Here is a 72,089-nt window from a genome sequence, read left to right as displayed (position 1 = left end):
AAACGGACTGATAAAAAGAGGTTAGTGTTCAAGATTATTACAAGAACTAAGTACATGTACAATGTTTAACATGATATTATAGTTTCAACAGTTAACAGTTTCCCTTTGCTGAGAAATGATTTAACTTTTCCTATTTTTAGCTCATTAATTTAACAGGCATAATTAAATGCCTACTATGTGATAGGCATTTTTCTCACATTGCATGATTGCTCCTAGAGAAAAATAGAAATATAACTCATATATACTTATTTTTCATTCATTGACTCAGCGACAGAATAAGTATCAATAGAATACATTTTGATGGCACCTCTCATTTGTGTTGCTAGGGCACCTTGCCCAGCAGCCAATCACTGTTTGCAAGACCTAGAAGTATTCTAGAGACTGCATATTCAACATTGCCTGATAATCATCTTTTCCTATGCTTCTGCTACTTCAGCTTTCTGATTCTGATTTTTTAACATCCGTATTTCCAATGACTGCCTCTGTATCACACCTGGGAGGCCTCTCAGGCTCTCTAAACACATGAAGCAGTGAATTGTTAGTATGCAATCTCAGCTCACTTACTCTCCATTCAAACTTTCAGCAACTTTTTCAGCTGGTTAAACAAAAGCTCCGAATCATCCTTGACTCCCTCTCATCACACACCTGTGTCCTGGAAGCTTTGCTTTCAGAATATACCTAGGACTTAACAACTCTTCATTTTCAGCACGTCTGTCCTCATCCACTCTCCTGGCATCTTTCATGTGCATCATTGATAAACAGCTTCCTTTGAGTCCTCTTGTTTCCATGCTTGCGTCCTTGCAACCTACTCACTCTACCAGAGCAATTCGTTTTAAATGCCTGCTTTAGTGCAAGAGGACTGATTTCTTATTTATTTTATTAATATGCTTACCTATAGGCTAATAAACTGAACAACTGGGTTAAAATCTACTTGTGATACTAAGAAGCCTTTTTGAGCAATTGATAAATATCAGATTATTCTGTGAAATTAAAATTGTGGGGAAAAAAAGGACATAAAATATAATGGTATGCATTTACAATGTATGGGAAAATCACAAACACATGTATGCACAAATTAAAATGTAGCCCTAGGCAAAAAATAAGAGACTGAAATTTCCAGCAAGCTCCCAGATACCTTTGTGAATGAAGATAGTACATATCTTATTGTTTAGATAAAAATATCAGATTAAAGTTTATATTTCCAAGTCCACATTGTTGGCATGACAATCATATGCAAAGAGTTTGTATACTCCTCTTTGGGTCATGGTTTGGGCATTAAATGATGCTGAATGTGAGGGAAAGAATATCCCATAAGTTAAAGCTGAGAGGTCTTGGTCCAACAAAGAGACCTTCCACTGCAGATTCAAGACAAGCAGGGATAAAATATCAGACTCCTAAAAGCAGGTCTCATTCAGCATACAGTGATGCTCTAGTAGTTCATTTGAAAATTGATAGTAAGTGATGCACACTATTTTCTCCTATAAAATGATGTTATTGGTGGTGGAAGAATGTGTGAGTATTCCATGGCCAACACATAAACACGTAGCTCATAATGCAACTGAATTTGCTGCAGAAAGAAAAATAGTGTTTTCTTGCGATAAGTAATGAAAGAACATAAGGAAAAAGAGCCATAAGCTTGAATAAAAAACTAGAGTCTTATTTCTCCTGTGTGCTACTGTGTTGAAAACACACTTTTAATTAAAATAGGATGAAGGAGTAGAGGAAGGTCTTGATGGGGAGTAGAAAGAGGACTGCTAAGAACTCACAAGGGTTTTAGACAGGAGTAGCTTTGGCTATTGTGTTAGTAAAGGAAAACAGGCAGTCACACTGTATATTTTTCTCGGGGCATTTGAATCCTTCCAGGGGGATCACAAGGATAAAAAACATTGGGTTTTTAACTGGGTGGCTTCGTAGAAAGGCTTTCTCTTCAATCATCTTCATGGTAGTACACTGCAATACAACGATGTCCTGATAGAGTATTTCAATTTAACCCCAAAAAAATAAGATTGTAATTATCTGTACATTTTCTTTAGTTTCCTAGTATATGCAGTCTTAGCAATGATTAAAGGTACCAGATGCTCAGCACTTTTTGCTAGCATAACAAAGCATGAGGCCATTAGGATCATGCAGCGGAAGATATGCTGAAGGAAGCAACGAAAAGAAAATTCCATTTTGTCTCCTATGAAATAACCCAACGTTTTAAAATTAATGTCTTCCAGTTTCACAATTAATACAGTTTTATCTGTGTGCAATGTGGCTAAGAACGCTAACAGCATTTTATTTAGAGAGACAGGGCAATGGCACTCAGGAGAGCACAGCTACAGAGCACATTCTACAGCACTGGGCTCGTCCTGGTGGTGTTTTCACACAGAACACTTCATCTCTATTTTCCTCACGTTCCTTACCTGTGAAAAGTCATTGTGAACATTGCAGGGGTGTATTGTGCAAAGATCATATCATAAATATCTAGCATGGTGACAACTCAATAAACATTATCTATTATAACTCACACCAAATAAATGTTTTGCTATACAGTTCCTTTATCTGTCAGAAATTAAATTTTAGTTTCAAGAATATTGGAATACATTTAACATCAAACTATGCCAAATATATATTGATTTTTCTCATGTATTTTAGATGGGATATTTTAGAGAATTATAGCACTTCAAGTGCATTTTTTTTTTTGCTGACCAACACATGTCAATATTTATTACACTTTTGAAAAATGTCTATTACGGTATCATAAAATCTGTCAGAAGGTTAAAGTTCAAGTGTTTCATTTTAATTTGCAAATTGCTGATAAATGATTTTATGCACAGAATTTGTTGATGTCTGAAAGCTGTCTATGACCAATGGTCATCACAGCAGTGGGATTGCTTCTAGGAGCTTCCACAGTCCTTTTTCTGTAGCACACATCACTCTGGCTTTTCTCTCATCTGCCTCTCCAGATCTAAAATAGGTAAGTCAGATATAATATTTCTGCTTGGTATGTACTGGTGCTTAAGTCCAATAATCTAAAATGTAACAAACTTGTTGAAAATCCCCACAATCCAGATTTATCATTAAATGTATTGGGGGCATTTCCCCCAAATCTGTTTTTAGATATAAAGATATCCTTAATTCTTCAAACCACATAGTCAGTGACTATTAACAAGTTTCCATCCTTTTCTACTAATGCATACTTGTGGCATGTTTTCATCTTTCTTCATAAAAAAACTGCAAGTTTTAAAAGTCTGACAATAGTTAACAACTTTTAGAAACTAACATGCAAGCTCCTAGGAGGATACAAAGCCACATAAGACATAGTATGTCCTCCTACCTTGACAATGTAGCCAGGCTACTCTGTGAGATGGTGTAATGTCAGTGCTACAGGACTTATCTGCCTGCAAGTGTGTAGATCAGTACCTGGCACTGAACATTCATTACATGTTATGTCAGTTTACCAACCAAAATATCTACATTCCCACCGGCCAGACTACAGACTGGATAGCAGTGTATTTTATCGCAGTTGACACACTTATACTCTAATGAAATATTCTGATAAAATATTTTCTTTCTTTCTTTTTTTTTTTGATTCTCACTGGCTACTATGTCTGTCCGTATAAATGAGAGGTGTCCTATTAGGGTTCCTATTGCTGTGATGAAACTTCATGACAAAAAGTAGGTTGGAGAAGAAAGATTTTATTTGGCTTACACTTTCGTATCACTGCTCATCATTGGAGGAAGTCAGAACAGTAACTGAAGCATGGCAGGAACCTGGATGCAAGAGCTAAGACCTAGATCAGAGAAGAGTTCTTCTTACTGGCTTGTTCCTCATATTTTGGGTAGCCTGTTTTCTTATAGCACCTAGGACCACTAGCTCAGGGATGGCACCACTCACAATGGGTTGGGTCCTCCACCATCAGTCACTAAATAAGAAAATGCAGCCTGATCTCATGGAAGCATTTTCTCAATCGAGATTCTCTCCTCTTAGATTATAGCTTGTGTCAAGTTGATTTAAGATAGCTAGCACAAAGAGTATGCTTGCCTCTTTAGCTGCTGTTTGTACAATATTAAATATGACACACACACAAGATCAATAATAAAGTAACTCTGAGTTGATTGCATTAAATCATTTGACCTAAAACAATTATGAAAGTTATCTACATTCTTTACTGATTAATCACAGAATGGATATAACAGTGGAAAAACTAGTTTTAAAATCATGACATTTGGAAATTCAACTATTTATGCATTCATTTGTTTATTTATAAACATGCAGCAAGTCAGAAAATTTGTTTTCAGGGATTTTATGTTTTCATAATTTAGTAGGAAAACATGCTTTATAAAGTAATTGCAGCCAGGGGGTGATGGTGCATTTTTAATTCCAGCACTTCAGGGACAGAGATAGGTGGAACTCTGAGAGTTCAAGACCAGCATGGACTGGAAAATTAGTTCCAGGATAGTAAAAGCTACACAGAGAAACACTGTCTTGAAAACAACAAAAACAAAAAAGTAATAGCTGTTTCGTATACTTAAGTGTAGATATTAGAGTTTATTTTAAAGGATATATATATATATATACATACATATATATATGTATATAGTTTGTGTATGTGTGTTTATGTATATTCCAAGGGTATGCAGGTTGTAGAAGCATGTGTTAAATTCCTTGGTGTAGAATTATAGGTGATTGTGAGCTGCCCAACATGGGTGCCAGGAACTGAACTCAATTCCACTAGAAAAATAATATCTCTTTGCAACCACTTAGCCGTATTTCCAGCTCCCTAGAATTTAGTGGGTTTTTTGTTTATATTTAAGGGTTGTGTTTACATGTGTGTGTGTGAAATTAGAAAGGGAACTATGATAAAGGTAATGTGGCTGCTGGTGGGTCAAGGCTGTGGACCTTACATCACAAAAGCAGAATGGCACCTGAAGGGTGAAGTGGAACAAATTAGACAGAGACAGGAGGATGGGGAGGCTGGCAGGAGGATCAATAAGAAATAAGAACAAAATATGGATGAAAATGTCAAGATGAAACCCACGCATTGTATAATAATTTTAATATTTAGGGTGAGGTGGCACACGACTCTAATCCTGCCACTGAGGAGATGGAAGCAGAAGGATATCAATGAGTTTGAGGTCAACCTGGTCTACATAATGTCAGGACATGACTACCTAGAGAGTTTCTTCCCAATAGACAGACAGACAGATATAGATAAGAAAGGAAGGAAGGAAGGAAGGAAGGAAGGAAGGAAGGAAGAAGTCAAGGTGAGGGAGAGAAGTACAGCTGTGAGGATTTCAAAAATGACCCCTGCACACACAATGTAGTGTTGCATACTGAATGCTTTGAACTAAAGGAAAGTCTCCTGTCTCAGAAGAAGCCTCAGGCCAAGGTGTCTCTACAACCCTTCGCTGCCTTCCTGACTCTTGTTCCTCATTCTTTACAGAATTGTGAGTCATGGAAATCAATGTCCCTCATCTGCAAGACTGATCATAAAAATTTGAACCCCATTCTCCCAAAATGACTCATAAAATCTAAAAATATAATTTTAACCTTCTCATTCCTTTCACTGTAAGAGCTGGCCATAAAGAAATTCTCTCACCACTGTATCTAAAGGACGACATATGACCCCCATCCCAGAAGGGGTCTTGTGCTATACACAGGAGGAAAGAGCGCCACAGAGTAGCTAGCCAGAATCTCAAAAGACCTTGCCAAGGTTCTTCTACTTACTATTATATTACATCACATTCATTTTGTCCGTCAAAATTCTTTGTTTTATCATAGATCTCTCCGTATTAATTCTCAGGATGTACCTGTTATATAAATCTTTACATATCATGCTTTTCTCTTGTTAACCTACTTTTATTATAGAGTTGGTGGCAGTGACCTTTATGAGAGCCATGAAAAAGTAATGCAACTGTTTGCCCCTACACAGCTCAGCTAAGTAATGTGTCATGAAGAAAATACAAAGTAACAGGAATACATGAAATGAAAGATGCATGCCTATCTGATGATTTCAAGTGGGTTTTAAAGGACAAGAAGCAGTACAGAAAGAAAAGAATGTGTGGGAATCTTCTTGACTTGTGCTGCCATTTTGTCTTGTTGACAATGTTCTTTGCTTTACAGAAGCTTCTCAGTTTCAGAAGGTCCCATTTATTAATTGTTTCTCCCAGTAGCACAGATACTGGGGTTATATTTAGGACGAGGTCTCCTGTGCCAATGCATTCAAATGTACTTCCCACTTTCTCTTCTATGAGGTTCAGTGTGGTTTGGATTTATATTGAAGTCTATAATTCACTTGGACTTGAGTTTTGTGCATGGCAATTGATATGGATCTATTTGCATTCTTCTACATGTTGATATCTAGTTAGGCCAACATCATTTGCTGAATATACTTTCTTTATTCCAATTTATATTTTTAGCTTCATTGTCAAAAATAAGATTTTTGTAGGTGTATGGATTGATATCTGGGTCTTCAATTCTATTACATTGGTCCTCCTTTATGTTTTTAAGCCAATACCAGACTGTTTTCATTACTATAGCTCTATAGTAGAATTTGAAGTCAGAGATTATGATGCATCCAGAAGTTCTTTTGTTGTACAGGATTGTTTTGTTTATCCTATGTTTTTTGTTTTTCCATATGAAGTTGGATATTGTTCTTTTGAGATCTTGTGAAAAAATTTTTTGGGATTTTGATGGCCATTGCATTGAATTTGCTAAGATTGCCATTTTACTATGTTAATTCTACCTACCCGAGAGCATGGGAGATCTTTCCATTTTCTGATGTCTTGTTTAAATGGCTGAAAAGCATGTAAGAAAATGGTCAACATCGCTCTCTTCCTGTCCCCCTCCTGCGTGTGCACACGCGTCTCTGTCTCTGTCTCTCTCTCTCTTTCTCTTTCTCTCTCTCCCTCACTCCTTTGATAAATGTTTAACTTTATGTATATAAAAAAAGAAAAGAAAATGTTCAACATCCTTAACCATCACAAAAATGCAAATCAACACAACTCTGAGATTTCATCTTATACCTGTCAGGATGGCCAAGATCAGAGACACTGATGACAGTTTATGCTGAAGAGAATGCAGGGTAAGGCGGAACACTCCTCCATTGCTGATGGGAATACAAACTGGTACAGCCACTTTGGAAATCAGTAAGGCAATTTCTCAGAAAATTAGGAAATAATCTACAAGACCTAGCAATATCACTCTTGGGCATGTTCCCAAAAATGCTCAATCATACCAAAATGACATGTGCTCAACTATGTTTATAACAGCATTATTTGTAACATGCAGAACCTGGAAAAAAACCTAGATACCTGCCATCAAAGAATGGATAAAGAAAATATGGTTTATTTACATAATGGAGCACTACACAATGTTAAGAAAAAAAGGCAATGCCATCTTGAAATTTGTGGGCAAATGGATGGATCTAGAAAAAAAAATATTGAGTGAGGTAACTCAGACCCAGGAAAACAAATATAATAAGTACTTAATCATAAGTGGTTTCTAGATATAAATAAAAAATTAAAACCTATAGGCCACAACCCCAGAAAACTTAGCAAAAAAGAGGACTCTGAGACATACATGGATCTACATAAGAAGCAGAAAAAGACAAGATCTACTGAGTAAATTGCGAGCATGGGATTCACAGAAGAGGTTAGACAAGGAGAGGGAGTACAGGAGGGGAGCAGAGAAAATTCTATAGCTCAAGAAAAATAATAATAAAAAAGAAAAGAGAAATCAAATGACATGTGCTGCATTTATTTAATTTTCTTTTCCCTTTTGAAAAATTTAAGTCTAAAAAAAGAAAAACTGTTAAAAAAACATAAGCAGCTAAGGGCATGTTTGTTCATGAATATCCTAAATTGGAAGTTTCCACCCCACCCACCCACTAACCCTAATAGTGGTTGAACCATGAAAAGTCAATGCTGCATTCCAGGAGTTTAAGGAACTTTTTTTTTTTTTTTTTTTTTTTTTTTTTTTTTTTTTTGTAGCTAGCCCTCTGCACAACTAATGCTCACTTAGTCATTTATCTTATTGATGGAACATTCTCAGTCTATGGTCCACAATACCTTAGTCCTGGCTGGGACAGTTAATGGCCTGAGTAAGCTGAGGGATTGGCCCTTTTCTGTTTCTTGACCTCTCTAACACATCAAATACCTATATTCTTCTTCTGGTCTTGCAAAAGTTATAATGGAGTCTAGAGGTCAGGAGCAGGGTTTCTCTGCTCAGCTGCCAGACAGTCCAAGCATGGAAACAAACAGAAAGGTGATTCTAATAGAAAGGCAAGCCATTTCCTCCAACATAGATTTTGCTTTAAAAGAACAAAAGCAAACAAACAAACCTGGGCATTAGATTTTAGTTGGTGCATAGACCACAGACAGGAGCATGGCCAAATCTGAAGGACTCTCTTCAACAGCCTTTTTTGATCTATTCAAGTAAACCTGGACAATTACATTTCCCAAGTAGGAAAAAACACTAGGAGAAAGCTATAGGAAAGACTGCTTTATAATTTGCATTAAAAATATTCTACAAGAAGGTTATTGACAGATCTTTTTTTCCAAGAAAACCTCATAAGCTTTCAATAAAAGAACTACCCTGTGTTGTATGAACTTCATACAGACCACCAGAGGGGAAATGTGAGTATAAAGAAAGGTAAAATTATTCTCTGCATTTACCTACAGTGAAAATGTTCCAAAGCACACTTGGGAAGTTGACTATACTACACTAGAAGTATTTTGCTAGAAGGAACAGGATTGGACCCTTTAATTTCTCTGCTGGGACTCTGAAGTTCTTTTACTAGAGTCTAGCAAAGATTCATTGTAAAAGGACATAAAGGATATAAATATAACCTGATAGGTTTTATCCTAGGACACACACAAAAATGAGAATAAAACCATGAGACCTTTTATTTAGGGCTAAAGGGCATTACATGGACTCTAAATAGTATTAGGATTATTAATGGGATATTTATTTGAAGGAGCATTTTTCTATGAATGAAACAAACCTATAAATCTAACAGTCAGCCAGAAAAACAAAGTTACTGTGCATTTTAAAAATCATAATTGAAAAAGAAAATATGTTCTACTCCTTCAGAGAAGTAAAAAGGATTATACTGTTTAATCTTCTATGAGTTCAATATATGTAGTTCAATCCAAAGGGTCTCCTGTGGGGATTTAATTAACGATATTTTGTGGTTCCAATTAGAACGAGATTCTTAACCTTTCTAATGTGCTGACCTACCTTTACAGGGAAGAAAAATTATACCACAGGCATACCAAGTAATTAAATTTACATTAATGCTACCAAGAAATGTGAGCAACTTTTTCATGTTGGGAAATATTCCAAAAGGTCAGCAGGTTGACAAACTTTCTACTCTTAAATATAGTAAACAGTTTTGTGACATGACACACATAACACAGTGTCTCATTTCAATACCATTGGCATTAGATTTTTCCCCTCAGGGTGAATCATCATTATGGCAGAAAGCGAGATGTGAATTCTGGAAAGAATGTGTGGCAATTATAGCCCACACTTAGCCAGGTTTGATGGAGAGCTCTAGGAAGGGTCTAAGGGGTTCTGTTGACCAACGACATGAAGTCTTCAGCTGGTATAAATGGCCTAATATATGTCAGGTTGAAGTTTAAAAACAAGTAATGTTATCAAGTAAAATAAACCCAGGCATATTTGGCTTTGGGTGTCTTTATCTGCTCCCATCAGTTGCTGGAGGAAGCCTCTGTGATGATGATTGGGCTAGACACCAATTCTATGAGTATAGCAGAATATCATTAGGAATCATTTCAGTGACTTTTTTTCATTTTGGGTCAGTCCTGTTGGATTCTACCATAGGTGTCTGAGCCATCCAGCTCCCAGTTCCTGGCCATCCATACAGTTTCAAGCATGGTTTCCATTTCTTGGTGTGAGCCTCAAGTTAGATAGCTCATTGCTTGGCCACTCCAACAAGCGCTGTATCCTCATCTTGCAGGCAGGACAAGTTGTAAATCATAGGTTTTGTAGTTGAATTGGTGGCCCAGTGACAACACTGGGAGCCTAGACTGGTTACAGAAGATGGCTGGTTTGGCTTTTATAGCTTCCATTACAAGTAGTCTTTACAAGGGTTAGCCTCCTAGGTCCTGGAAGTTTCCACTGCACTAGGTTTCCATATCATCCCTAAATGCCTACCTTTTCTAGTCATCTCTCCTGGTACTCACTCTCTGAATCCTTCCCTTCCCCACCCAACTCCTCCTGTTTCCATCCACATTCAACCCCAGTACACTCTCAAAATCTATTCTATTTCTCCTTCTCAAGGAAATTCATGTGTTCCACCCCTCAGACCTCTCCTTTTTATCTAACTTCTCTGGGTCTCTGGGTCTCTGGGTTGTGTGATTATCATTTACCCAATAGTCAATAGCCACTTATAAGTGAGTACGTATCATGGTTGTTTCTGGATCTGAAATGCCTCACTCAGGATAATTTTTTTCTACTTCCATCTATTTGCTTGCAAATTTCATGATGTCATTTTTTTTCCAACAGCTGCGTAATTCTCCTTTGGGTAGATGTACCAAATTTATTTTTATCTGTTCTGCAGTTGAGGGACATCTATGTTGTGTCTAGCTTCTGGCTATTATGAATAATGCCACTATGAACAGAACTGAGCACGAGTCCTTGTGGTAGTAGCCTGAGGCATTTGGGGGCATATTCAAGGATATTGAAGTAAGGGAAACCCACAGAATAGGGATAGAGAGAATGGTAGAAGTTGGAGGGCTCATAGAGGCTCACAGAGACTTAAGCCAGACCATGGAGCCTACATGGGCCTGAGATATGCCCTCTGTATGCATGCTGTGGTTCTTTAGCTTTGGTTTTTTTGTTGAACCCCTGAGAGTGGGAGTGTAGTGTTTCTGACCTTTTTCCTGCTTGTGGGACATTTTTCCTTCTACTGGGCTGCCTCATCCAGCCTCCATGTGAGGGTTTTTTCCTAGTCTTATTGCACCTTGTTATGCCTTGTTTGGTTAATATCACTGGGTGTGGGGTGGTGCTCTTTTCTGAAGGGAAACAGAGGAGCAGTGGTTCTGGGGGTTCTGGGAGGAGAGGCTGTTGAAGGGAGGTCATTTGTTGGTTCCTGGACACCCGTGTAGCTTAGACCCGAACTAATCACACAGAAACTGTATTTATTAAATCAATGCTTGGCCCATTAGCTCTAGCTTCTTATTGGCTAACTCTTATATTAATTTAACCCATTTCTACTAATATTTATATTGCCATGTGGCTGTGGCTTACCAGGTCTCCAGTGACTCCCTGGCTTCCCTCTGACTCTGCCTCTTTCTCCCAGTATTCAGTCATGTTTTCCCCGCATAGCTCTGTTCCCCTATAGCTCTGCTATAGGCCTAAAGCCGTTCCTTTAGTAACCAATCATATTCACAGCATACAGAGGGGAATCCCACATCAAGGGTGTGCTGGGGGCGGGGGGAAGTTGAGGTTGCAGTCAGTATGCATTGTATGAGAAACGAAAAAGGTAAATAAATTAAATAAATAAATATCCCTAAAGTTATATTACTGAGAACATTTAAACTCAAAGAAGTAGATGTGAGAATGCTGGTTGCTGGGGGTAGAGAGGAAGAAATGAAAGTTGTGTTATGTGTGCAAACAATGGAGTTCAGAAAATGGATAGTAGCAATAGCGGCCAAGTGAAAGAAACAAATGGCACTGGGCTGTATATTTACAAGCCAAAACTGAGGATTGAGAAGTGTCTCAGTGGTGAAGAGCCCTAGCTACTCTTGCACAGGACCAGGTTTTATGTCCCAGCACCCACATGGTAACTTACAACTATCTGTAACTCCACCTATAGGGAATCTGATGTCATCTTTTAGGCTCAACAGACTCCAGACATGAATGTGGAACACATATACATGCAGGCAAACACATAAACACACACACACACACACACACACACATGCACACACATGCATTCACGCATGCACACACATTGCTAAAATTGTGAATTTTAAGTATGCATATATGGAAATCAAGGTGAAAGAAAATAACTCACATAGGTATGGCCTGGGCCCTCCCCAGTCCACTCCCACCTTACCCCCTCTATGTTAAATGACAAGAGAAAGAACACAAAAAAATTAAATCTGAGTAAAATAGTTACAATAGTATCTGAAGTGACAATAAACTTCATATTTTGGATTTCATAAAGTACAGAAGAAATATTTTATGAATTGAAATTGGAAAGTTAAATTATGTAGTATCTTAAAAGGCTATATTAAATAAAACATTATTAAATATGATACTGATATTTTTGGTTGTGAGCCTAGTCTGTAACTACTGTCAGGACCATGATGAGAAAACCCACAGAAACAGCTGACCAGAGCTCCTGGGAACTCATTGACTCCAGACTGACAGCTGGGGAACCTGCATAAGACAGAACTAGGCTCTTTGAGTATGAGTAACAGTTATGTAGCTTCGGCTGTTTGTGCATCCACTGCCAGTGGAACCGGTACTTATCCCTGGTGCGTGAACTGGCTCTTTGGAGCCCATTCCCTATGGAAGGATTCTTTGTTCAGGCTAGATACAGTGGTGAGAACCTTGGTTCTGCCTCAAGTGATGTGACAGACTTTGTTGACTCCCTTAGCCTCTCTGAGGAGCTGAGGAGTAGATGGGGGGGGGTGGATTGGGGTGGGGAGAAGCTGAAGGGGAATAAGAGGGAATTGGGATTGACATGTAAAATAAAAAAAAGATTTTAATTTTTTTAAAAAGGTGAAATTAATATTTTGCAGTGGGTTTTTGATCCTACTGCACGTACTGGTTTTGTGGGAGCCTAGGCAGTTTGGATGCTCACCTTACGAGACCTGGATAGAGGTGGGCAGTCCTTGGGCTTCACACAGGTCAAGGAACCCTGATTGCTCTTTGAGCAGATGAGGGAGGGGGACTTGATCGGGGGAGGGGGAGGGAAATGGGAAGCGGTTGCGGGGACGAGGCAGAAATCCTTAATAAATAAATAAATTTAAATAAAATAAATAAATAAATAAATAAAATAAATAAATAAATAAAACCCTAAAAAAAAGGTGAAATTAAAATTGATGTTAAATAGGAACACATGTATACAAAAAAATCCCTAAATTCCAAATGACCTTTTCTTCCAGATAACCTCCAATATATAAAATTCATTGCCTTAAGAACATTTTGCATGGTGAGACCAGAATAAATTTAGAACTGGCTTGGCCCTCAAGTCTATTCCTTATTATGATCTGTGAGTGTTTGAATCTTAATATATATTTACTTCCTCCATACCATGGATGATTTGACTTTTTTCCCCTATTTTGCAAACACACACACACATACACACCCCTAATATTCTTCCAAATCAATGCTTTACCCATTCTTACCTACCTAGGCAATCAAACTTGAACGTGTCTCCCACCCCATTATATTTCTTTGGCTTGGGGAAATTGAGTCAGTGTCTCATGTAGTCCAGGTTAGCCTCCTACTATTTATTTTTATACTTTTATTTCACTAAAATGGGTACAGAATTTGTAAATTGTAATCTATTCCTTCTAAATAAAAACATTTCCTCCCAGGAGGAGGAAGGAAAATATTAAATCAGGAATATCATAAACTTACAAGGCTTAAGACTACCATGCAATATAAAATGCTCACAAGGACTTTATGAAGTATTTATGATGCATCTCCTACATGCAGTAGAAAGACTCTTTGTTGGAGCTTCTTGCAAGTTACACAGTGGAATCCACAGCTTTCTTGAGTCCTAACCCATGTTGGGATGGACGGTTTGTGCAACAATTTCCATGACACTCATGTGCGTTCACATATCTTTGTATCATCCACATATTTCATATTCTCCAATGAAATAACTTCAGTATTAAAATGTTGCAGAACAACATAACATATATTTGTAGTGGTCTTTTTAAATTAACTAACCTGTAAAGGCACTCAAAGAGAATTAAGTCTAAGTATACCCACTTTATAGACAGGGGTGATGAGGAAAGTAATCAGCAATGTTGCTTGCTGTGTCTGTCAATGATGTGGGACTCCCCTCTGTATGCTGTGAATATGTTTTATTTACATTGGTTAATAAAAGAAGCTGCTTTGGCCTATAGCAGGGCAGAATATAGTGAGGATGGAATAACTAGAGAGAGAGAGTAGACAGAGTCAAGGAGACACCATGTAACTGCTGAAGGAGACAGACGATGGAGAATCTTACTGGTAAACCACAAGCCTCATGAAGATACATGGTAATGGGTTCATTTACTTAAAAAGAAGCCTGAGCTAATAGGCAAAGCATTATTGGAATTAATATGGTTTCTGTTATTATTTGGCTCTGGGCAGCTGGGAAACGAATGAGCAATCTCTGCCTACAAGTCAAAACTCCTAAGAGAGCCCACTGCAAGTTTTTCTAACACTTAATTTGTTTAAATCACTGATGAAGTGATTAACAATAAAGAAGGTTTTCAGTCCAAGTTCTCTGAACTACTGGTTTGTATTTTCATTCTTTGATGTAATTCTTCTTCTGGCTTAAAGCTGTTCTTCTTCAGCCTTAGTGGCCTTGATAAGGGTCTGAGGTCAGAAGGGGTAATGGGTTCACTTCCTAAACTAAAGCCAAAATAGAATTTCAATGACAACATGGATTTAATTGCATCTGAATTCTGAATTCTGACTGTTCTGTGTATATAATCAAATGAATTGTAACAAAATTTTCATATATAATATCCATAATTAATTGAATCATTAAGTGTACTCAAAAACATTAATCCTAGAGTCTCTACTAGATTCTTGGGAAAGTTTTACAAATATTTATTCTTAAATATGAAAACAAAAGGGACTGGATAGGCAATTCATCCATAGATAATCTTATCCTACATTTCTGCATTTTTGCATATCATGAATGTAGGGAATTTCTATTTTCACTTTTTCCTTTTAAAGACGTTAAAGCATTTTGTCATGTGAATGTCTGGACCCAGGGCATTTATATTTCAATCAGAGTTCTAATGCCTTGCTTTTGTTCTTGTGGCATTGAAATCATGTGCTGCAAATGATGAAGACCAGGTATTCTAATGTGAACAGCTTTTAATTTTTACATTTGGATGCATTACATTCACTATGAATGCATTATATAAGCTAGGAAATCATACTAAATATGCTAAGAATAATTAAACCAAACATCAACTCTTTCAAACTATAAGCTTATTCTATATGATCAGCAGATTACAAAGCTTCTAATATACTTTCAAAATGACTTTAAATTTGATGCCTAGATTGCACAATTATTTGATTAAATAGATTTAACCTATTAACAGTGGTTGAATAATCCATCCAAAATAGTTTAAAAACTGGAGAGAGAAAATTATGCATAATAATTTCAGAGAAAGATACAGACAATTAAGTATAAATTTTACTTAGTAATTGCTTAAATGTTCAAAGACCCAGTGACCCAAGGAGGAATTAAAAGCACAGATTCATTGGCTTCATATATCTATCCACTAAGCAAGACTTCCTGAAGTACTGTTTAGAAATTTGCATTTCAAGATAACCTGCCCAGGAGACTGTGATGTATAATTGTGTTTGGAAAGCACACAATAATCTCTTAATTCTTATTATTATAAATGTCCAAATAAAAATATTAAAGAAATCACAAAAGGCAAATCTGTCCAGGAAAATATGTAAAAGGTATCTATTGTATGAAAATCCATTTTCAAAGCTTTATTTTTCATACTTGTTTTGTTTTCCTACAAATGCAGAGTGAATTCATTTGGAAATTTCCAGCTCTCCACTTCATTTTGCTGCCTAAGGCTCATAGTAAAAATCTATGTTCTGATTCTAGTTGGGTATGCTCTACAGAGCTGGGAGCATTGCCAGACAATAAGAAGAAAGCAAATAGGTTGGAAGAAAAGTAATAAAGGTGAAAGATTGTTAGACTCACTCAGTAATTGTACAAGGCTGGATATTTTCTCCTGAGTTTTCTCATTTAAATTTTAGAAAACTGTGAAGGACATGCAATTCTTAACTGTTTCAGAAATTATTGAGGTATCTTTGAATTAAAACATTAGAAGTATTAAGGACCTAGGGAGAGATTTATTTAAGAGCCACAGAATTGACAAAGTTCACAGCCAGGAAATGGACTCTGTGCTTTCCACGCTCTGTAAGTTGAATGGCTCTGCAAAGTTTCTGGGGAGTAGCTCATCTAGATGCTGGGAAACAAATCCCTGTAAAAACAAAGACTGAAAACATTAACATATAACCTAGCATATAGCCTAGCTCTCATTGTAAGTAAATGTCCAAGATAACCTTTTCTCTATAAACCACCTCCAAATCTTTCACATACCTTTTCTCTTCCGAGTGACTTTTAATACCTATTTAAACATTTTCATATTGAATTGTTTGTTATTTTAATAAAAGTAAGACAACTATATTGAAAAAATTGGTAAGTATCACAAAATGGGAATAGACAAAGTTTAACAATTGTAAAAAAGAAAAACAGGTATGTTGCAAGTAATTGCACAAGTAAAATTATCAACCACATGGCATGATAGAACTTTCAAAATAGCAGTGACCATTCAATGAGTAAGTAAATTTGATTAAAATATTAGCCCAATACATAGTTAAAAATCATGACAAAAATGATAACAAAAAAAGGAGACATCAAAAGAAAAAGAGGAAAAATATGGTTGGATTAAAATATTAACAGGAAACAAAGGGTGGTGTGCAAATCCTTCTATAAATCTGTTGTTTTTATTGTTAATGAGTAAAGCTGTTTTAGCCAGTGGCTTAGGAGAATAGAGCTAGGTGGAAAAATTAACTTAATGCTGGGAGAAAGAAGGTGGAGTCATTGAGAAGCCATGCTGCTGCCCGCAGGAGACAGATGCCTCTGCCGGAGCCCACCAGAACCTTGCCGGTAAGCCACAGCCACATGGTGATACACAGATTAATAGAAATGGATTAATTTAAGATATAAAAGTTAGCTAGAAATATGCTTAAGCTATTGACCAAACAGTAATGTGATTAATATAGATTTTTGTGTGAGTATTTTGGAAGTCTGGACAGCAGGAAAGGAATAATCAGCCTCAGACAACAAAAGGGAATTTTATGATCAAGCACAAATTAATGATAAAAAAGTAAAATTATATTTCCAGATACTAAATAATTTGTCTAGATATATAAACTGAAGCTACTTATATATAAACAACAATAAATCTTTTATAATTGAATTCTTAAAATGTATATACTATACTGAACAACAAGGGGAACTGATAACATAATCAGTACATTTTAGTATCATAGAAAGATCAAAATTGCTTTATAATTTGGGGTATAAAGTATTAATTATCTTTGCATATATTGTTTGTAAAAATTCAACATAAATTTTGTTGCAAATAATTTTTAAAGTGAGTCTATACAGGCTCTATATTGACTATCTCTGTAAGTTTATTATAAAATAAATATATAATGAATAAATTTTTGTGGAAACTTTAAATGAACATATAAATGATAGAAAATTCTTAATCAAATAAGGATAAGAAAAATAGCATTTATAACTGCTAGATGGGTAATAGATACTAGGAAAGAACCTTCTATTATTCTGCTCAATAGTTATAGTATTAGACTGAATCCTAATGACTTACCACTATAATAATAGGTTCATGTATCTCTCAACCCTCATCAGAGAGGCTTCTATTTGCTATAAATGTTGATAAACACAGAGACATAAAACTGAAAAACATGAATATTAAAAAAAAATACTGCAGAATGGTCATCCCTAAATCAAACATAGATCCTATACCACTGCCTCATGGAGTAGAAATCATGTAAGAGTCAAAGGAGACTGATGACTACAAGGAGATACTTACTACCTTCTCAACGCAGCAGGGACATTTCATTTAAGAACTCACAACAGTTGTGACATCATGGCCAAGGAAGAAAAAAATCCCCAAATGGAAAGAACCTTTGGACATAAAGACCTTACTCTAGGAAAGGAGTTATTGGCAATTATCAGCTTCTGGGAGAGAGAGTTTTCTCTAAGAGTTTAATCTGTAATATGTCAACTGTATTTCATTACATACATCCAATAATATTTAGACAACACAAATTTGCCTCCATGGGAAAAAAAATAGACTCAGAGGTTTACTGGTCTGCAGGGCTAGCGAATTCATTGATCGTAGAGGAGAACCACTTTACTGAAATAGTATAATCCTTCACTACATTCTAGATATATGTCTGTGTACCAAGAGACAGGTGGAGTCCTTTTTCTGCACCAAGGAAGCTTTTCTGTGCAACATTTGAAGACCATTATAGAAAACCAAAATCAGTCATCACGCAGAGCTGTGAAGACCAATTCCAAATGGATCTATCCACAATACAATTCCTAAAGCAAAAGCTCAGGAATGATTTCAGAAGAGTGGCAGAAAGAGAAACAAGAAGTTTGCAGTTATATTATGTCTCCTAGGAATGTCAGAAGCCACACCCAGAATCCCTTACCACCATGACTGCCTAATATGAGCTGAACAAGGACAACAGTAGACACAGCAATGTGGATTTTACGGTGGGGGTAGGGAAAAGCCCAGAAAGTTTCAATATACACAAAGAACTATAGCCTTCTAAGAAATGTTGAAAGAATGAGAAATATTCTTTCTTAAGAAACAATACACCAATTGATTATCAAATAGCAATGGTCATCCCTGAAAACATACATACAATAGCATTATACAGACTGAGTTGGTTGTATTTATGTATTCAGGAATATGGGTGTATATATAATTCATATTATATACATATATTAATATGATACATATGTAATAAGAATTAACAAAAGAGAACATGAAATGGTATATGGGAGGTTCTGAATGGAGGAAATAGAAGGATTATAGAATGTAATCTCAAAAACATTAAATAGCAGCATAAACCAAAAAAAATTGAAGAGAAATATGATTTCAATGGAAAAATTTGGTAAGATGAAAACTAAATCTGTTGTTAAATAATAGTTTTGTATCATTTATCATTCCACTTGTTTTGATAAATGCACCATCATTGGTAAAATGTATTTTATAGGAACCTTGTTAGAGAACTTATGGCAACATTCTATTATCTTTTAAATTTATTTTTCACAAATAAAATCGCTTTTTAAATGAAAAAGATATTGGATGAGTAAGGATTAGAGTATGGATAAGGGAAAGTTGGGGGAGGGTGGGTGAATAAGATTAAAACAAATTACATGACATACCCAAAGAACTAGTAAAATCTATTCAATTAGTATTCCAAAATTAAGAAAAGTGAGAATACGTTTTACCTCAGATTTACAGGTCCAATTGAAAGTGCCCACTGGAAGAAAATGTGAAGTCCGACGTATATTGTACATTGAAGAAGAAAGTTTTTCTAAAAATTGATACAGAAAGACCTCAGGATTTGGGTCTCACTGGCTTTTTTGGCACTGCAGAAAACTACAATGCTGGAAATTGATGCATTGAAATTCCTAAGGAGAAAGATTTCAATTACCTGTGTCAGCCTTTCCATCAGACTTAAGGACAATAGAGAATGCTCCCTAGTCACCTCTTCCCTCGGGGAAAGGGAGAAGCAGAAGTGATGAGATGGAACAGTTTGCAAACAAAAAGAAGCAGTGGGGAATAGCTCCCAATGATGGACATGGCTCAGGGCAAAATTTGAAGATTTTCCTTTGGAGGAGAGAGAGAGCTGCTGAGCAAGCACCTGTCATGGCGGCATACACAGGGCTGACCAAAGATTAGTGCACGTTTTCCTGTACAGAGAAGCAGATGGGAAGCAGGCATTTTTCTCGTTGCTTTGTGGCAGCAGGGGACAAGAGAGCAGAGTATCTTGTGGCTGAAGATCTAAAGAACTCACAGTCTTGAAAACAGATAGCAGAGCAGGGAGGCTTTGTGGGTTTCTGATAAGTAAGATGGCAAGCCTCTCTACTCTGCACTTATACTAACAATAACAGCAATAAAGGAGTACAGAAACTTCCTCAAATCTCTTGACACCTGAGGGTTTTCCTCTGAACAAAGAGACACAAAGCAGTGCTTGCTTTTTGAAAACTAATGGAAACCAACAAAAAGCTAAGAGGTGCAAAAGGAAGCAAGGAAATAGAGTGGGATAAAAAGACCAAAATAAGTCCTCAGAAACTCAAAGAAATAGTATCTGAACTAATTTAAGATGACAATTGTCTACAAACTTATGCAAAGCAAAAAAGTAAACAATGGTAGGTATAAGATATTTTAAAGATATCAAAATAGAGATTCCATAAAGAAAAAATATAATGGTAAAAGTGAACTCTTTATTATGCAGCTTGAGTAAGCAGAAGAAATAATCAGAAGGTAAGATAAAAAAATTATATTCAGATTTTACTTAAAAAGTGAGGACCAGTCTTTCACCAGTCAGCTCCCAAACAATTATACAGAGATTTATTATTAATTATCAAAGTTTGCCCTTTAGCTTAGACTTGTCTTGACTAGTTTTTATTACAAATTAACACATATTTATAAATCTTTGTTCTGCCATGTGGCATTAGCTTTCTTCCATCTTGCACCTTTATTCCTCTCTGTGTCTCATTGGCATCCCTGCCTTTCTTCTTCCCAGAGTCCTCTCTGTCTCCAGAAGTCCCAGCTAACATCTCCTGCCTAGGTACTGGCCATTCAGCTCTTTATTAAACCAATCAGAAGGTGCCTTGGCAAATATACACTTCCTATTGCAGACAAATATTCTGCAACAGCGCCATCAAGCCAAACAGTATATGCATTATGACAATGACAGACACTAGATACGGAATGGAAGATAGACAGAAAAAAGGAAGTCCCAGTTAGCAAAAAACAGTGGAATTCATTCAGTTGAAAGGAAAAACAACTATTACTACTTGAGAATGACAAGATCGTACGACATGTGAAAGATCGTATGAAACCCCCGTTAAGTTCAACAGAGCAGTTAACCATGTGTCAGGAGACTGATTTACCTTTTAAAAACACTCTTTATTTCTATATATACTAATTTTACTTGTGATAGCATCAAAATGAATTAATATGAATTAAAATATTACTTCGCACAAAATTCAAAAAGTATTCTAAACCAACAACTTTAACATATTACTGAGAGAAACTAGAGAAGGCAAAAGAAAATTCAAAAATTTCTTATACTCATTGATAAAGACAACAGTATTAATGACCACGCTCTTAGGTCAGGTTTAATAAATTTTTTTTCAAAATCCCAACAACAGTATTTGAAGAACTAGAAAAATGACATAAAATTCATATGTAACTAGGTACATTATCACATTAAAGAATAAATTTAAGGGAACTGGAAAAGTGGGTCTGTAACTAAAAGCACTTCCTGAGCTTCCAAAGGACCTTGGGTTTAATTTGCAGCATCCCCATGGAAGCTCCCCATTGGCTGTCCTTCCAGTTCCGACAGCCACTTTTCCTCCACAGGATTCTTCATTCACCTAGGTACAGAAAGTCGCACGAGCACCCACATATTAACGTAAGAGAGTGATAAATAAGTAACTATTTTTTTTTTATAAAAGAACAAACCTGGGGCCTTCATATTCTCTTATGTCAAGGAACTTTTACAAACCTTCAGCAAACAAAAGGATATGGTACTGGCATAAATGTCAGACACACAAAATGTTGGCATGGAGCAGGGAGCTTAGAAACAATCTGGCAAAACACTCACAGTGCCCATAACACACCCTGTGAGGAAAAACATGTTCATTTATAGGCAAAAGGCCAAAATGTATGCTAATTCAAAGTGGTGATAAAGCTGAAATGTAAATGGTGATGTTTTCAGTATAGAAGGAAGAGAGGAGCTGCACAGCAATGGTCTTAGGAGAGTTATTGGTTTTAATGTCAAAAGTAGAAGCTTTCATAATGTAAGATTGTGGCAAGACTCCATTGAACTAAAAAAATGGCTCTGCACAAGAAAGAAAAAAAAAACCTTGTAGAGTGAAGAGACAATCCACAATGATGAAAATATTTGCGAACTACAAAAATGGCAAGGAGTGAAAGGCCAGAAGGTGTGTGTGTGTGTGTGTGTGTGTGAAAATCCTTACTACTCAGAACCAACACACCAGGTTACTAGTAACAGGTTCAGAGCTGGATTAGAAATTTTGCCAAAGAAGACATACAAATCGTCATTGAATGCACAGGAAAATATTGAACACCACTTAGCAACAAACTGCAAATGGACACTATAATATATTTCTCTTACTTATTGGAATGTCCATTTTCCCAGACTACTTAAAAAATTTTAATAAACAACAGAATAATTGTTTAGCTTTGATAAATGGTAGCCTTCCAAAACTAAAGATAGAACTACCACATAAAACAGCATTGCTTCACTGGGATATTTGCACAAAAGGTTTGAAATCAGGATTGCAAGATGTTTTCATCCCAACATCCATTGCAGCATTCGTCACAATTCTGTAGAAACCCTGCATGGCCATCAGTTTGTGAATAGACTGGGAAATTTATACAGCAGACAATAGAATTTTATTCAGTAGTAAAATGAGGGAGGGGCTTTCTATAATACAACTGACAACCTTGAGGACATTATACCAATTAAATAAGAGTGTCATCAATGGACTCATGCTTCATGGCACCTACATGAGCTGACTAAAGTCATCAAACTCATAGAAACAGAATAGGGAGTAGTGGTTGCCAGGTAATGATTAGAAGAGAAAATGGGGAGTTTCTGTTCATTGGCTACAGAGTTGTAAGGGAATATAAAAATCCATAAAGATTTCATTCTGCATGACATCATACTTGTAGTGAAAAGTGCTGTAGTGTGTACTTAAAATTAATAAATCTAACCTAGGCAGCGATGGCCCACACCTTTAATTCTGACACTGAGGAGGCTGAGGCATGCAGGTCTCTGTTTTTGAGGCCAGCTGGTCTACTAAGCAAGTTCTAGGGCAGCCAGAGCTGGAACCTTGTCTCAAAAAAAGAAAAAAAAATTAAAAAATAAAATAAATAAATTGTAAAGTCTAAATTTTCATGTAATTTTTAAATCATAAGATGGGGAAAATATACTGGAAGCTTTAGATCCTGATACAAGGTTCAGCAAGCCCTCTTACAACTGTGTTTTATACATTTGTTCTTCATAGCATTTCGCATGAGCACAGTATGCTGAAGACAACGTCGTCTCAGAAAATGTCACTGTCCTTGGTACTCTCTTGGAGCAGGAAATTTCAGAGCTATCTATTTTTCTCAACAGTATGTGTCTTTCCATTCTTTTTAATCTTTATCTTTTAAGAAACTATAATTTGATTACATTTCTCCCATTCTCCCCTCCAAGCCTTCTTCTATACTTCTCCCCCACTGTCCTTCAAATCATTGATTCTTTTTAAAAAAAACTAATTGTTATTCTATGCTTAAAATTACCAAATTAGGGAAGGGCTAAGGATTGAGAAAATAAAAACAAATTAAAACATGGGAAACCATAGTGAGAGTGTCTTGGCCAGACCTTAAGGATCCCGCTTGAAATGATGTGGGGCTCAATGGCAAAGGCGAGAAGCGAATCAGGCCACCATCAGAAACATCGTCAACACTCTCATTGGTTAGTATGCAGCACAGGGGCCAGAGGCATATCTGCGAAAATGGAAGGGCTAGGCATGAGAAATGAAAAAAACAGGCTTGACAAAGTTAATGCTTTAATGATTACAGGGAATGGGAAAACAGATAAACAAGTATGATTGAAATGTCAAGTCAAGGTGAAAGCTTGGCAAGCTCGCTGCCAGAAAGGAGCATGATGAAAGGTGATTTATTTTGACAAAAAATAATGGCTGAATCTAGCAGCCTTGGCAAATGTGCTTTCAAGGTTGAGTGGGAGGTGTTAACACTGATCCACATTCTTTTCCTGGACAATCACCTTCCAGTTTAATCTAAATTAGTCATCTGTTTGCTGTTTAAATGAAGTGGCACCTTATTAGCCGTTTATTCTCCTATGTTCTGCTTTTCATTGATTCTCACTCACAAATTAAAGTGTCAGATTTGTTTGAATTTCAATTAATGAGAAAACAAAGGGTAGAAATGTCCAGAAAGATGTTTGCATGCCAAAAGGAACCTTCACAGCCACAGAGTCTTATAGTAAAGACATCAACAACCTAGCATCTTCATGACTTCAGGTAAGACCTATTTTTCTCCCAGGCCATATTGCCCTTGTCTCTAGAATGTCCACACTTCCCTTACAAGAGGAATTCTCTATAATTGTCATCATTTCATACATAGAGAAATTAGTATTCAAAATAATAGTTAGCTGTGTTTGTTACATGAAACTTCTTTCAATCTCTGGTCAATGGACCCACTAACAGGTAGAAATACTAATGGATAATTATAGCCTTTCAAATTTTAACTACATTTCATGACAATTATTTATTCAGAAAGTGTCTGTTAGGTGTTACATTTAGCATGTAAAATGTATTCTTCTGTCTTTTTTTAATATTTCTATTGCTATTACTTTATGTTTTATATGCTTAGGAGAAGAATCATTTTAAAACACATTCACAGCCGGGGGGTGGTGGCACACGCCTTTAATCCCAGCACTCGGGAGGCAGAGGCAGGCGGATCTCTGTGAGTTCGAGGCCAGCCTGGTCTACAAGAGCTAGTTCCAGGACAGGAACCAAAAGCTACAGAGAAACCCTGTCTCGAAAAATCAAAAAAAAAAAATTCACATTTATTACATTCATACAGTTTCTTCAACAAAGTGTACAATTCAAAATATCTTAGCGATACTATCTTACCAATGTTAACACATGATTAAATTATATGAAAGTTTTGATATATGTATGTAACATCCTGTATTCTGGGCCTGAACAAGTAATGAGTTTTTTGGCTGTTACTATCTCTCATTCCTTTTTAACTTTTTTTTTTTTAATCCACTGCTTTGTTTTGGCTCAATGTGGAGAGAACCCTATGTGTGTTTTAGGGTGTTTTTAATCCTCCATGAAATAAGCCATTTGGACTCTGTTGCATATCATTGCTGCTCAAATGGCCTTTTAAATCCTCTCCAAACTCATAGTTCAATATCTCAGGTAAGTTTGTGTTTGAAGGAGATTGTTTCACAAGAGAAAAAGTATAGCTAAAATAGGACTAAATCATAGGAAAGTTAGTCACTCACAGTCTTTCAAAGTTCTGGCATGTTCCTAAGAATTCCAAGTCAATTAGTCAATAAGCTGTATTAAATGTGGATTTTATTGGGATGAGGTCAATATTTCAGTCAGAATCTATCGAACATCAGCAAATGTATCATGAGCATAATATATACTGAAGATACACACACACACACACACACACACACACACACACAGAGAGAGAGAGAGAGAGAGAGAGAGAGAGAGAGAGAGAGAACTGAACTGAAATGAGTCTTTAAGAAGAGCATCTTTAGGAGCCTGCCTCCAGGCACTTAAGAAAATCAAATAATATCTGAATACAGATGATCGGTGCTTCACTTTTCGTCAAGCCATCCTGTGTTGCTCCAAGCCCTAGCCAGTGCTAAAGAACAATGAAAATGTACATCTACACTATATAAAAGAGATGCTAGGGCAGGCGCAACTGTAGGACAAGGAGGATTCTTCCAAGAAGCCTGGGTCTAGGAGTTTGGTAGAAGGATATTAGTAATATTTTATTTATGTTTTAATAACTAAAACTAAAGAGGGTAAAAATAAGCCACTGGAAGTCGGGCAGTGGTGTCACACACCTCTAATCCCAGGATTGGAGAGACAAAAGCAGATGGATCTCTGTGAGTTCAATGCCACCCAGGGCTACACAAGATCAATGCAGAAACAGATCCAGGTGGCGGTGGCTCACACCTTGAATCCCAGTACTAAAGGGGAATTTAAAATGGGGGGGAGACAGAGACTCAGGGCTCAGTCTCCAGTCATTCAGCCATGGTAGAGGTAAGACTTTTCTAGTAACTTGACTGTTTTACTTTTCTGATCTTCAGCTTGAACCCCAATATCTGAGTCTGGGTTTTTTTTATTCATGCTACAGGATATTGACAAGATAATTGAAATCCCTGGTAGAAATTAGGCAATGTTGATTGGTGTGCTCAGCCTAGCAAGATAAAATAATGACTAGGTGGAGGCTTTGATGGCAAATAGAGAACATACACAGGACTATAAATACATTTTCATTTTCTAGTTAAATAAAAATGGATCTTACTAGACTAAACTGGGCCAGGCAACTGGGTGATAATAGATCTCCACACATAGTTCTATAATAGTTCAAGAGTTTAAATTCTAATTAAAATATCATTCATGACAGATAGCATCAATACTGTTGAGACAGCATAGTGGGCAAAGTGTTTGTCTTGTAAGCATAAGGATCTGAGTTCAATTCCCTGATCCCACAAAAACAGAACAGGTACAATGACATATACTTCTAATCTTAGAATTAAGAGAACAAAGACAGTTTTCTGGGCATTGCACACACAATAGTCAGCCTAGCTGAATTGGTGTGTTCCAGACCAATAAGGGACCCAATCTCAGAAAGATAGACAATTTTTTTGAGGATGACATCTGAAGCTGTCTTCTGACCTCCACACACAAGCATGAAAGTATGTGCACACATACCTATACATAGTCATATTCCCAAACACGTTTGCTTTCATACTCATATGAGTATAAAAACAGACGAAATGGGGGAAGATGAGTTGATCTTAATTACTATTTTATCACTGTATATAATGTAGTTTCTCAGAATAGAGGATGTTAAGCATTTCCTCCCTTTGATAATTCAATTTGTTTAGCATTTATTACAGAGTACAAAACAAAATTGATTGATGGATCAATGAGTAGCTTTTGTGAGGTAAGATGAATTTGTAAATAGGACACAGCCTATGGGTGTCATTATGATTCTGAAAAAGCAAACTCCAGCTATTGCTGTATTAAAAACAAACTTTGAATTTATTTTTCTCAAGTCCTACCACTATTCTAAGAAATTGATGATCATTTCCTCTTTATGTTTTCCCACTGTGTATAGCACATAGCAATTTATGAACATCAAGAACAATGTATTTACAGAGTAGAATAGTTTTAACATCAACAAGAACTCTATCTGCCTTTTGTTGTTCAAAAGAGATGTCACATTTCAATATAATTGCTGAGCAGTTTCAGTGAGCTATTTATAATCAGTGGGGCAACTTAACAGCAAATGTATTTGCAAAGGCTGTTGCTGTGTTATAACTATGTCACCTAAAATACACCATAAGTCTTTTGTAAAGTATTTCTACTTTGCATTAATGCAGTTTATAAATAGCATCTTTCTAAATAAATTTACTCCAGTAAAGATGAAAATTAAAAAAAAAACTTTAAGATAATTGTCAAGGTCTGTGGATTTTAAAAAAGTTCTAAAGTTTTAAAAATCAGAACCACCAAACAGTTAATTACCTTGCTTTAAATTTTGACTACCAATCATATTTAGGCATAATTTAACATGTTGGGCTTGCTACTGGTTATTCTTAAATCCAGAGGAAGACACTAACCCTTAAACACAGAAAGAAGCATTAGGAGAGTCAGGAATACCTCAAAATCTGTTCTCAGGGAGATTGTGCACAACATGGGATTTTAAACATTTGGGGAGTCAGAAACTTCCCCTAAAAAGTCTAATAATACTGCAAAGGCAAATTATTTATGTCAATCACAGTGCTTTTGTGCAAAGTGAAAGGATAAAGAGATTGGAGAGATTCTATGAAAACAGCAGTTAGCAGCACAGGACAGTGGCAGAACTGTGCTATAGGCTTCAGAATTAATCAATTATCTTCTTACTCCAGACTGTCTAACCAAGAGAGAAATCTGAGGTCACCGTGCTGGGAGTGGGTACAGTTTGGAGTAAGAAATCAGGTCTGACGATGTGATATGATGAGTTCACTTCCCATGACAGGAAGCATCTCTATGGATACGATGTGCACAGCAACTCTTCTGAGGCAGAGGTCGTACCAAACAGGGTTTTGATCCTTGAAGAACAGCGGTGAGCATCTCATCACCGCTGACTCAAGTTCACTTTCTAAACAGTAACACTGGGAAAACAGAGATCAGACCAAACACAAGTCTCAGTAGGTAGAGTAAATTGATATCAGATCACAGACATGCTGAGGTTACTGGGGTTTGAACACAGGGTGTGAGAGAGGGAAGAGCTGACAGTGTGGGAACCAGAGAGACAGAGAAGCCACTATGAGTGCTTTGTCAATACTAAGACCTACATATTGAGAACAAGGCTCCATGAAGCTTGCCAACACACACCTACAGGAGGCTGTGCTGAAATACTTTCTGGAGGATAGATAATGCTAGGATATGTCAGAATCTGAAAAAAAAAAAAAAACCCAGGGATTGAGCTAAGATTATAGACTGGCCACAGAATAAGAAATCTGTAGGACATACTTGGATCCTTATATAAACACCTGATTCATTCTGTGTTAGGAAAGTCTATAACCCCCCAAAAAGCATGAGTCTAACACACAAAACATTAGCTATCATTTACCATAATACTCTATTTAAAAGAATGAAACTAGAGACTGGGATGTCAGTTTTGGATTATAGCATTCCTGGTGCTGAGCTGTGGACAACTGGTGTGGGAGAATTGCCTGTAATCTGTCAATCATGTTTTAAATAAATGCTGATTGGCCAGGCAGAAAGTATAGGCAGGAAAACCAGAAAGGAAGTAGAAATGATGCAATGAGCACAGGAGAATTCTAGGAAGGAGGAAGCTGATTCCTCCCTCTCTTGCCCAGATCACCAAAGCAGCAGGATATTATCTGCAAACACTGAAAAAGGTACTGAGCCACATGGCAAACATAGATCAGAAAAATGGGTTAATCAAGATGTGAGAGTTAGCCAGTGAGAGGCTAGAGCTAATGGGCCAATCCGCTTATAATTTATGGAGACCTATGTGTGATTTTCTTTGGGGCTTGCCGGCTGTGGGTTACTGGCGGGACAAAAACTCCAACAACAAATAGGACCCTGTTTATGTTACAAACAACGAATAAAAATGGGTAAAGTTGAGAATGGCAAGATTTTTGTGCAGAAGTGTGCTCAGTGCCATGCTGTAGAAAAGTGAAGCACCTGTAAGACTGGACATGATCTCCATTGCCTGTTTGGGCAGAAGATGGGTCAGGCAATTGGATTCTCTTATCCAGATGGCAACAAGAACAGAGGTGTCATCTGGAGAGAAGATACACTGATGGAGTATTTGGGGATTCCTAAGATGTATGCCCCTGGAACAAAAATGATCTTTAAGCAAAGTTAGAAGTGAGAAAGGATTAGCCTAAAGCCATTCTTTAAAGGATACTACTGAGTAACAGTCACTGTCTTGTTAATTACAAAGCAAATGTGTTATGGCTTTTAGTATGTACCATAACTTAATTCACACAGCAGAGTTAAGACCATGAGTGGCTAGCAATTTTTTTTTATTGGAGATTCCTAATTTTAGTAAAAATTGACTTGTAGTGAAGTGGATATGATCTTTTTAAAAATAATCCCAGTTGCATAAATACTATCACTGCTCTCCCTTTCTCAAGATAGTAACAGAAATAATAAGCAATGTCCAACTTTCCACAAAGAAATTGAATGATTTTGTACTTGGATTTATATAACTAGTAATCTGAATGTGTTTAAATGCTGGGAAAATCCTCTCATAGTCTCAGAAACAAAAAGAAGAGTAGCCTGTGTTTCAGTTTGTGTTCACTGGCCTGTTATAGGCAATGGTTAAGCACCATGAAGTAACTGTCTATTCTTAACATTTCTGATACAATTAAAATTCCCTCTATTAAAGGTCTGCCTTTTACCACCAAAAGGCATTTTAGTATGCACTGTCTTTCATGGTGTTTATGTTTTATCTACTCTGACAATGAGTCTCATTATACAGCCCAGTAAAGTGACACGCAGAGGCTTTAGTCAACTGCTTTCGCCACATTTGCTCTATCACAATCACCAGAGCCACCACAAATATTGAACATATATCATATAAAGAAGCAAATATTCTGCAGTTCTGTGTATGCACATGTAGTGGTTCTGGAAATTGAAGTCAGAATGTTGCCAGGGTTGAGCAAGGCCCCTAACTCTGAACTACTGCTCCAATCTAAGGCAGATCTTTATGAATCTAATTAAGTGTATATTTCACCGACTACAAGCTTGCTTGATATTTTATTTTTAATTTTGTCCTTTTTCTCTTTCAACTCAGGGACCCAGATAGCTTGATCCCACTATCATTACCATTAACTGAAAGCTCCATTCTTGTTAAAAATATTTCTAAGTAATTATTTGTCTTCCCATGGGATTGTTGTTCTTGCAACTTATATTTTAGAAGTCATAGAACTGTTCTACTGTCCCTATGCTAAAAGCAACAAGTATCATTAAGAGAAAAAATATAAATTATGGGTATCAATTTGCTTCTTCAAAGTAAATTATGACTTAAGTCTGATTTACAAGTGGATAAATACTCTATTCGGATTTAAAAGAACAGTCTTTACAAGGAAAACAAGTCATAAAACAGAAATAAAGCATCAAGAAACAATAAATATTCTAAGGCAGTGGTTCTCAATCTGTAGGTTGCAACCCCTTGCAGGGGTCAACAATGCCTCAAAGGAGTCACAAATCAGACATCTTGCACATCAGATGTTTGCATTATGGTTCATAACAGTAGCAAAATTGTCTTCATGAAGTAACACAAAATAATTTTATGACTGGAGGACACCACAATACAAGAAACTGTATTAAAGGGTCACAGCATTAGGAAGATTGAGAACCACTGTTCTAAGATGACCTGGCAGACCAGTCTAACTCCCTTTCAGACCTTATGCTTTCCAAGAAGTCATATGTGGTCATCATTATTTGTAATAGCCAGAACCTGGAAACAACCTAGATGCCCCTCAATGAAAGAATAGATAAAGAAAGTGTGGAATATATACATATTAGAGTACTACTCAGAGGTAAAAAACAATGACATCTTGAATTTTATGTGCGAATGGATGGAATTAGAAAACACTATCCTGAGTGAGATAACCCAAATCCAAAAATATGAATATGGTATGTACTCACTCATTAATGGATACTAGCCATAAACAAAGGACATTAATCCTATAGTTCATGATCCTAGAGAAGCTAAATAATAAGGTGAACCCAAAAGAAGAACATAAACTTAAAAATATAGGTAGATTTAAGTTATAAGAAATATGTAGGAAGAAGCCTAACCTAAGACTGAGATTTCACAATTAATAATAAGTCTCCATACAATTATTTGTGGCTGTGAGTCCTGATGGAAAAGTTCTACTATATACGGTACCTACCATGGGGCTAGAATATTTGCATGGACCCGAACAGAGCATAAACTTGGGTAGACTCAGCATAGAAGCTTTTTTTCAGAGACCCTGCTGTGTAGTTGAGCACTTAAGAAACCTACACTGAGTACAAACTCCTGCTGCAGACAAACACTACAAATTTTCAGAGCTAGGGTGGTAAATATGGCTTTAGAGCCTGGCACCTACTGACATAAGACTAAAATTTCATGGAACCCAGGAGGGCAGAGACAGGCACCAAGCCACGAGTTAGCAGTAGAAGGCCTACAAACTGCCTAACAGTTTAATGTTTGATACATGCTTCAGAAAATGCTGCAGGTGTGTGGCTACAGGCACTTAGCAAAGTCAGATTCAGACTGAGAAAACCTCTACACAGCGAACAGTGTGCTTAAAAATGTGCCTAGATGATGAAGAAAGAGAAAAAATGAGTACAAATAGTCAGAAAAAGGATAAATAGTTTAAAAATAAAGTCTTTGAATAGAGAATAAAATAATATAAATAGAAAAAGGCATTAAAGGATAGAAAAAAAGTAGGTTTTCTGGCCCCTGTATCGTGTTTTGTTAACTTTGAATTTTTAAATGCTACCGAACAAAAAACAATAGCTGCTCAGAGACAGTGAATTACAGAAACTGCTAAAATAAAACAACCTATATATTTAAAAAAATGTATTAACTTCAGAATGGAAGTCAGAAAATATATTACATTGGGGAAGAGATTTTGCTTTTTTTCTACAGAGAAGAAAAACTATCATCAAAATTGAGAAAGATTAAACTCAAATAGGAGTTAGATTTGTATAGGTGATGGTTCATCAAACAGTATGGCCTTTCAAGCTAAACTAGCATATAAGATTAACAAATGCCTTTTATTTGATATAATATAACCTGTCAAAAAGGGGAAACTTTTCAAAGTTAGGGTTTGGGTAGAATTTTGATTTTGTCTTTCCTGGGGAATAAAAGCATCAAACTAAGGAATCTCAAGACCACTGGCCAAACGAGACAACTAAAAAAAAAAAAGGATGAATCATGCAGAAAAAAATGTTCCAAGAAAAAGAGTAAATTAGCCTAATGGCACAGCACAAATTACAACAGTATAAAATTCTATAAGCCTTCCCAAATATTTGTTTTTACTGCTCTCTATAGACATATAATGCAAATGGTGTATTTGCAGTATCAGTTCAAGTAAAAAGCTGGCAATGGAATTGGCATGTAGCTTTCTCCTTTAACCATGCCTGTTAAAGGAAAATCTAGATCTCTGTCTTATGTCAAAAGAGCCACCTGATATGGGACAGGAGAAAAAACAAAATTAAGAGACTATTTTATTGCCACTAATATCATAATCCTTTGGTTTTATTTTGACTCTTTAAAAATTTTCTTAAGGTATAAATGTTACCTCAAAATATATATAATATGTATATATGTAATATATATATATATATATATATATATATATATATATATATATATAATCTAAACTTTCTGTCATTATATTAGTGGTCATACAGGGTGCTGTGGAATAATTCTTTTGTACACTGTGAAGATTTGTCACTTAGATTGGTTTAAGAAAACACTGATTGATCAGTAGACAGGCAGGAAGTATAAGTGGGGTGACCAAACTAAGGTTGCTGCAATGAACCATGACCATTTCTAACAGTGACCTTTGAAGGCTAGAAAAGAATGATGGGACCCCAAAAAAATTCCTTCTTGATTATGATAACAACACTAAGCTGACAAATACCACCCAAAGATCAGTTTTAGAATACAAACTGCTAGGGACAATTTCAAGGCAGTCACATATATGGTCCATCCAACCTCATAGACTATCCTAGGCAGGTCTTCCGGTGAGTCCTGTACTATCTCATCACACCAAAATTGGAAAACAGCTTGCTCTCCCAGGAATTGAAAATTTTCTCAATTTTCTCAATTTTCTCAAGGTCCAACAAAGATGCCACTGCCCTCAGATATCAGAAAGTAATTTTAAGAATATAATGTCCACATTCCCAAGAGGTAGAGTGTGAGGGGGTTAGTTATTTGGTGGGCTATGAATTTTTGCCATTGTTTAGGGTGTTGGTTGCAAGTTAATTTTGGTCATGGTTAGGGAAAAAGCTAAACAAAGAAGATTTGATTCATGGATGTCTTTCTGAAGGAAAGGTTTTAATGTTGGAATGATAGGATAAAGGCATAGATTATCAATGAATCTATTTTAAACTAAAAAGCAACTATTAATCTCAAATAGTTTATATTGTTATGGATTTTTTATATTGATAAAATACAAATGTAAGGTCATTCTTTTCAATGTATATATATATATAATTCTTGCTTAAGGTATTGTACCTAGGCAGGTCATTGAAAAATGTAATGTCAAGTTCTGGTCCTTGAAAGCCATTTGTGCAAAGAAGAAATGCAGTTTATTATTTAGCCATCTATAACAATCAAAATTGTGGCCTTGTTAGATATGTTTTTAAGGTCAGAGATATAGTTGGGTTTATTTATTTATCTATTTTCTCTTTACTTTTTGGAGTCCACAACCTACTCCCATATAAATACATGGTAACTTATTCTTGTTTATGGATGCTCAACCTTAACTTGGCTAGTTTCTAACCAGCTTATCTTAACTTAAAATATCCCATCTACCTTTTGTCTCTTCGCTCTTACCTTTCTTTATTTATGTATATCTTTTATTTAGTTCTTACTCTGTAGTTTAGTTTTTACTTATGCTAACTGCATAGCTGGGTGACTGACCATTGGTGTCCTCTCTACTTCTTTTCTTGTTCCCTGATCTTTTCTTCCCAGATTTCTCCTCATATTTATTTTCTCTGCCTGCCAACCCTACCTGTTATATCTCTTGCCTACCGATTCATTGGTTCAGCTTTTTATTATACCAATCAGGTGTTTTAAACAAGCCAAATAACACAACTTCACAAAGTTTAACAAATGCAACATAAAAGAATGCAACTCATCTTTGCAGCATTAAACAATTATTTCAAAGCAAAAATGAATGCCACACATGTTAAATTAATATTCTACAACAATAGGTGGTCTTCAAACACTTCAAAGAACTACAGAAAATGGAATTTAAGATCTTTTTAAAATGTAAGGCTTTTTATTATCTTGAGACATGTCTACTTTTGGGCACCACTAATCTACTTCACAAAAGGATGATGGGCATTGAAGAACCATCATAGGGAGTTTGCTTTTATTGTGACACAGTTAGCCTCTGGGCAAGAAACTGTCCTTGCCTCATTTGCTGACAATATATTGTCCAATTTGGAAAAGCAGGACACAAAAGGAGGTGACTGCCAAACTTTGGCAAGACAAGGTAAGACAGTACATTAGAAAGATCTGCTTGACAAAAAATGTCTATCAGACATTCTAGGTCTCTAATCTAAAGATGGATGCCTCAACATTGCAGATGAACCTTGGGTGACTGTCCAGACAGCCAACTGTTTCTATCATTTCTATAGTTTGGGAAGGTGTCTGCTCTGCACTTCCTCTTCACTAAGGTAATATTATATCCTCATGTCTTTGATGGGTTGAAGACTAAAAAGTTATAGTTACAGTATTCCTTGTTATAAAATTCAGAGAAGAAACTCACAAAAGTGATGTAAACTATTTAAGCTGAGAGACATAAAAGCTTAAATTGTTTATATAAGAAAATATTTTAAGACATAAAAGGATATTTTTAGGATGGTAATACAAGTTGTGTTAGAAAATGGTTTAGGTATAAAACATTTGATTCTTCCAGGTAAAACAAATAATAAAGTAATTTCTCCAAATTTGCCAAATATGAATAGACTCAACATTATAAATGTAATTCATTTATAGTTTTACCCTATTAGAGTTAAAACTTTTTTATTTAGATAAAAAGGGAGAATCAAGCCCTATGTGGATTTATATGATGGATGTTGGGCACCAATCACCCCCCCCCCCTTTAAAAGTATTGGTAAAGCTCACATTTATGGTGACTTTGAAGCAATTTAAAAAGCAATTACATTGCCTGTACTAACAGAAATATAACATGTTTGCTATATTTTTCCTTGGGAATCTCTCCCATGTATTGGAGTTCTTCTTCACTTTCCTTTCATTTGCATTTGCTCTGATCAAAAAAGAAACAAAAAATAAAACAAAAACTTATTTTCCTTTATCTTTAACTAAGACCTCTTTAAATTAAACTCTTGAAGATTATAAAGCATAGATCTGCTTACAAGTCTAATAAAACTTTTTAAAAAGTAGCTGTACAAACACAACCTCTGGATTTTTCTGCAGTTATTTGTCTTTGTCTTATTTTATTTTATTTGCTATTTTATTTGTCTTATAGGCCCAGGAAAGATAACTTTTAAAAAATATTAAAGAAATTTAAAAGGAGAAAACATTCTTCTTATTCAAAGCAAACTGTGAATGTATTTTTACCTGAAGACTGTATCTCGGAACATAAACATTCCAGTGTACATATATTAAAATGATGTAGGTCAGTCCTGAATGTGGACAGATGTGGTTTAACAAGATTTATTCATTTATATGCCAAGAGACTGGATATATAAGTGTAATATCTCTGTGTCTCAGAGCTGTGCTCTTGTAGGCTCTGAAGTGTTCTCATGCTGCCATGACTACTTGCAGAATCAAATTAGCAGAATAAACACAATAGAACCCAACATGAAGGACTGGCCACTCTGCCCAGGCACTCTGCTCATTGTTCAGTTTGCAGTCGGTTCTGGAATTCCAACACCTGCCTAAGGATGATAAAATCATTCTCCACAATCTTTCCATGGAAATACTTAATTAAAAAGAAAACGTGTATTTTTTGCCTGTTAGCTGATGACTCTGCCATTGAAGCTCTTAGCCATTAAAATGTAAGAAATGTCTATCAAACACAGTCTGCCCCCCCTCCCTCTCCCTCTCCCTCTCCCCCTCTTCCTTTCATTTCTTTCCTTCCTTCCTTCCTTCCTTCCTTCCTTCTTTCCTTCCTTTCACTTTTTGAAGGGAAACAAAGGAGGATTTGATCTGGAAAAGAGAAGTGATAATAGGGACTAGAAGGAGTGGAGGGAGGAAAAAACTACGGTCATACTGTAACATTTAAGAGAATACAGTTAAAAATATATATGTGTAGTGTGAACTTTTTCAGGAAAGCAGACCCAATTCTTTTGTCACTCTCTCCCCAAGTAATATCAAAGCTTATTTTTTTGTTATTTTGTATTTATTGCTTCCCCGACCGTGTGATGTGTGGTGTGTGTGTATGTAGTAATAGGAGCAGCGGGGCTGCGTCCCCAGCACCCGGCCGCCCCTGGCACCCGGCCGCCCCCATGGCTAGCTTTACTCGAAATAATTACACTGGAAACTGTATTCTTTTAAATACCACTTGGCCCATTATATCTAGCCTTTTCTCGGCTAACTCTCACACCTGGACTAGCCCATTTCTTATAATCTATGTAGCCCACAAGCTGGCTTACCAGGAATGATCTTAACCTGCATCTGCCTGAAGTGGGAGAATCATGGCGACTCTATGACTCAGCTTCTTTCTCCCAGCCTTCTGTTCTCTTTACTCCACCCACCTAAGGGTGGGCCTATCAAATGGGCCTGGAAGTTTCTTTATTGCTTAACCAATGAAATCAACAGATTGATATATGACACTCCCCCATCACTTCCCCTTTTTCTGTTTAAACAAAAAAGAAAGGCTTTAACTTTAACATAGTAAAATTACATATAGCAAAACAGTTATTAAGCAAGAATCACAGTTACAATATTTATATCTATTTTATCTTTTATCATAACAATGGAAAACTATAACTACTATGAGTGTGTGTATGTGTGGGGGGTGAGTGTGTGTGTGTATGTGGGGGGGTGAGTGTGTGTGAGTGTGTGTGTGTGTAGGTGGGTGAGTGTGTGTGGGGGGTGAGTGTGTGTGTTTGTGTAGGGGGTAAGTGTGTGGTGTGTGTGTGTGTGTGTGTGTGTTCATGCCACAGGCTCATATGTGGAGGACAGAGGACAGCCCTTGGGGATTGCTTTTCTCCTATTACTACATGGACAATGGGGATTAGCTCTTGTCTCTGATCATCAGGTTTGGTGACAAATGCCTTTACCTGATCAGCCACCCTTCCAACCCACAATATTAAACGTTTGAGAAACAGCACTTAATTAAAAAACAGAAGAAAAATATTTTGCAGATTATTTTGAATGCTTTTTACATTCTTTTGAACCTAAGTGTAAACTCAGTAGCCACTTTGGCAGTTTTAAAGCCACGGCATATAAAACAGGTAACACGTGTGAATATGGACACAATGGAGACTGAGGACATGAAAAGGTTTTCTCTCCCCAGGTGCCCCACTGTCCACAGTATCAATCACCAATAATAAGGTGACTTTATCAGGAGGAGGAGGAACAGACCTAGACTATTACTTAACAAGAAAATTGCTATAAAGTAGTACTAAGCAAGAAGAACACGAGGCGGCTACATATAATTAGGCAGGTTTCATAGTAAAATCAGCCATATGCTCTTTAAACCTGTGATTTTCTTGTCTTCAAAGCATCTCCAGGTTGGCTCCTTTATACAACCCAGACAATGGAGGGAAGAAAATGTAGAATGTAGAGTTTGTGGATTCTTCAGAAATGAAAAAGGTGTACTTGATAGGAGAGTAGGAAGTTTCTCTTTTATTTTAGAAAATACATGTTTTCTAAACACTATTGAGTATGGGGTTGGATTAGATTTGAGAACTTGTCACAGGATGTATAAGGTTTAGAAATTAATGTTTATCAAATAAAATCTAGTCAAAGCTTATTCTAGATAAAACTTAAGGGGAAATTTTCAGGTCCAATCAACACTGTTCTCCAAATAATCTAAGTGGAGAATGATTAATTTTACAGATGGCCATGATCATGAAACAGTATAGTCTATATATATTCTTCTAGTTCTATAACTTTAATTCATGGAGATATAGACTTTAGCCAATTTTCTTATTTTTCTTTTTTATTAACTCAAAAATAGATATAGACAAACTCATGGACATATGGGAGAGAGAGATAACTTAGTTTCTTGTTTTTTGTTTTTTGGTTTGGTTTTGCTTTTTCATAGAAGACCAAAGCTTGACTAGCGGTGATGGGGGATGTAGGTTTTAACAACTGGTAGACCATACTCAGCTGTTTCAAACACTGTGCCTGATACTTTATCTTTCTTATGCTCATAGCAACTTTATAATTCCCACTTCTGATGTCAGCTTGAACAGAAAGAATAAACTATTTGTTAAAGGGCACATGATAATGGAGGATTTTTGTGTCGATCAGATTCAAATATCCAAGTTTTTTTTTTCTATTAACTCTAGAAAACTAGTGAACTATTTGGCACAAAAATACAATTAAGTGAATGTTTAAGATCTACCAAGATGCCTAATGTATTTCAGGAAGTAATTGGCATAGTTCAAAATGGACTTGATATCTCTGTTTAGGGGACACAGGCAAAAATGACAATCACTCAGTGCACCTCATCACCTGAAAACATCAGAAACAGCATAATTTGATCCTAACAGAGACAACATACTCAAGCTTAATAAATACTGAAGACTTATTGAACTTTTAATACTTGTTCTGCTTCTATTGGTGCAAGTACACAGTCACTAGGTTTTTATACAGATACTAATATTATCAGTGTATTGAGCCTTCTTATGCCACACACCCAACTTGTAGTAGTACTTTCTCATAGGGACCACCAGCCCACACATAATGGAGACATTAATTATTAATTATGAGAATGTGGTCTTGTTTTAAACTAACTCTTATAATGTAATTAACCTATATTTTTAATCTACTTCCTGTCATCTGACTCATTACTTCATCTTCATATTGTACATCTTGCTCTCCCTGAGTCTTTCTGGTGAATTTCGTCTTTCTTCTTCCCAGAGTCCTCTCTGTCCTGGGGAAGTCCCACCTAACATCTTCCTGCCTGGCTATTGGCCATTCAGTCCTTTATTAAACCAATCAGAAAGCACCTTGAGAAAGATGCATCTTCACAGTGTAAACAAATATTCTGCAATGGGAGATTTATTTCATGTTGCAGGATGCTGGCATGCTGAAGGTAGCATTTGGAGATCAAGGGATTACTTGTGGAAGTTCATTTTTTTTTCTTCTACCTTATAGGTTCCAGGAATCGAACTTAAGTCACCAGGCTTGACAGCAAGGGCATTTACCAACTGATTCATCTCACTATTTCTATTCATTTCTCTTTTTTTTGTATGCACTCAAATATGAAAGCATATGGTAGATATGACATTGCTTTGTGAAATCTGCCATACACATCACACCCTACTCCTCCACATGGCCTCCTGGGAGGACACTCCTTGATGAAAAATTAAGCTAAATCACTTTCTTTTTGCAAAGTACAGAGATGAGAATGACAATGAACACACTGTACGCTCCTGGCTCACATAATTTGCTCTTAAACTGTCACTTTAATTATTCTTGCATTGGGAGCCTGCCTCCAGGCAAATTTCATGAAGATTTTTAATAATCCATTTCATGAAGTATCATTGTAGACACCAAGAAAATATTGATACAAAAAGGATGAATACAATGTTTTAAAAAAATGTATGAAGCACATTTACTCAAGGGCGGGTAAGCTCTTGAAAACAGAACTCAACATATTTCAGTGGCTTACATATTTGAAATAAGGACATATCTCTCCAAATTAACCCCCAATCCTTGACATAGGAAGGGATTGCTGAGGGTGAAAGTAAAGTACTTCAAGGCTATCTGTTTTACTATGCATATGGTCAATATACATTGTGTAAATGCATAAAACTTTCAAAGAATTAAAAAATAAGATAAAAGCTCAGTATGGGACCCCCTTACAGCTAACTTTAAAAAGAAACCCCAACTAAAGTGTGGTGAGTTCTACTTTCTGAACTACACACTCCTCCTATGTATGACATAGAAGGGCCTTGCCCTTGATGTTGTAATATAGACCCAGAAGTAGATTAAAGTACTTAAAAATATTTTACATTTATTTTACAAGATTTATAGCAATGATACCAAGAAGCATTAGCATTTTTATTTTATGTTTTAGAGGAGATAGATAATATCTTAGTCATTCAATTGGCTTAGGGAACTTAGATTCAAGCCCATGTTTCTCCATCTCTGAAGCCCACGCCTTTTTTCCCTGATTCCATTAAGAAGAGACCACATCTGTCTTTTTATTCCTCTCAAAGGATTACAGAAAAATGTACTCATATATGGGAAGCATTTTTTCTTTTATTTTAGGAGATTATAATTATGCCCCTCTGCTCTTTCAATCCCTCAAACTCTCCTTTATATGTGTCCTTGCTCTCTTTCAAATGTATAGCCTCTTTTAATACATTTATATACATGTATATTCTTAAATGTAACCCACTCAGTATGTATAATGTTATTTATTTGTATTTTTAGGGCTGACCATTTGATATTAAATAGCTAATTACTTTGCTCTTCCCTGGGAAAAGCTATTCCCCCCAGTATCAAGCACTTTTTAGTTACCTGTCATTTTGTATAGGGTTGAGGCCTTGTGAGCTTTCCTCTGTCTACTTTGGCATCTATACTGGTGTTGTCCCTGTTCAGCTCATGTTTAGGCAGTCATAATAATAAGAAATTGTGTACAGAGCCTGGCATTCCCAAGATACATAATCTCACTGATCCTCAAGCTCTTACATAACCTTCCCATCCTCTCTTTCTTGATTATTCCTGAGCATTAAGTATAGGAGTATTTTTTATAAATCAAGATGAACTCGTAAAATTCATAGTCATGACTTGTTTGACTTATCATCATCACACTTCTTCAATGAATGTTCCATACTTGAAAGAGTCATGAATCTTCCCCTCTAATCCTGGAACTTGTTACCTGGTTCCTTGGGTACTATTTACCTAATCCAGCCACTTGAACCCTAAATTAACTTTTCTTTCAGGTCTGTACTCAGAATCTCTCCTTAAGGCAGCTTCATATCCCTGTTCTGGCTGTTTCATCTTGTATGTAGAAATCTGTCTTCAAACCTAAAGTTTCATTTTGTTCAGATGTAAGTCAGTTGTTTCTTTTGGGTAAATACAGCATATTAACTGAAAACTGGCCTATCTAAATCAGTGTATAAGGGGATAAGAAGTGTTCTTTGAAGGGGAGATAGGCCTGTTGAATCATTCAAGCACAATTCAGTAGACACTACACCCATATTGACTGACTATTTAATCTCCTTATTTGATCAGATCTCTGTATTACAGAAACTAGTGTCTCTAAAACTAAGACTGTGTGTTGTCAAAAACTACCCTCATGGCAGGATATTGACTTCTCTGATCTGTCAGCAGCTATGACCACTTCCAGGAGACCTCTAGAGGATTGGACCCAATGGCTTTCCATCATGGAGGGTGGGTGGTCATAGAGATCCACCCTTCCAAAAGGGTATATAGACTAAAAATAATTATTAGAAGACAGGGCTCATATAGCTCCTTCCACTACAAGATTTGCAAACAATTAACTGTCACTAGGGGAAGGCTTACTATGTCATACCTCACCCAAGGATGCAAAAACATCTAACAGGTCCTGGAGTACTTGAAGTTGTATCAAAGAGCTCCATAATAGCCTGGAATTGAGTATAACAAAAGTTTATTTGGGGACAAACTCACAGTAAGAGTAGAGATCGGCAGTTCTCTGCGTGCACTGGGAGCTAGAACCAAGGGGACTGCAAACACTTTTCATTTGCACTTATAGTACATGAGACCATGCCCAAAGTAGGCCAGCATCTTAAATGTTATTGCCTGAAAGAGTTTCCAAAACAAGTACAGAGATTTGCTTTCATGTAGCTGCCCACAAATTTCCCATAGTCCTGCAAATCACAGCTCACAGATCCTCCAATAACAACCCTAATTTAAACTCACTCTTTCATCCAACTGAATTTGAGTGGAATTGTGTCATTGTTTATGTCATTGGTTCCCTATCTGTGATATGAAGATGATTTTTTTGGGTTTCCTCATTAAAAGTTCACACAACATAGCATAAACACAAGCTATTATTTTTCCACAGGTCTCTGTAGTTCAAGCAGTTCTTGGACCCATTTCTGAACAATAAGATTAAAGCAAAATCCTTCTGCTACTACCTTCTCTTTAACTTGTCTTTTCCCCATGTGCATACATACGATGGCTGGAACTGCAGTAGCAATGCTACAACCACAGGCAGGAAAAATTAAAAGAAAGGACAAGACTACGGCAACGACGCTGTCTTGAAGTGCCTGAGTTCTGAAAAATATGAGCGATGATGCACTTTAGCTTTGTAAGAAACTAAATGCAGGTTTCAGTCTTCATGTAAAATGCATAATTAATTTTATATGAGAAATGTTTAAGCATTACAAAATAAAAAGACCTAGGACTAAAAATGCAAACTTTATCAACATGCATCTAGTGTGCCTTGAAAACATGATTACCTATACGAATAAAACCAAATGAAAAGGAACTCATTCTTTACAATGAGCACAGGCTGATGCTTTACACCTAAGCAAGATACCCCCCTTTCTTCCAGCAGATTCCTCTTCCCCTCCTAATTCTTTCTCCTTCAGTTCTCCACTATTCACCATTTGACTTCTCAGCAACTGTTATCTAAAGAAGAATGTTTACAAAACAGAAAGAGTGTGTGCTATCCCCTCAACAGATAGATTCTCTTATGAGAGACAACAATATATGCATGTGTCCACATCACAGTATTAATCAGGGTAACTAAAGGTACAGGACTCTTACATGAGAGCACAGCATTTCAGTGCCCCAAACAGCAAGATCTTCTTGCTCACTCTGAATTGGCGACAGAGCTCAATGTTACTGAATTGACAAAACACTTTGGTATCGATATCTTTTTGGAAGAAGTATTATATTGATTATATTTGTGTATGCACACGTCTGCTTGAGTTTGGGCAATGTACATGCTCTTGGAGGCAGGAAGAGGACTTCACATCCCAAGGAGTTGAAGTGGCAGTAGGTCATGAATGACCTGAATGCTGGAAATTGAACTATGGTTCTTGAGAAGAGTTGCAATGGCTAACACCTGTGCCATCTTGTCAGCCCCCCCCCCCCGCAAGCTTCTTTAGCTCCACAATTCTTTATAAAGTTCTACACGTGATGATACACATTATGATTTTTCATGGATAATGAAAATTTTAAATTTTTTTAAATGTCGCATAATCCATATAAGTTCCCTTTTTAGGATTTTAAAATGTTTCAGATAAAACAATTTGAAAAAGAATTGCTGCTTAGAGAAAGTTGCATTGATTGACACATAGTTTAAATTATCCCCTGAAAAAGATAAGACCATCTTACCTTCTTGAAATGAGATTTTCTTAATATAAAATTAACGGCCTATGTCTGTTTCCTAATTCAATTAATAAAAATTTTGTAGGTATTTTTTTGTTTCTTTGATTGCAAATGACATCAAAAGCTCTCAGCAGCAAGCCTGTGAAGCAGCAGAATCTCATGTAGCAATTAGAATCAGCACACATCACCTCCCTCAGGACTTTGAACTCGCTTCAGAGGCAAGGTTATTACTGGCTTTTTGCATTTCCTTAAGTAGTTCTATTTGATTAGCTTCTGTTCAAGTTCAAATGTTTTATAAGGGAACTATATCAGGCAATCTGTGAAGGAATATTGTAAGGTTTTTATGACACTGTTACTCTTTGGGGTAATAAAATACTGCTGCAGTTATTATTATCATTATTATTATTATTATTATTATTATTTATTAGCTATGACAATGTTTGCACTTAATTAATGCTATGTTTTTAAATAATTTAAATTCAAATTTCAGAGAAAACAAAGTCTCTTTTCTGAGGCAGTGCAATCTAGTGACACCTAACTATTACAATTTAAAAAGGAGAAAACTGGCAAAGCTTGACCTGAAGGGGGACAAGAGGATTCCGAGCATTCAAAGCAAATCTCTAGATAGAAATAATAAAAGCCCAAGATAGAGATAGATGGGCATGGTGCTGTGCAACTCTGAGTTCAGTGTTTGGATGACAGAGTCAGAAGGATTGTGAGTTTAAAACCTTCTTGGGCTACGAAGAGAGACTTTATTTTAAAAACCACACATAAAGAATGCACCCAGGAAAGTCTTATGTTGAGAAGGTAGAAGTTAAATCTGTACCAAGAAAGTAGATTCATAAGACAGTCCAGATCTGGAAACTGAAAAAAAAAAATCTCACTCATAGTTTGGAGACCAATAGGACAATATTGGATGCAAATTGAAATGTTAGGGTAGTGTAATAATTCCTAAAAGCATCCAGACAAGAAAGATTTCTAGGCTGACAGCATTACATGCAGATGTAGAAAACTGTGTATTTATTTTTGTAAATACATAAGGAATTTATCAAGTTGATAAAAGATGTGACCAAGAAATAACAAGAAGTTGGGACTTAAGGCAAAAAGGAAATGCATCAAGAACAAAAGCTTAAAATGCTTAACATCATAATTGCATCATGGATAACACATCTGACAATTTTCAAATGGATTCCATCCCACCCCCAAATTATTAGTACTCCAAAGACTATGTCTAGATACATAAATGAATTACTGTACATACCAACATATGTAGCAAGTTGATTATGACAATGTATATGTTTATACACATGTACACACGCATATACATACTCAATATTGTAATAGTACAAAATTGTGTTTTAAAACAGAACCCTTGACCCAAATTTGAAAGTTATAAAATATAAAATATATTTTATAATACTTTATATCTAGCCTTTAATAGTTAACCTTCCTATAATATATATTACACTTTAAAAGTCATATAGAAACAAAGAAAACTTTTATGAACATAACTTTTACAGTACTGAATAGGGGATGCATATACAACATATATGGAGAAGAGAAGGGTTTTATTTCTTCCTTTAATGTCTCTTTGTTGATAAACTGACCACAATGTCACACTGTTATATAAAAAATAAAGTTGTTTATTTTAACCTAAAACCTTAAAGCAAAACAAAAGATCAGTCCTTAATCCTGACATTTGGAAAACATGGTATGTAATTTCCTTATGTAAAGCATTATGATTTTATTGAAAATATGACACAGATTCATAAAAAAGACATAGAGACATATAAGCAACTTACGACACAATGAAAAAGGCTGCCATGGTTATGGTAGAGCAATTTCTACCTTGTTTTCTTTTCTAGTTGCTACGATAAAATACACTGATAAAAGCAACTTAGGAGGGAAAGAATCGATTCTACTCACAGTTCCAGGTTACTGTCGGTCACCACAGAGAAGTCACCGTAGAACTACAGAACAAAAGTACTAGGTCAAGGTTCAGCCTAAGTAGTGGCACCACCAGCATCAAGGTCTCCCCACCTCAGTCAATCCAATTAAAAAAAAGAACAAAAGCAAAGTCCCTGACCAACTTAACTATTCCTGGTTAAGTTGTTCTTTCCAGATGATTCCAAAATCTGCCAAGAAGACAGTTAGCAGTAGGCATCACAGTCTCCAAGTATGGGTTGAGGCAGAGACAGGACATGATAAGGAGCAAAGGAATGGACAAAGTTATGAGAGTGCTCCACCTGGATGCACGCAGTCAGGGAGGACACCGATTGGACAGAAGGGAGGACATACAAACTTGAGTGGAACCAAAAAAAAGTGAGTCTTCTTTTAATTTACGGTGAGCAAGCAATTCTAAGCACAATTCTAAAAGCTATGTAAAATAGTTCCCTCATCACAGTGAGTGTTCCCCATGCCACCCCACATTCCAGCAAATAGAATAGATGAGAGTATAGGAGGGGGTACATATAAATTATTGATAATCAGAGTTTATAATAAAATTAGCTGAGTTTCCTTTAACAGAACCAAAACAAAGTCATAAAACTGAAGAAAAGAATAGAAAACAATCAAGGCTATTTAGTTTTATGGCATTAAATGTTTCTATGCAAAATATAATTAAAATATTTTATAAAACTTAACTAACTGTTAAAACATAAAGATTTTTTTCAGTAGTAATCAAGGGCTTAATCACAGACTTCAATCATAGAAATGTGTTAATCACATTAATTTTAAATACTGTAATTGTCATATTAAAAGTGAAAGGAAACAATTACATTTGCTCCATATTACCTTTATGTTTTTATAAATTCAGTTATCTTATATACTCTTTTTGTATTGGTCTTCAGAATCAAGTTCATATTACATTTAAACACATTTCAATATAGATGCCACATTTCAAGTATTGAAAGTTTATGTGTAGCTGTGGCCATCACCTTGGATAGTGCTGTACAAGCATATAACACGGGTAACTAAAAGCCCCAAAGTTAGAGTAGTAATATTATCATTCCCATCATTGGCAAGAAAAGCATTCTAGAAGCAAGGGAATCAGATTGAAATGCCAAAAATGCTAGCCCATGGTTCCTCAGCATGGTCCCTCCTCATCTTCAAAAGACAATCTAGGGAAGTTTCTAGAGTTCAGATTTTTGTATATGATGTGGTCCATCATACCTTCTAAAGCTATCAACTGTAGAATAAATTCAAATCCCAGTTATGTGAATCTTGAAAGCTTTGATGCCACTGAAAGTGATATTATCAGTATGTAAAGCTTGTGTGTTTGTGTGTGTGTGTGTGTTAGGAGAACAACACTCAATTCATTAAATCTGTCCTTTTATTTCCCATGTCTGCTGGTTCTTTGTGTTGTTCCATCAACACTGTACCCGGATTCCCCTCCTTCACCGATCACAGTAAAATCAAGGACAGAGGGAAATCAGGAGGGGGAGGGGCGAGGATGAAAAGTGCTGGGCTGTCTGCACTTGCTAATTGTTGCTTAGGGAAGGTAGACTCCTAGGTTGGTGCAGTCACTGGTGATCTGATCTTGAGAGATAAGGAAGATGTCCACAAGGAGCACTTTCCTGGGTTGTAGAAGGTTTGCATTTCGAGGTAAAAAAAAAATGTGCAAGTTTTCCAACGTCAGTTTTCCCAGATAGCTGATAATCAACATGAAGTCTGTCTATCTTGAGACAGAAGGAACTGTTAAGACTGCCTTGGGTCACTGCTCAGGGAGCTGGGTACTAGAGACTGAGTGTAAGAGAGACATGAAAGTAGCCCATGACAGTAGGGTAGGAAACTGGCCACCAGGTGTGCCGTTAGAGGCAGGGGTATACCTGGACTTTTGAGGGGAACAGAAAGTGGAGATGTGACATGGAAGAAAAGAGAAATGCATGTCACAGTGGTCAGAGAGAGCGGAGGTGGGCAAAGCTAGAGCCTGAAATGGCACAGAGTCTAAACAGTGAGGCTAAATTCCAAAGACTAGGGTCAAGTAAATGAATAACTGAGCTTGGGTAACCAGGCATTCACATGCTTGGTTATGTGGGAGGTTGCATTAGATCATATCTTCCCCAGTATATTGTAGATATCACCTCTGGCCCACCTAGACCCACTGGGCCAAATGCAGCCTTTCACCAAGATAGTGAAGGTTTATAAACTTACATCCAAAGCTTCCCTCACCTGCACAGATGTCCTCAGAGGACTCTCTCCATCTGTCTAAATATTTGCTTTGACAACAGCTTTTCGGAGTGAATGAAACTGTCGCCCTTTGTGTGACCTATGTAAAATTCTTTTCACAGGTGCGCTCTTCTGTCACTCAGGATCGATAGCCTGCATTTACCTACGAAGGTGAGAATTTCAAATACAGTCATAAATGACAGGACAGAATACATTTTGATATGCAGAGGGGAAAGTTGAACACATAACCATTGCATGTTCCTTAACTTAAAAGAAAGAAACAGCAACTGAAAACATATTGATATGGCAAAGAATTTTTAAACAAGCATCACAAAATGTAAAGTTATGGTTCTCCTAGGAATTATAACTTGGATATAAGGCAAATATATATTAAGCCATAAATATAAAGAACCTATAGTGATAGAAAACACTACAACCAGCTGTGCCAAGAGAGTAAATTATAATTGACATGGGAATCATAGACTTAAGATTTCATTCGTATTACCAGAATTTAAAATATTTTGAAAATCTGAAGTAATATGCCGATATTCGTATTCCATAGACAAGACATAAAAAAGTAAGAGAGAATCATATCAGCAACCAAGAGTAAATAATAAATTATTTATAACAACTACACAATTTAATTAAAGGAATAACCAATTATAAACTTGTTTAAATAGGATGCTCATAAGTTTTAATATGTTGCATTCAAATTCAGTCTCTGTAGCTATGTATAGAGACTTCTAGGTAGGTAGCACACAAACTTATTAATGACATCATTTTCTTGGAGTCCATAATAACATAGAAGAGTAGACTATTAGGAGCAGTGGAAGGAGAGCTCGAAAACAAGTATGCACAGAAAGAGAGGGCCGTGAATCCGCATGACCTTAGTACTTCCCTGGCACGTTTCTCATGAACTATTGGCCCCCTTTTAGAGCATTTACTTTAGAAAATGTATAACTATTAGAGAGGTCTTGTTCACCTGCCTCTAATCCCTTGGGAAGTAAAAGACAGACAATTGTGTCTTGTCAGATTGAACTGCATGACAAGACCCTGCCTCAAAAAGAAATGAATCTAATTAAAATTAAAATGGTCACAATAAAGCCTTTCCTTGCTTGCTTTAGATATGAATTTTCTATGACCCAGGTATGTTTTAAGGACCAGGGAGTATTCTTTTAAAGCAGTGGTTCTCAACCTGTGAGTATGAGCCCTTTGGAAGTCAAACGACTCTTTCACAGGGGTTGCCTAAGACCATCAGAAAATACGGATATTTACATTATGATCCATAGCAGTAGTAAAATTACAGTCATGAAGTAGTAAAGAAAACAATGTTATGGTTATTCTGGCCAATTATTTGGGGACATGTATTAGCCAATAGTTGTGTTACTTTATTTACTCAAATGCATATTTTCTTAATTTTTAGAACCTTATATGACTATAAATATTGAGAAAACACAGTCAAGGCCCAGGTAGATGCAGAGGAGCCAGATGCAGACAGTGTTGTCTCCAGTTACTGACATGTTCCTGTATAAATCCTGCCTATTTCAAGCTGAGAGGTCATGTAGAACAGAAACAATAAGCATGATCAATAACTGTGGTTCCATCAAAAGATGACTAATACTTCATCCTTTTGAAAAAAACCGCTTTATATGACTCTAAGTAGGCAAAACACTAACAAAAAACCGTTTGTATTTGTAAATAAAATGAAACAAATGTATTAAATTTTGCTACTATGTTTTCATATAAAGCATCATTTCTTGTAGACCACAAAGCTACAGAGAAACTCTCTCTCTAAAACCCAAAACTCAAAATCCAACGCCCATACCCAAAAGAAACCAACAAAACAAAAAACCCACCATCTCTTCTGAATGTATCAAGTAAAAGAGAAAGTGATCTATTCAGGGATATTGTTTGTCAAAATAAACACTTTGTTTCTAAGTGTTTATTACAGTACATGACCCTAATACCTTCAGACTTCTCCTGTTTAAACTTTCGTTCTGCTCAGAAGTGGGTGGGGGCTGTAAAATTAGATCAAGGAGAAATACTGTCATGCCTGTAGAGGCAAGTTCAATACCAAAGATTTATCTACTTAGACAAATGAAATCAGAGTCAGTAGATCCACCTGAAATGTTCTGACGTCTCTGCAGAAGTACACAAGTCACCGGTAAATGCAATTTTACTTCAGTCAAATTTGGTGCTATTGTCTAGAGGGCTGTAATACTTAAAGGTTAGCTTTTATCAAATCAGATCTGAGGATTTAATGAAACCAAAGAGCAAATTAATAAGAGGTTATGCAATTAAGACTGAATTTTAAGCAATGAGCAATCATTACTCTCACTATGTAAATATACAATGTTGTAGGTGGATGTGTTTTTTTTATTTCTATCAGCGAAAGAGCCAAACAGCTTCCAATATCTCACTTTTAGCCTACTTGTACTGTTTGACCAAAGGGCTAAACTTATTTATTATTATTTATGTTATTCATATTTACAAATAATTGTTTTTAATTAGATACAAAGGATATGCGATTAAACAAAACAACAAACAAATATATTTGCCAATATATCAATAAACCAATAGATTTTCCAATTTTCAATTCACATAATAATGGCTTATATGTCTGTTTATTTCTTTGACATAGGGTATCACTCTAGCCTATGATTACCTGGAACACATAGCGATTCCTCTACCTCAGCATAAATTTAGGTTTTGAAATTGGTTGATATTTTAGTTGTTTACACTGTTATAAGTGAAACTAAAACAGGAGGCAATTTTTAGGGCACACACACTTAACAACTTACCAGTTGACTTTACTTCTCCCCTGTGAAAACCCATGTCTTCAGATAGAGGACATCTTCATATTACTGTATTGGTGTTAGGAGTAATACTAATAATTATTAGTATTAATAGTATTACATTTTACATTTATTTGCTTGTAGATTCCAGTTAAAGTTTACTTTAACTGGAATTTTCATCTAAATTTTATATTTAATTTCATTATACAGGAGAAGATTTTCACTATCAAAAGTTAATAATGGGATTGGAGGTTTAGCTCAATGGTTAAGAGCATTCGCTAGCTAAATCTGATCTTTCTGCCTCTGCCTTCTGAGAGTCAGGAATATAGATGTGCATTGCAATGCCCAAGTTAAAAACATCTTTTCTGACTAACATGGTATCAAGCAGAAAAGAGAATAGTCACTACTAGGGAAAATCAAGTTGGTCCGTAAATTCATCAGTTTACTCTAAAATACACATCATATTCTCTTATATATTTGTCTCTCTTAATCAACTTACAAAGTGTAGGCTGAACTATTTTAAAGTAGTCAAGGCCCAAAGTAACAGATCATAATACTATTGAAGATGTGGGTCTCGGCATCTTGTTCTAGCTACCTGCTGCATGACTCCCCTGCTATTTCATAAATTATGAGATCATAAGCCAAAATAAACTTTTTATAAGTTGCTTTTGGGCATGGTTTTTAACATGGTAAGGAAAAAGTTACTAATACAGAAGTATATACTAGAGAGTGGGTTGTTGTCATGAAGAATGACATGGTGTTTGGAGGAATGTGGGAAACTATAACTTTGAACCAGAAAAGCCATTGGATGCTGTAACCAGAACTTAATGGGATATTCTCTAGTTGATGCCTAGAAGATAGTTCTGCAGAGAGTAAAGCTGACTGTAGAGTCCTGGCTTAGAAAGTTTCAGTGGAAGTAAGGGTAATTTTAGGGAAAAAAAAAAATCTGATTGCCTTCAGCCCATGTTTGAATGACATACAAGAGGCTAAATTTAAAAGTAGTAAATTAATTTCTAGCACATAGGAAATTCAAAGGAAGCATGATCTTAAGTCAGTATAATAGTTGTTACTGATGATGCAAGTCTACAATGAAGAAAAACAAATAAAACAGGAAAAAAAAAGAGCACTGGGGATCTTAATGCTACAACCAAGACCTGAGCTGAAAGACAGGCTGTAATTGCTACCGAGATTAGAGGTATTAGAGAGAGGCCTCCTACTCTGCACTGGAGGAACAGGAAGAGCTTAGAACATGATCCACCCAGCCTAATTGCCAACTTGCAGGGAGAATGCCTGCCTGAGAGGTTGTTTCCTCATAACAAGCAAATGCTTACATTTACAAAACTGCTGCTCAAATGATGGAAAGGTGGAAGAGTCCACCCCATCCTAGAGACGAGACTGACAGTGTCATCCCCGTCGCTTGGGAGAAAGGAGGATGAGAAGTGAAAGGTTGTGGATTTCTTTCCCATGGTTTCAGAGAGTCTCTGAGGTCAAGCCACCTGTAGCGATGGCGTATCTGTGTAAAATCCTGAGAAGAACAGAGAGCCTATGAGGCCTTTATGTGTGGCTGAGAAAGGAAAGCCTTGCTTGCTATGAAGACCCCAAGATGTTAGAGATGCCAGAGCTTTGAGATACCTGCCAAGCAATTCCACTCATGGGCCAAGAATGTGACATCCATTGTAAGAAGCAAAATTGGAGGAGCAAGGTGATCTAGGCCCCCACAAAAGTAAAGTCTCAGATGCAAATGAGGAGCTACATGTTTTGGATTTTGGTCTGCTGAGTTTTGGTCTTTCTATGGTCCAATATTTTCTTATCATGTTCCCATTCTTTGCTTTTGGTGTGTGTGTGTGTGTGTGTGTGTGTGTGTGTGTGTAATATGCATATTGTGTGCCATTATATGTTGGATATATTTAATTTGATTTTGGATTTTTAAGAATCACAGTTAGATGGCCTTGAGTCTCAGAAGAAACTTTGGACTTTTAAGCAGTGATGCCACGCTGAAAAACTGTGGGAGCTTTTAAAGCTGGATGAAATGTATTTTGTATTGTGGTATAGGCCTGAGACTATGCAGCAGAGTGTGGCCATCTGAATGAGAAATGTCCACAGTAGGCTCACATATTTTAACACTTGGCCCAAGACTGGTACTCTTGTTTGGAGAGATTGAAGGACCTTTAGGAGGTAGAACTTTGCTGGAAGAGTATGTCATGGGAATGGGTTTGAGAATTCATCCCTCACCCTGATTCCAGTTTGCACTCTGTGTGTTTGTGGTTGAAAAGGTGACCTCTTGGCTCCCTGCTACAGATGCCTACTGCCACGCTTCCCACACTATTATGGGCTCTTCTCAGAAACTGTAGCCGCAAATAAATTCTTCCTACTTTCATTTGCCATCAGGAGTGGTGTGTTATCACAACGACAGAAAAGTAACACAGCCAGCATATGGAAATGGCTTGACTTAAATTAAATACAACATTACCCAAGGTGAAAGAGAAGGCAAATTAAAGCAGTGACTGTATACCTTGCCAAGTGATCAGCAGCCAAAAAAAGGTAAAAGGCTACAGGGGAAAAAATACCTTGCCTTACAAATAAGTCTGTAAAGTGTGAACAACAATTAGTTGGAGGTTTTTCGAAACTGTGCTTTTGAAACTAATTTGTTTACCAGATTGGCTTTTTTGGTGTTGTGAATATACATAGATACGTTATTCTGTCATTCTAGTTGGCCATAGTCTTATTGGTAAAATAAACCATTAAACAACTTTCCTTCAAAACTCAATTCAAGTCTTAGATTTCCTGATAAGAGTGTTTTTATTTTTGGTTTTTGAAAATTCCTTGAATGAGAATCATAACAATATATGCACACATGAATAACGAAAAATATTTTTAACACATAAAAATACCCTGACAAAGCAAATGAAGGCAAAAGTCACATAACTTAATCAGATGAAAAGCACACTTCCAAAATAAGTCAAATTTAATCCACACTTTTTTTTTTTTTTGGTTTTTTCGAGACAAGGTTTCTCTGTGGTTTTGGAGCCTGTCCTGGAACTAGCTCTGTAGACCAGGCTGGTCTCAAACTCACAGAGATCCGCCTGCCTCTGCCTCCCGATGAAAAGTATTGCTAGCACATAGTTATAAAGATATTCATTACAGTTCAAATCTAATTTTTGTCCTCTAAGCAGCTGTAATAGAATCAGTGAATATTTCCATAACATCTTTTATGTTCGTGTCAGTGAGATAAGTTTCCTACTCAAAGATTTCTAATTGATTTGACCATAAAATATGCTTCTTATTCAAAGAAGGGAAAAATAAAGATTAAAAATGATGGTAATTTAACTTTCACATACATTAGGCATCCCAGTGTCTTGGGGCATTGAAATATTGAAAGCCAAACCAGAAAGTTTGCAATAAAATTATGAAATGGTTGAGGAGTGATGCAGTCAATATCACCAAACTGGGACAAAAGACTTGCTTTCCAAGTAGCTGCTGGACAACAGAAGATGAACTTTCTCCATTTCAGAGAAAAACATCAGTTGTTTATACTCAAATTACCCCCCCCAAAAAAAACCTGTCTGAAAAATGATTCAACATTGTTATCAAATCTTGTACGTTTTGCAAATATTCTGGCTTTGTTGGTCTTTTATATACTGTGTTCTCTCATTTCTTTTATTTTGAAGATTAAGTTTGTTTATTGAGAATATTTATCTCTTGCTAGGTTTGTGGTCAGTAGTAAAACATTTACCCACCATGGGAAATTCCAAGGGTTTGATTCCCAATACTACAAAAAAAAAAAAACTATTTATGTTATATTTCTTACCTCATTTCAAATTTCATTTCCTTCATTTGTGTTATGTTGACTGTAATTGGAATATGATGGAAATATTAAAAGAAAATCTAGGAAGTAAATTCCAGTTTATTTAAGCTGGGGAGAAGTGTGTTAGCTGTTAATGTTGTCTCCTTGCATGTACAAATGGAAGCCCTCCTCACCTGGGTGATCAGACAACTCAGGGAAAGTTTTTCAGCGTCCATTAGGAGAAGAGCATGGTGGTGGACAGATCAGTTTTATTCCCAGCACGTGGGGGACTGAGGCAGGAGCATCAGAAGTAGAAGGGCAGCCAAAGGAACACAGTAAGACTCCATCTCAATCTCCCACCAGCAGAAACACCAAAACATCACTAAATAAATCTTAACTGCTATCTTTGAGCCAGGAACTCAGCATATTGTTTTCCTTTATTTCAAAAAGAACAAAAAATATCTGCATCTATAACCAAATGAATCAATTGACACTGTCTTCAAAATTTTCTCTGAAGTTTTTCCTCTTTCCTCCTCTTACTGTTTTTCCTTTTTCAAATCTCTCCTTTCCAGCTGTTTCTTTGTAGTTTTCCTTTTAAATGGTAATCATCATAAACCCACCATCTAATTGGGGTTTTTGTTGTTATCAAATGCTATCAATCATCCTTATCTCTGTCTTCAAATCTGGCTATACTATGGATAGATCAGTACTTCCTAGCAGTTTTCTCTTGAGCCTTTGAAGAGTACCCACATAGACCTCTCCACTTCCTCCTTCTGACCATCTCCCAAATGTATGCTTTGTCCTACTGAAATCATTAAACAATATCTAGTAAACCTCCCAGACATCTTTTCCTCTATCTTGTGCCTTCAGCTTTGCTTTATATTTGAAGTTCCTCTCTTGGGAAAGTCTTCTTGGACACTCTCTGACATGTCAGTTGAATTGTACTTTACCTGACTGATCTGTTTGTGTAACTAGTATCCCAAAGTCTTATACTGGTTTATTTATAAAGTCAAACAGATGACAACTTAAACTATAATTCATACTAGAAATCCAGTAAGACTGTATTGCAGATGTCAAAATGTGTGTGTGTGTGTGTGCGTGTGTGTGTGTGTGTGTGTGTGTGAGAGAGAGAGAGAGAGAGAGAGAGAGAGAGAGAGAGAGAGATCCAGTAAAGGGAATTAGATTAATCACTGTGTTCTCTGATTTGAAAAGAAAAGACAAACAGATTTATATGGGGAATGACTCACTGAGCAACAAGGTCAAATCCTAGAAAGGACAGATATGTTGGTCATTAAACCTAGGAAAGTGATGTGTGTGGAGAAAACTTGAGCCTTGTAAATCATTTAGTTGTGGGTTTACTCTCCTATTTGTGATTCCTGAGCAAAGGTAACAAGTGTCACGTGAACAACCTAGACCTGTGTGACTCTCAAATGTTACTCCTGAATTGAAGGCTCTCCTTGGCATCATGAGTGCCCTGGGCCCATCCAGCTGACTTCCACCATTCACCTTTGCTAGCTCCTTTCTTGCGCTCCACATCTAGAATTAGTCCCTTTCATAACTGCAAACTTGTTTCAATTCCTCTGATGGCTTTCCAGCACTCGCTATATACTGGATCCACGGTATTACATTGTTTCCCTCGTTCTCTTGACAAAGAAGTTTTCCATCAACTAGACTATGCATGACCTTGTAACAATACCCAGATAGTTTCAGCCCTGCAGGTAGCTGATTTTGGCTCAAGCTGGGAACTCTTCTTCCTAGTAAATAGATGTAAAAGCATTCCTCATGTTTTTACAGGAGCTGCACTTACTTCAGGACATTGTGTCCATCTGTTTCATTCCAGATACCCTCTCCAATGCCTCCCTAGTACTTAGCAAAAAAGTCAAATAGGGGACATAATGATTGACGTACAGAAGAAAATCTCTTTAGACACGTTCTTATACACAGTGTAAAACAGCCATTCCGACACTAGTTTCCTTTTAGTGCTAATAAAATAGTTTATAGTGTGCTGATAAGCTAACTAAAACAATCAAAACTAGAATGCCCTCTATGTTCCTGTTAGTCTTTGGCCTTTTGTTCATCTAATACTAACTATGTTGCCAAGGGTCTTAAACTATATATATTCTAAAGAATGGGAAAACTCCTTTATGCGGCATTGGTGACATATTCTTGCTGTTTGTACTGAGATCAAAATAGCAATGTCAGACACAACAGTCAAATTTGATGCCTGGGGCATCATTTTTGATCACGATCCCGACAGCTGTGGATGCTAAATTGAGCTTTCCTGTGAACTCTTTACTCACATCTCTTTAAGAAAGCCACCCATGGATTGGTTCTATATTTTTGTGTTTTGCATCTGTACGTGGAGTCTGAGAAAACAAATAATAGACAAACCCCATGACATAGGATGTGGGGAGGAAAGACACCTGTCAACAGAAATATTTCCAGTTATATCCAATAGGAAAGCTCTCTGCGCTACCAGCAAGGCCTTTCCAACAACCTGGAAAGGATCAGATAGGCTTGTTTTAAGAGATCATTTCTACATGCATTCTGCTAAGTACTTTGTGCCGGTCACTGATGTTTTTGTCCCTCACTATGAAGCCCTCCAAATTGGCGGCATCACATTTCCCTTTCATTCACTGATTCATATACATAGAATAAGCTTTTTGTCAGTAAATGTCAAAAAGTATTTCGTTTTACAAGTCATGCCTTCTCTGTCACAACCATATTATCTGAAATGAGGATGCAGACCGTATAACTGCCTTTGACAGTGAAATGTTAATTTCATAAAAATTCTGTGTCACAAAACTCTGTTCTTTTTCTGATTTTTTTCTAATCATTTGAAATACAAATGGTGTTAAATACTCAAAGACCCTCTCCCAAACAAACATGGTGGACAAATTTTGTGTGCAAATCAAAATCTACCAACATACTCTCTAAATGTAATGTTCCCTGTTTGCTTCATTTTAAGAAAGGTAGAGAGAGCCATGAGAAACAGGTTGGCATAGCTTAACTGAAGATGTGTCTGTTCTCTAATCATTGGGAAGATCTCTATCAGAGCCATCCCTATTCATACTTTTGAAAGACTAGAAAGATATGTATCACATTTGAAACAAAAGTGCAAAATTACCCATTCCCTGGAAGCACAGTTTGGGTGTTCTGTCTTATCTACATATTTTAGGAAAACAAGCAAGCAAACAACAATAACAAATGAAGCCAAACAGAGAAGGAAACAAAATATTTGCAATTAATATAATTTAATATTCCATTGTTGGGCCAGGTGGTGGAGGTGCATACCTCTGAGCCCAGCACTTGGAATTCAGAGCCAAGTGGATCTTTGTGAGTTTGAGTCCAGCCTGGTCTACAGAGCTTGTTCTAGGACAGCTAGGGCTGTTACACAAAGAAACATTGCCCCAAAAAACAAAACAAAACAAAAAAAGGATATTCCATTTTTGTTATAATAAAAAGACAAAGGTTAAAGTTTTGAAGTTTTATGTGTGGCTGAATCTTCAGTGGTTTTGGTGATAATTATGTCTAATATACTTGGATCTATATTTGATCCCATTCTTGTGAAATATTATTTTACCTAGGCAAAGATGTGTTTCATTTGTTTAAGTTGCAAAATATTGCTTTAACTTTGGAAAGCTCTGTTATAAATGTTTATGCTGCATTTGTTAACTATGTTAAGATGTGTTACATTTGTTTATGCTGCACTTACTTAATTGTGTAAAGATGCATTGCTGTTTCATCTTGCCTGCCTAAAGCAGCTGATTGGTCTAATTTAAAAAAACTGGTCAATAGCTAGGCAGTAGAGAGATTAGTGCACTGGCAGGCAGAGAAAATAAGTAGGAGGAGAAATCTAAATCTAGGCAAGGGCAGGAGAGGAGCAAGAGAACTAGGGAGAAAGAGAGGGACACACCTGGGGCCAGGCAGTCTATAGCCAAATATGGAGACAGCAGGAGAGTAAGATATCCATAAAGAAAGAAAGGTAAAAAGTCCCTAAGCAAAAACATAGATAAAGAGAAATAGAGTTAGGAAAACATAGATAACAGAAAAGCGTTAAAGCCGAGCACTCATAATTAATATGAAGTCTCTGTGATTTGGTAGCTGGTTTGTGGCCTGAAAGAAAAAGCCTGGTCCACATTCTCATGACATTTCATAGCTGTTCAACCAAGAAAACTGATTCTTCCAGTCGTTAACTTAGCAGTTGCTGATGTGGTTTTTTCAATAGTTTCACCTCTTCAGAAACGCCCACTTAACAGACCTTGACAAACTCACTTGAAGGAGCTGATGGCAGAGGTGATGTGATCAAGAGGGAGAGCATTCAGTTTTCAGGTAGCAGACGTTGCTGATTTAAACTTCCAGTTGTTATAGACACAATTTCTTTCTTGTCTGTTTATTTTGTTTCCTAATATGTCAGCCGAGAGTGATATAATGGTGTTCTCTCTTGGGAAGTGAGAAAGAAAGAAAGAAAAAAAAAGCAAAAATACCTGTAGCCTGTTTCTCAGAAATAGAGAATTACCCAGGCCAGTTGTTCTGGCAGATTCCGAAGGCAGTGGTTGGACAGGGTGTGCTGGATCCATTTGGCCTAATGTGCTCAACGGATTAGTAAACACTGCAGTGTAGTGGAACAGCATCATTATTTTCAAACTCAAGTTTATGGTCCACAATTTTGTTTCCCAGAGGACTTGTGAAACTGCAGAACAAATAAACCCATCTCCCTGCAGCTTTAATTATACCCAAATGCAGCAACCCATATTGTTTGTATACTTAAGAATTATACACGGATTATTTAGATAGAACACAAGATCTCCTGAAATTCAAAACTGAAACAAAACCAAAAATCTTGACGTAAACTTTGAATTTGTCTGCCTTCTTCTTAGATAAAGGGCAGTACCACGATTGATAGAGCCACAGTGAATCTGGTAGGAAAACACAGGCAGTGTTTCTGCATGTCCCACTCCTTCATTAGAGAGAGAGAGACCATTGAAATGACCTCATGAAATCTGGGAGCCACTCTAGGTTCAAGTCTCTTGCCAACCCTAAGGTGGCTCCCTTAACTAAGAATTGTGCTTCCGTGCTCCCCTATCCAACCATCCTTTATCCCAATCCTCCTTTTTCCCCAAGTTCCCCCCATTCTCCCCTTCTCCCTTTTCTCTCCCCATCTCCCCTTACCCCCATCTCACCCACCCCCAAGATCTCAATTTTCTCCCCGGCAATTTTGTCTACTTCCCTTAGCCAAGAGGACAACTATATGCTTTTCCTTTGGTTCACCTTCTTACTTAGCTTCTTTGGGATCACCAATTGTAGACTCCGTGACCCTTGTTTATGGCTAGAAACCAATTATGAGTGAGTACATCCCATATTCATCTTTTTGGGTCTGGGTTACCTCACTCAGGATAGTGTTTTCTATTTCCATCCATTTGCATGCAAAATTTGAGAAGTCATTGTTTTTTACCGCAGCATAGTACTCTAATGTGTAGATATTCCACACTTTCTTCATCCATTCTTCCATTGAAGGGCATCTAGGTTGTTTCCAGGTTCTGGCTATTACAAATAATACTACTGAGGATAGGGAACCTGAAATGACCCTATCCTAGAGCAATAGTGACGAATATCTTGCATATCATCATAGAACCTTCATCTGGTGATGGATGGAGACAGAGACAGAGACCCACACTGGAGCACTGGACTGAGCTCCCAAGGTCCCAATGAGGAGCAGAAGGAGGGAGAACATGAGCAAAGAAGTCGGGACCACGAGGGGAGCACCCACCCACTGAGACAGTGGAGCTGATCTATTGGGAGCTCACCAAGGCAAGCTGAACTGTGACTGAAAAAGCATGGGATAAAACTGGCCTCTCTGAGCATGGCGAACAATGAGGGCTGATGAGAACCCAAGGACAATGGCACGGGGTTTTGAACCTACGTAATGTGCTGGCTTTGTGGGAGCCTAGCCAGTTTGGATGTTCACCTTCCTAGAAATGGACGGAGGGGGGAGGACCTAGGACTTACCACAGGGCAGGGAACCCTGACTGCTCTTTGGGCTGGAGAGGGAGGGGGAGAGGAGTGAGGGGAGGGGCAGAAGGGTGGGAGGAGGGGGAGGGAAATGGGAGGCTGGGAGGAGGAGGAAATTTGTTTTTTTTTTTCTTTTCTCAATAAAAAAAAGTTAAAAAAAAAAAAAAAGAAATGACCTCATGATTCAACCCACACTTGAAGGAAAAGGAAGATTTGCCAGCTGGTTCTGCCATCATTAGAATACAGGAGACACTAGCATATTTAAATGGACTCACCCATTCTGATGCACACAGTGCCTCTTTATCTCAATTACTGGTTTTCAAATGCCAGTGGATCCAGGAGTCTAGAGTTATCCATCCAAGTTGGTCTAAGCTGTTCTGTTAGTCTCTGTGACAAAGGGCCTCAGAAAATCGACTAGGATGAGCGAGGATTTATCTTTACTTCTGGCGTTTCAGAGCATGGCCCTTTGACTGAATTGTTTTGGGCCTGTGGGGTAGAAGAACGTGATTAGGGGCATTTAGTGGAGCAAAGCTGATCATCTGAAGACAGCAAGAAATAAAAAGACAGAGAGGGAGGAGCCAAGGACAGAGCGTGCCTTACAAGGGCTCCTCTTCAGTGCTTTTCCAACCAGCCTCTGCGAAGTTCCCACCACCTCCCAAGAGCCCATTCCGTGTAAACACATCAGCAAAAGCGCACCTACAGTCATTGCTGACTCGGGGATCAAGTCTGTAACACAGGAGCCTGGGAGAACAGATCAAAATCAGAAGGATTGTAATGTAGTGGAGGCCACCGCCTCCCTTGAATCATTGCAAGGGCGGAACTCTTGAAAATGTTATGCAAACAGGAACTCTGAATTCTTTCCATGTATTATAGGGTTTTAACACATTTTTGAAATATTGTAAATTTAAAACGAGGGCTGTAAATATTTACCAGGGGTGTTGTACTTGCCCAGTATGCATGAGATCAGACCCTGAGTTATATTATTGTATCGCAGTACTACGTATGGGAGAGAGTATACTGACAGAAAGAAATATTTTATAAATAGTTCAATGAGGAAAAACATTTTCCTAGTTCTATAAAGTTGAATATTGTTTTGCTCCTCTAACATCCCAGACTACTTCTTGTTGGTACCAAAAAAAAAAAATATTTATTAATCATCTGTCCTTTTTCTAAGTGTAGGATAGACTTACATTAAGATGAATTATTTTAGTTACTAAAATTGAAACAGGCCAAAAGTGCACTTATAATGATATTTTTTCTGTCCTCCTCCCTATTCCTCCCTCTGTTCTTTTTTCCTTCCCTTCATTTGTTTAACAAAATATAGAATGACAGATGTGTAAAGAGAGAACTAGGGAAATATAATACCATCCCAATTGCTTTATACATTTATTTCCAGTTGATTTTACATCTGGTCCAGCTGTGTTGTTTGTTGTAATTCTGTTGGCAACAAGCATTCCTCCCCAGCTCTCATGAACATTTTCATATCCAGAAAATTTGATGAAAAATTATAGCAATGAACTAAGCAATCTTTTTATTACCCTCTCAAATGTGCCCCCATCTAGTCTGCCGTGGATAATAGTAAGTGCTTCTATCTTCTCTTTTATCTGGGGCATTCTCTCGTTCAAAGGAACATCATTGACCTAGCCTCCTGACATTTTCTTTGAAAGCCATTTCAACCTGCCCATTTTGGTGACACTATACTTATGTTCTCAAATTACTGCCTAATCCTGTACCTAGTTGATTATTACACCTTTTTCAATAAAATAAATTCTCAATATATCAGTAGGCATGGGATATTATTTTAATATGATCAACCTGCTTTTAATTTCCAAACACGAATTTCTTGCTATTTCACCACATAGCCATATAATTTTCCGTTCTCACCATTCCTCAAACATTTTAACAATATCATAATCAGCCTCTACACATATATTCTATTCTTGGCTGTCATTTATTCCCAGAACTGCTTTGCTCTGGATTAGACATCTCTCAGTGACCTATACGATAAAGGCTCACTTCCTAGGTTAATGCTACTCAGAAATAGAGTTGGGGCTCAGCATGAGCTCCTCTGGTCACTGGTGACATGTCCCTCTCACACTTTTCCATCCCTGGCGTGAGGAAAGCAGCTATGTGCTCTCCGTCCTGCCATGCTGCCTCACTGCAGGCTAAAGAAAAAGACAGGCCAGCCATTGCCTAAAATATCAAAATATCCGCTAAAATCAACTCTTTATAATTTTATCATCCCAGTTATTTTTTTTTACAGTAATCCAGATGTAACAGCAAATTACACCCTTCCGGATGACAGCAAATTAATCTGCCCATGGGACTTCAAGAAGGAAGGAAAACTAAATGGCATAAGCAACACTCTAGAAACAAACATAAATACAGCTTTTCTAAATTACATCTTAATATTCCAATGCCTTGGTTTTCATATAATAATTAGAGTTGAAGATCATAAATTTGTCTTTATAAGACCCTTAAGCAAAGAATGTCAATGTGCCAACAGTACATAAGTTTAGTATCTGACAGTTATCTGTATCTACATATGAAAATGAATGTTTGTGGCTTATTTTAGCAAGTCTTTCTTTGACCCACCATCCAGCTCCCAAATCATGACACAGAGACATATCCTTAATCATGAAAGCTCAGCCAGTAGCTCAAACCTACTTCTAACTAGCTCTTATGATTTAAATTAACTCATTTGTATTAATTTGCATGCTACCACAGGGCTCATAGCTTTTTACCTTATCTCCTGCATGTCATGCCTCCTCTGCATCTGCTTGCTACTCCACCCTTCTTTTTCCCAGAGTGCTCTGTGCCTGGAAATCCTGACAAGTTATTGGCCATTCAGCTTTTTATGACACATCTTCACAGTATATACAAAGATTCTCCCACAACAGTTTATCTTATGTTACTCAGGAACTCTGTTACCAGAACTGGGACAAAAATAAGACTCTCAAGTGTCTAAAGCCCTGTCTTGGGGAAAATATTTATAAAATCCCTATCCAATCCAGCTACTCTAACTCTTACACTTGTTGGTACACATTGCAAATATCTTTCCAAAAGTTTTCCAGAAGTAAATAATAAGTAGTGTCAGAGGTAGAAAAGAATGAAACAGCTATGCTATCGATGGGAATGAGGCTGTCTTCCTTTTATTGCGTTGCATGGGCTCTATGGCTGTTAGTCCTTGCTGCAACTGATGTGTAAGCCTCCTCTCTGAGAAGGGGATCTCATGGTAGCTGAAGATGCTATTCAAGCTTCCAAGGAAGAGAAGAAATCAATTGTTCTACCCAGACATAAAGTCTGTGGAGCATAACAGTGACAAGCACAAGATATTCCTAGAGAATATCCTCAACAGGAGGGAACCCATGCTTATTCATGTCATGTAAACCTAGCCAACTACTTATAACTGATGAGACCTTGAACCCCAAAGGAAAATAGATAACTGCCACTTCCCTAAACCAGAATAATTTGTGTCTATATTCTAAATACTTTTCTTTTATACACACAGATAAATAAGTATTACTCACAACCCTCAACAAAGAAGTTTATTTTTGATCAGGCAACGACCATTTCAGAGAACAACTGGTCTTGAGACGTCCAGTGTCGACTCATATATATATATATATATATATATATATATATATATATATATATATATACAATATAACCCCTACCACCTAATGCTCAGGGAACAACATAGAAGTAAGGGTAGAAAAGTAGTAAGAGTCAAACTACCAGGATGCCTACTTTAAGATGGTGACTTTTATTTTTGTTTTTTAATTTTATTTTATTTTTATTTTGTCCCCCTTATAGATAGTGTCTTCGATATATCACAGTGCAAGCTACAAACATAAAAATCCCAACAATGTTTTAGACACTTAAACAAGACCTGAAAGTGAAAATACCAGTTGATATGCCAATGTGCACTTGAAAAATCTCCTAAGACTTCAACTCTATATTAATATCTACCAGATCTCTAGATAAATATCTTTAAAAAAAAAAAAAAACGAGAATCGGTTGATGGAGGAAGGTCATTGGCTAATAAAGGAACTGCCCTGGCCCATTTTATTGGTTAGAAGATAGGTGGGAGGAGTAAAAACAGAACAGAACGCTGGGAGGAACAGGAAGTGAGGTCAGAGTCTCGACAGCTCTGCTCTTGGGAGCAGACGCCTGAGAGAGACGCCATGCCCTGCTCCCGGGATGAAGCTCCGACCCAGGATGGACATAGGCTAGAATCTTCCCGGTAAGCGCACCTTGGGGTGCTACACACAGATGATTAGAAATGGGCTAAATTAATATGTGAGAATTAGCCTAGAAGAGAATGGGCCAAGCAGTGATTAAAAGGATACAAGGTCCATGCAATTATTTCGGGGCATAAGCTAGCCGGGCAGGCGGCTGGGGTGTTGGGGACGCAGCCCCGACACCGCCCTTATTACTTCAATCTGTTTTCTTTAGGGATGAGCTTACTTATAGGTTTTCCAACCCCAAGTGACCAGTTCTAAGCCCCTATAGATGTGAACGCCTCTACAGGATCTCAGCAGGTTACAATCATACATTTATATGATAAGAATAGTAACTATGAAATACAAGACAAGATATTTGAGGAGGAGCAGAGTGACATGAGACGATCTAGATGTAGGGCAGTGAGGAGGAGAGAGGTAAAAATATAACACTCATATGCTGAATTCTCAAAATAAACAAATTAATCCCTTAAAAGCCATTCGCAGGCAGAGGGTTGGTGGAGAGTGACCTTTTGTGGAGCATTTGTGGAAGCAGTCGTTTCAGTAACTTGGAGTCTGGACCATGAAAGGAACAGTTGTGGTTGCTGCTCTGCAGGCCAGAGTGCTTATGCTGTGCAAAAGAGACTCTTGCTAAACTATATGGAGGGAGTCTGTGGACGGTAGAGTTACTGAAACTCTGCAGTGGGGTTGAGCAGGACATGCACACACATTAACTGCCTCTAACCATGACACACGGTAATATAAGCTACAGCAATGTTGGGGAGCAGTGTATGCAGCATATGTAGACTTTACTAAATATGCCAGCCAGCAAGAAATAGAAGATTAATACAAAGATATTTTTCTTTCTTCCTGGGATTTGGTTCAGTTTGGTCGTTTATAAACACACTAAATCATACCTGGACAGCAAGGCACAGTGTAAGCTTTGTAGGAAAATAATGCATTTGAAGGAGAAATGGCTAATTTATAAAGTTATGAAATAACTGCTTGCCATTGTTTTTGTTTGTTTGTTCACTCAAAGTAGAAAACCAAAAGTGTGAGATTATGATTGCTGCCAGACATAGTAGGCCAAGCCTCTAATCTCAACACTCAGGAGGCCTAGCAGGAACTTTGCCATGAGTTGGATTTCCAGGCCAAATTGAGCTATAGCATACAATCTTGTCTCGCAAAACAAAACAAGACAACATATTGCCACGCGACAACAGGAACATTCCACATACAATAGTTTCCCCCTCTTCCTGGTATGAGGGATTCATGCTAAGACTCCCAGTGGATGCCTGAAACCAGGTTTTCTTGCACAAAAAAAAAAAACTATGATGGAGTTTAATCCACATATCAGGAAGATGTAGAGACTGACATCACCAACTAGTAATAAAAATGGGGTTTTATTACTATAATAATAATTATTGCTATAATAATATACTGTTATATAAGTGTAAAAATAATGTGTTAGTTACATTCTCTACATGTATGCTGGCTTCCACTTCAGCTGTGTGTCTGGAAACTTCTCCCGCTTCCCCTTTCTCGTTTCTAAGCAGAGCCCATTAGCCCTATTCTTTTCGTAAGTACTTAGTCTAATATTATCCCAGAAAATCCATAGTTTTCTAAAAAGGAAACTGGAAAATGTCTCTTTTTTTAACCATTCTAAAGTCAGATTGATATTTGTTAGTATCTTATATGGATTAGAAGTACAGGTATTTCCTGCTTTCTTAATACTTCTCTTTCTAGCAGTTTTGTGTATCCACCCCTCCTTAGGAAACTACTCTCAGTCTTTAACCTTCAACAGCTATCAAAATTGACTGTTTTCTGTCATAGCTGTTGTATAATGGCGTCTTTTCAACCAGATTTCAAAGGCTTGAGTGAAGAGTCTTGGAGCCTTCATTTTTACGTTCCCACAAGGACTGTTTCACAGTTCCTTTATGCTGTGGGTACTCAACCTATGGGTTTTTTTTTCAATGATAATAAATGATGTTTGACGGTTTTCATCCTTTCTTAACTATTTTAATGTTTTTTTAATGAGAGGAATAATTTCTCAAGCTCACTGTTGCCTTGTCACTACTCTGCAAGATGTATGCTTATTATTTTCCATTCTGAGAAAACAATTCAATAATAAGAAAACTCAGTTGCTTAGTTGATGGGTTATCAGTAGCTTCTGGTATTTGAGTCTGGTGAAGTAGAGAAATCAGAAACAGTTTTTTTTTTAACTGAAACAGACAAAGACAGTATTTAGGAATTTTTAAAAAATTGGTTGTTTTAAATCTATCTTGTATATACTTAGGGTGAACAATGGATTCAACACTTATACTTTGGAGAGGAAATATCTACTCTTAGATATTTATTTATTAATCAATTATTTATTAACACAATGATTTATGAAAAAACTGAGCAATTCATTTATTAGTGCACCCATCTTTCTCTCTGTTTACCTATCATATATATATATATATATATATATATATCCATTTATATAGATTATCCATGATTTAACGTACTGCTTAGAATGAACTATTCTAATAATTTCTGATGGAATACAAATGAATTGATATTGGTTACTTGTTAGCTTGTAATTATTTTCTCACATTCTATGTGCACTGTTTTACTTTCTGATAATGTCCCTCATGAATAAATGTTAAATTTGAGAAGTCAAGTTTATCTATTTCTGTTTTCCAGTTGTTTAATTTTTTTATTTACTTAGCAGCTCTCTGTAGCCTTGGGTGAGACATTTATTCATCAATGCCAATGCAAAGCCAAACCTTTACATTTTGACAATTGTTCTTTCATCAGTAATCTACCTGGTTACTTTAATGTTCATCCTAACTGGTTTCCTTTCTCTTTGTGAATGATTCCACTACCAAATGTCATTAGTCTCATCACATAAAATCAGTAGGTCATATAAACATGCTTAAATAATTATACACTTGTACTCTAAGTAACTGGGTATTTCATTGATGATATTTTTAGTTTCTACGCATTAAACACTATTATAGGTAGCAGAGATGGGAAAGTAAAAAAAAAATCAAACATTTCTTGATTTCAGATAAAAGAATAAAAATGAGAAACAAACACTAAATCATAAAATACTTAAACAGAAAATGTAAGTTCTAGTATAATAATTCTTGCAAAGTTAGGTTAGAACAAACTAATTTAAGAAACAGTTTTCTCTGAGGTTGAGTGCTTACCCCAGTGCTAGGAACTGAAGGCAGGATCTCACACGTTAAGCAAATTGTTCCATCTTTGAACTGTGCCCCAGCCTCCACTGCATGTTCATGGCTGTAGAGAACTCTCTCAAGAACATATCCAACAGAGGAACTAAGTTAAAAGGCATGAAATAGGAAGTTGCTATTCTGAGAACCCTGCGTAGTTGGAAATACAAGACTATTGAGGCATCAGGAAGCGTCACCACAGTCCCCTGGAATCCATAAATACAATGAGTCTGAAATGTTTGGTGGAAAGTTTCAAGCTCCTCCCCTGGGAGTGGCCAAGTCTAGACTCCACCTCCAAGAAAGACTGCCAAAGGTGACCCATCCCAAGGGAGGGTCAAGACCACTCCCATAGGCTATTTAAACAGTCCCCCAGAGAATGAACACATGGTCTCTCCTTTTCCCTCTCTGTGTTTTTCCAGGGGCCACCCAGAGCGCTGGCACCCATTAAACCTGGGCTTTTTAAAATTTGGTCTGATTTGATTTAATTTGGATTGAGAGGTTTGTCGGTCTGAGAAAAACTTAACATTTGGAGGTCACACTGAGATGGGCTGTTTCTCCCACTGGCCCAGGGCTACTTGTTGGAAAATGCCCTACCAACCCCTGCTCTCTGCTAGGCTAAGATCAGCTTCATCTAAGTGAGTTCCTCCTTTTTCAAGTACATGCCCATAGGGCCCAGGGCCCAGGGCCCATATATTTGCTGGGTCATTTGTTAAAGTCACAGCCATACTAGGCCCCTGACCCCACAAGAGGCAAAAGGTGAGGCAGTCTTCACTGAGATGAGATTGTGTGGAACAGAGACTTCTGGCCACACATTTCTCACACCCTTCTGTTTTTAACTCAAGAGTCTTATCACAGTGGATGCATTGTGGTAAGCACTGAGTTCTGAGACTTGGCATGTACTTGTAAAAATGGGCACTTGCAATTCAAAGCCTGATCTCCAAATGCTCTTGGGCTGTCTTTAACAAAAATCCTTTTAAATTGGGGCTAATGCCCTAGTGCAAAACGAACAAGGCCCCATATGCCTATGGTTCTGGATTCTATGCTCCAGCTCCTACTCCCCTTCTCCTCTGCTCCTCCCCACTTCTACAGCTGTTTGCTGTTTGTCTCCCACTGGGACTCTTTACTTGGATCCGTTTTCCCCCTGTCCTTCCACTCTAAAACATCTAGGTGTTCTGTCCTTACGTCTCTGCTTCCTCTTGCAGCATCTGTGAATCTGGTCCTTAATGGGACCACTTGTGTGCTTCCCTGGCCTCTGCCACCTGCCTGCACCAGGATTTTCAAGTTGATACAGGTTCCTAAAAAGTTTCATTTGTCTGTCTGTTAAAGTAATATGATGACACTATGCTTTTATGTCTACATGTGTATGTGTGTTTGTTTCTATAGTTTCTATAGTATGTTTGTTTTATTTCTCTGTGTGTATGTGTACGTGTTTTAAGATCTGTAAAACTTATATCTCCAGATTACAACAGTTATGGAAAAATACAAATACACGGGTCACCACCATTTTGACCTTAACACCATCTTTAATAAGGATACCCACACATGCTAGTATTCTGTACATTATTTAAATATTTCTTTTAATCTTCTTCCATTTATTAGCATTGGTAAGTTGTAACTAATTAGATAAAATACATCTCTAGATTTAACTTATATGTTTAACTTAAATATAACTAAGAGATAATGGTACCCAATTCTCAAGTGCCTTTACAGATCTGAGAGTATGGCATTTAACAAAAGAGCTTCTAACACAGAGACATGCCAGCTCCTGTGGCATCCTATAGCTCCTCCAAGAAGATGCATGGTTTCTACTCAGAGGCTTGCCTGCCTTTGTGTATGGCAAATCCACCCACACAGCAAAAATTGGTCTTCCACCTCATCAGCTTCCTGGATGCTACACTGGGGGATTGATCATCTCATCTGCCAAGACAAGTAGACTAAATCTACCTCCCCCAACACACACACAAAGGAAAACCTTTGGGTGTCTTGGACTCAGCAGCTAACAGCAAGTTCTGCTTATTAGACTCCTGTTCTCCAAAGACTAAGGAGAGACTTGGGATTGCTTGCGTAGCTAAAAACGCTGTCTCATTTCTGCTCATTTATGCCTCCCAGATCTGTCTAATGGAATTTGATGACTTAAGGTACTAATAGCTCATTACTTCATTTGTTAAGTTTCCTGCTAAAAATAAAGACAGGTGTGCCTCTTTCACAGGCTTCATAGTCTAAGATTAACAGGTTTCAGGTGTATCTTAAAAGATCCAGAGTTCCCAATTCCGTTTAAGTATTCTAAAATGTTTTTGTTCCAGTTGTCTTACAGATACCTGCAGGTTCCAAAAAAAAAAAAAAAAAAATCTGTTGCTGTATCAAAAATCAGCATGTTTGGATGCTCACCTTCCTGGACCTGGATGGAGGGGGGAGGACCTTGGACTTCCCACAGGGCAGGGAATCTGGATTGCTCTTCAGACTGGTTAGGGAGGGGGAATGGAGAGGGAGGAAGGGGAGAGGAGTAGGGAGAGGGGGGGAAGAGTGGGAGGAGGCGGAGGGAAATGGGAGGTGGGGAGGAGGCGGAAATATTTTCAATGAAAAAAAATAAACAAAAAAACAACAACAAAAAATCAGGTCTGGTAAAATCTTATAGTCTCCAGAGCCTATTTTATTCCCATCCAGTTTCAAGCATATTTTACAGATCACTCCTCTGTCTGGGCCAAGACCAACTTACAAAGGGCCCTCCAAATAATGCCAACACCTGCACCAGCTCCTGGGACTTCACCATTGGTACCAATTCTCCTGGCTCAAAAGGACACCTACCAATTAAAATATGGTGGTTTTTTTTTTTTTTTTTTTTTTTTGGTTTTCGAGACAGGATTTCTTTGTGGCTTTGGAGCCTGTCCTGGAACTAGCTAACACTTATTCACCTGTGACTCTTCTGTACCACTAGGGAACTTCTCTGTCCCATTCTTTCTGGCAGTTAATGGCCCTTACCATGGCTAGCCCCATTCATAGTGCCAATAATAACAATTTATTTTTTTTTTCTCCTAGAAATCTGCCTTCTCATCTCCCTCAAGGAACAGCTGCCTTAGGTCTCCAGGATGGCATAAACTGGATGCTGCTCCAGCCACACCTCTTGCTGAGTGTGAGCCCACCAACTCCCAAGGCTCCCCTGTCCTACATGGCCCCATGCGCACAGGAAGTACCCAGACTTGACATGACACCCTTTTACCTTTTATCCAAAGAGTCTGAAATGTTTGGTTAGAAGCATCACCCCAGCTTCCCGCAAGCAAATATACAAGGAGTCTGAAATGTTTGGTGGAAAGTTCCAAGCTCCCTCCCCTGTCTAGAGAGGCCACAGTCTAGACTCCACCTCCAAGAAAGCCTGATAAACGGTGATCCCTCCCCAGTCAAGAGCACTCCCATAGGCTATTTAAACTGCCTGTCCAGAGAATGAACAAATGAGCTCCCATCTCCACTCTCCCTCTTCCTGGGAAGCTCTGGCATCCATTAAAACTGGGCTTCTTCTAATTTGGTCTGATTTTGTCTGATTGTCTTATTGTGTCAACCTAGAAAAAAAAAACTTAACACAGGAAATAAAATATATTAAATACATTCCCTTCCCTAGAAATGATGCCACAGGTGAGAACTTACAAACCACGGATTTCCAAACATATTTAAGTCACTGTGCCAATTGGTTTTTCCTTACAGTGACAAAACACCTGTGAAAACACGTGAAGAGAGGAACGTATTTTGATTTTTGGTGTCTGTGGCTTTTGGTCCATGTTCTCTTCTCTCATTGCTGTGAGGTCACATGTGATAGCAGGTAAAGACCTCTTTGCTGTGAGTCTGCAGATGATAGCAGAGTAAAGCTGCTCCCTTGATAATATCCAGGAAGCAATACAGAGGAGGGGAGGATTGTCTCAGAACAAGAACTACCCTACAAAGACACCAGAGTAAAGGGACTCTGGGCACCTCCAGTAGAGCTAGCATGACTCTTTCACATTTTACCCTTCTTTCCCATTCCCTCTGCCGTGCTAAGAACTTAAATTATATTTCTAAAGCAAGCCACCAAGGTCTATTCCCTTATTTGGCTACTTTTTCCTCCAGAGGCTGACTACCAAGGTTCAGCTATTAAATCTAGAGATCAGAACCTCCCTTTGGTTCACCTAATTAATATTCCAAATTAAAATTAAACACCTCACCCTAATACAGGATTTCTCCTTGTATCTTTATAAACTATCATTCCCTATGTGCCTTATCTGTCTCCGCTCTATGCAGAGGCAGTCCTTTGTCCCTCTGGGACAAACAGCCCTTTCCCCTTTCC

This window comes from Microtus oregoni, unplaced genomic scaffold, assembly GCF_018167655.1.
Source record: "Microtus oregoni isolate MIOR12 unplaced genomic scaffold, Mior012 000005F_ref0000423, whole genome shotgun sequence".
NCBI classification, from domain to species: domain Eukaryota; kingdom Metazoa; phylum Chordata; class Mammalia; order Rodentia; family Cricetidae; genus Microtus; species Microtus oregoni.
The sequence above is the reverse complement of the archived record's forward strand: the minus strand, read 5'-3'. Positions refer to the sequence as shown.